Source organism: Dipteris shenzhenensis, chromosome 28 (genome assembly GCF_047967505.1).
Source record: "Dipteris shenzhenensis isolate YYH24624 ecotype China chromosome 28, Dip_SZ_1.0, whole genome shotgun sequence".
Classification (NCBI taxonomy): Eukaryota; Viridiplantae; Streptophyta; class Polypodiopsida; order Gleicheniales; family Dipteridaceae; genus Dipteris; species Dipteris shenzhenensis.
Genome location: NC_141623.1, coordinates 27,483,828 through 27,555,916, shown reverse-complemented (window position 1 = coordinate 27,555,916; position 72,089 = coordinate 27,483,828). Strand labels below are relative to the sequence as shown.

Here is a 72,089-nt window from a genome sequence, read left to right as displayed (position 1 = left end):
TGCAAAGGTGTCCAACTGCAGTAAGACTTGCTCCTTAAGGGTCGACCATGAAATTTACCATCGTTGCAATTCTCAATAGCACATATGTGGCATGAAGTGTGCACCACCCTCTTGCAAGAATGATTGTGTGTTTCCCTTGAAGGGGGGTGACCATGAAAGGCATGCTTGCCATGAAAAATTCTACCCTATGCAGTGTTGTATGTAGGGGTCAGGGGTGCTGTGCAAACAGACATGCAGCTTCCATGGCAAAAGGGGGAATTTCGACTATGAATATGTGTCAGCACAATCCGAACAACATAAAGCCTGCTACACAATGATCCCTCCATTGCTAAATTTTCCAACTCCCAAAACCAAAGATGGTCTGAAAACCAGCATCATCTAGCTGACCCATTGAAATGAGATTCTTGGTCAACTTAGCCACATGTCTCACATCTTTCAAAATAAATGCAGACCCATTTGCGAAAGAAAACTTTGTCACCTACTCCCACTATGTCACATGCGTAGTCATTTCCAAGATGCACACAACCTGTCTTTCCACTATCATAAGTGGAGAACGATTCCATATGGGGAGTAACATGGAATGAAGCACCAGAATCCAAAATCCAATCTTGGGAATATGCATCATCTGAAGTGGTAAGCAACTTTGCAGATAAACTAGACATGAAGAGAATGTCATTGTCACTATCATGTGTGACTGCATTGATCTCCTCGATCTTCACTTTTCCTTTATCCTCCCTTGGACTCTCTTCCTTCTGATTTGCACCCCAATTTGCATTCTTTTTCTTATCCTTTTGCTCTCTTTTAAGCTTGTAGCAATCCTTTTTCATGTGGCCCTTCTTGCCACAATAGTGACACTCGATGTTCCGTGCCCTGGACTTGCTACAGGACTTCCCTCTTTCTTGAAACTTCCCCCTGGACTATGATCTGCCATAACCAGGGTAAAGGCACAGTGACCTTTAACCCCCACATGCATCATACACTCCCATCTACCATACAACCTCCCATTACCAAGCACTCCATGACCTTTAGGTTCCCATCTCCAAGCGAGAAATGGGTCTCCATATTATGGCGGATTGGCTTCCATGCTACCTCCACATGAAGGTGATTGGGGAATGCCTCTCAAATTATAATGTCACCACCAACGTCACATGTCTGCATGATACTAGAAATCAGCCTCGGTATTACCACTCCAACATCAACACTATGTGGGAATCCTTTAAGCCCCTTATACTACGTGATGGTGGATACAAGCATCAATATGGCATGGAGTCCAAGCTAATGGAGTGTTGAATTATGATGAAGAAACAAGGGCAGAACTCCATTTGAAGAGATCCTAATCCCTGAGCTACAAAATCCAGCACACGTGGTGCATCTCCTTACAAAGGTTGATATCATGGAGCACCACAATGTGTCATTACATCAAACATGTTGGTGCAGATCCCCACCAACTCACAAACTAGGCTAACTACATTTATACTGAGCTAAAGGAAGTCTTCATGCACCATGGCAATCGACTCAACAACCCCATGCTCTTGATGCCAATCATCTACCATTTGGTAGGCTAGGAGATGCCTCACAGCTACAAATTGGCTGCCTATACTGCTAAATTTGTAATTTTAGACACACACTTATGGCATGAGAGGTTGGGGCACCTAAATTATAAAAATCCATGCCAATGGTCCTCGAGTGATTTTAGGGAGCGGCAAACAAAAAACCCAAACATCATTTATAATTTCTCTTGCTTAAACTCCCCTATTGTCCTCATGATGGCGGGCTTTTTTGTATCAACTCTACTAAAGAATTTTAATGAGACCTATGCCACAGTTCTTGATCCAATAGTGGTTGCCATGGTACATTTTATATGAATGATCCTCTAGTGAGCAACCTTGAGCTAGTTGATGACATTGAGGATTGTGGAGTCATTACAGGGGCATTGCACACCTACAAGGGGACAAAATCTCAATCCCCATTCAGTGCCAGATCAGTTTTATAGGGAATTCACCAAATTCATAAGCCTATGAACTTATTTCTTGTCAATAGCTCGTATCAAGACAAATATCAAAGGTCACTCCTCCCCTGTTACCCTATGAGGTGGATTACTTTGACATAGTCCCTACATTTCTTCTTCCTGTAACTCAAATATTTAACTCCTTGATATTGAATACTTTCCTTCCCTTTTATAGCTTCTCATGCCATAGCGTATCTTCTTGTATCCCCCCTATAAGATAATTTCCTTAGTATCCCATTTTTTAGGTGCTTCCACTTTAACTAGCCAAGCATCCTCAAGAATAACAAACAATCTCATACATTTGGATTGGTGGTAATACATTACAAAGTGATTGGGATAGTTTTCTCACAAACATCTACTTCAAGGTCCTTTACAACTCCCATAGTTTTTCACTCTAGTGCTATTAGCAAGTATTGTTAGCTGGAAAAGGAGGTGTAGTATTATACTATTTCAAACTACAATCTCTTACAGAATTATTTCTCATAATATTTGTCGATGCACCTTCAATGAATGTTAGCATTAAAGACTATTTATCCATCAATTCTTACATCAAACAATATGCATATCATCTCCTATATCTATATCTATATTTTTAGAAATTGACATGGTTTTTGTCTCCTTTTTCCTAGACCTTAACATCTTTGTGCTTGCTAACTTTTCCCATTCCTTGTATAATGTCAGAGAAAAATATGATAGATTCTCTAACAATAAATTATAGCTTGTTGCACTTTTTCCTAAAGGAAAATTTGATTGGTTCACTTTTTTGCCTTATTACTCTTACTAGGGTATCCCTCCTCATGTTGTCCCTTATCTACTACTTTCTCTTCCTTCTCTTCTTCCATTTCACCCCCTATCCTTATCTCCTTCTATTACCCAATTGAGGAGATTTGTTGTACTGTTGATTCTTTTTCTTCTTTCTTCTCTATCCTAGGGCATTCATTCCCACAGTGACTATATGATAGAGCCCTACTCTTGTCTTGAGTCCTCTCTTCACTTCAAGATGCTCTATGCAATTGTGCATTCACTAATTTAAATTGAATATCCACAAACTCAGCCATTAATTCAATAATATTACAATCTAATCCAAAAGAAGTTGATGCTTTAGAGGTTGCCATTACTTTTTCTTAAGGTGCTAAAGGATTAGAGCAAACCAATCTCCAATCTCCACGTAACACATAGGCCAAAAAGGAATATGCATCTCTCACCTGCTTCACAAGTCCATGCACCCACATTCTTCCTGTCATGATGAAAAACTTTTAAGAATAAGAAGGCACAACCACCACATTTATACAACAAGGACATCAACACATTGTAAAGTCTCTTTTGTCACATGAAAATGCATATGCTCACATCCCAAGCTACATTGTAATCCAAACTAGGCAAATTAAGGGATTGGGAAATGCTAGGATTTCACCCAAACTTCGAGGGGTGCACTAATAAGAATCCCTCTCTATCAGATGTGATTTATCTTTAGCTTATGCACCACATCTTCAATTAGTTCATTTCTAAAAGAGGTTCCTCCATCAATGACAATTTCCAAAGGACAACCAAAGTGTGAACAAATTTGATCAAAGAGAAATTTTGCAACTATGCTTGCCTTGCTATTGACTGTGACCTTGGCCTCTACCCATCGAGTCACATAATCTGTGGTGACCAATAAAGAATGCTTGCCCTGAGATGAGCAAGAGAGTGGTCCGACAAAGTCCAACGCCCACCTCTCAAAAGGTCCATATATTGAAATCGGCTTCAAGGGCCGAGGAATCAACTGTCTCCTTCCAAACATTTGGCATACTGTATAATGTCGACACCATTCATATAATCCTTATGGAGGCGTGGCCAAAAGTAACCTACATTAAGAATTCTCCTAGCTGTGCTTGCTGAAGCAAAATGACCGGAGAATTCATGACACATTTCTAGGATTCTCCTAGTTTCTATGGGATGGACCACCCGATGGAGCACCTTATCTTTTCCCAATTTATAAAGAATGCCATCAACAATAGTATAGGGACATGCCTTCCTTACCAATCTCTACTTTTGTTATGGAGTTAACCTTGAGGAAACATGCCTTCTTCCACATATTGCTGAACATCTTGCAGTTCTGGCCATCCAGTGTCTACTAGAGAAACACCCCCCCATGTTGTACTACAATGGCTTGAGTAGCTAACTCATCTGCCCTTTGATTTTCTTTTCTGTTTATATGAACAAACTTGCAAAAATCAAACTGACTACATAGTGTCATAGCCTTCTGATTAAGTTCCTTCAAATGAGGACTTCTTGTCTTGTAATGCCCCTACATTTGCTTTATAATAAGTTGAGAATCTCCTCTTACATCTAATTCTTTAACTTGACTTTGAAGACAACCCTGCAAACCAATGATCATAGCATTATACTCAGCTGCATTACTAGTTATGATACCTGGAAGCTCTTATCCTCTTGCCCATACTCTTGACCTTCAGAATTCATCAACACCATCCCCCTGGCTCCTTGTTGGTGTGAAGGACTAAAAGCCCCATCAAAATACAAAATAAAAGCTATTGGTGGTGTCTCCCTTTCATCTTTAATGTTCTCCTTACATTTCTTTTCTTCTTCTAGATCCTCCCATCCTATGAGCAAATCTGCCATAGTGGACCTAGTGGTATTTTCAGTGACAAAAGAGAAAGAGAACTCTTGACGCTCTAACAACCATTTTGCAAATCTCCCCCCAGGATTAGGCTTGCAAACTAGATATGCTAATACAGGCTGAGAGGTAAGGAAGAAAAATGGTTGAGGTAATAACTAGGAGCAAAACTTTCTGACTGAAAACACCAAAGAGAGAGCTTGCTGCTCCATTTCTTCATACCTTGTTTCCACCTCTGTAAGCTATCGGCTGGCATAATAGATGGATTGCATTCTACCTGCCTATTCTTTTTGTAGCAATACAGCACCAACTGAATGCAAAGATACACTTGGATTTACATAAAAGTATTGAGACCACTTAGGGGGCTTTAATATTGGGCCCTTACTCATGGCCTCCTTATGTTGCTAAAAAGACTCTTGTTGCTCCACACCCCATTGGAAAGAAACTCCTTTTCTTGTCAACAAGTTCATGGGATGCACTATCTCTGTGAAATTATCACAAAAGCGTTGATAATACTTGCTCTTTCCTAGAATTCTATGAACAGTCACACTGCTAGGATTTGGCAATGCCATGATTGCTTGAATCCATTTGCAAGCCTTCTTCAAACACAATATGCCTCAACAAGACTACTTTTGTTTGAGCCAAATGACACTTGCTAGGATTTAGACACCCTTTTGCTTCATCAATCCTAGCTAAAGGCATCTTTAACTTCTCCATGTGATCTATGCACCGAGAAAAAATGCAAAAATCATCGAAAAACACCCTTATGAACTTTCCTAAGTAAGGCTCAAGCACATGACTAATGAATCTGGTTGTGCATTGGTCAACACAAAAGGCATCCCTCTATAAGCAAAAACTCCCCAAGGTATGACAAATGATGTCTTCTTTTGATCTTCCTCTCGAATGCAAATTTGAAAGTACCCAGAATACCCATCACATACAGAATACATCTCATGCCCTACTACTTGGTCTAGTATTTCTAGCTACTTAGTCTAGTATTTCATCTTGGAATGGCAAAGGAAAATTATCCCTCTTAGTGCATGCATTTAAAAGACGAAAGTCCACACAAACCTGCGACTTATTTCCTTTCTTTAGTGTGACAACTACAGGAGATATCCATTCTGAATCATCAATAGGAAAGATGAATCTAGCCTCAAGTAGTTGTGTTACCTCTTTCTTTAGTGCCTTAGCTTGGATCACCCCCAATCGCCTTAAGCATTGCACAAATAGCTTGCTTTCTGGCATTCTGGCTTCAACTCAATCTTGTGCTCCATAAGAGAGACTGGTCGAACATGTGAATAGCTTGTTGTTGCAAAGAGATATGGGAAATCATCTAACATATCCAAGTACTGGAGCTTCTCACTACCTAATAGAGAATCACCAAGAAGCTCTTCATTGCATTGGCGTCATTTAGTGTGCTCCACATCCTCCACATGAAGTGTCTCTACAAGATCTTCTTGTACCACCACCTCGTTCCTTCTTGACTCATCTCGAGCACCAAGACAAAGACCAAAGGCCACTCCTTCCACCTCACCCTCTGAGTTGGTCACCTCGGAGCTACACCCTGTCTCTTCTTCTTCATCGATAAAGTTAGAGCTCGAACTCTCTGATGTTGAAGACTTCTTCTTGACAACTTCTTGTTTGCAGCTTTTAATGTTGTAGCGCACCTTCTGTCCTATGTGCAACTGTTCAAAGTTGTAGGGGAAAGCGTGTGTGTGTATAGAAGACATTACAACACCCCTTTCCATAGTGAAGAGACGACAATTTAGAGTAGGAATGAGAAATGTTTTATTGATAAACTTTAAAATAAATAGAAATTCCACTTTGAATGAAGTAGCATCACTAGAGGGTGAACATTTGTTAATGAAAAAAGGAAATGTGAGAAGTTGAGCTTTGATAAGTCATTGGCATCATCATTTTTATTGAAGAGGGGAATCTGCCTACCTACCACCATGCAACAAGAAAAATGGTAAGGACCAGCTTTAGCTTTAGTTGGGAAGACAGGTGTCATGAATACTCCTCCCTTGTTATTGGGGTCACAATAAAAATTAATGCTTACAAACTAATCAGGCTAGTGAGAACATGTGAATGTAAAAAAATTAAACATTAGGAAAATACTGGTAGAAATTCTAAGAAGGATGAGCATTTAATTACTCTAAGATTAATAGAAGAGCACATAAATAAAAAGGGTTATGAATGGAACTACATTGGACATGGGAGAATTCAAAGGAAGGAGAGTGTTATCAAAACAAATGGGAATTAGTTTTTTAAAAAAAGGGGGGAAAGGGGGGGGGTTGAAGAAGAGGCCTTTTTTTAATATATAAAGGAAGAAAATTTTAAAAAGGAACAAATTGGATTTAAGGGATAAGGTTGGCAGGAAGAGGGTTTAGAAGCAGTGAAGTTTTGAGAACTTGAACATAAGTTATTGAAAAGTGGTCTGAATGAGTGAGAGCATTTAGTGAGGAATGGGAGGGGAGAAAAGGTAAGGTGAGTGGAATTGAAAAACAGGGGGAAAGGGATTAAAAAATGAATGAAGAAGGGGTTAGAAGTGTAAAGACAGGCCGTAACACCATGGAAATGAACATTATAATTAAAACAAAACTTTAAACTATGGGCGGTGGGGTGATTAGAGCCTTACATAGGTATTTGAAAATTTTTTATTTTTTAAAGGCTTTGGCTTAATTAGAGTCACAGGTAATAAGGAAGAGTTTTGGAAAAGATATATAGAATCCTTGATAGTCAGATAAAGTAATAGGTGGGAGAGAACAAGTAAAGGACGTGTAGATAATTTAAAGAACTAAAGAAAGGGCAAAGGAGAATTTAGAGGGTAGAAAGATAAGAAGGGGTTATAAATTAGAGAACGGAGTGTTTGATTAAAGAGGTTAATAGAAGAATTAGGTAGGGGAAGGAGAGAGAGAGGGGGGAGGGGGGTGTTGTAAATTGAAACATATATGCAATAAAAAGGAAGAAGGGAAGGCCGTGGATTGAACCTGTGAGTCCATGGTGGGCCGTGTGTCAAAACTCGCGATCGAAGAAGATGGGTGCAATACTATCGCACAGACAATGGCAACCCACGATTGGATCAAAGAACACGAAGCATGATGAAGAGTCCAGACTGTAGACTCGGAGTACGAAGCTTGGGGCAGTGTAAAGGGTGAGACTCGGAGCACAGAGTCTCACCCTTTACAAAGATTGTAGAGGGCAAAATCATAGAGGCAAAGGGCAATGGGCAGTGGAGAGTTTGGAGACTGCGGGTAGGAGGGATGTGAAACCAAAAGGGGAGAGGAAAATCCATCCATGGAGTTTGAGGTGGGGAAGGTTAGTTTGAGGTAGGCTTATATGTAGGAAAAGGGAGGGGTAGTCAGGGAAGGGAGAGTCGGGAAACTGGGGGGTTTTTATTTTTGGGAAGGTGGGAAGTCAAAGGAAGTCAAAAAGGTACTCCGTAGGGGATATTACAAAGCCAAAAGTAGCCATAGTCTTTTGAAAGATTTTTTTTTTACAATACTAGCTTCCGATAGAAACAACTAGGAAGGCAAGCATTTTTTGTCCTTGGAAGTAGCACCACCTTCCCTTGCATCTTGACCAGTGTCATTCTTTGTGGTAGGTTAAATTGTCATGGTCGTTTCTTTTGCAAGAATAATCAATTAGTAAATGGACACAAGACGCATCCATCATTACCAAAGAAAGGAAATGGCCAACTGAATTTACCTCTTCCAAACTTCTGTCTCATTTTTTTCGCAAGAGCATCAAGGCCTCTGCAAGCGTAGGGCTCCCCTCACTTCCATTTCTTAATTTTGAACCAGCAGGTGTCTTCAAAATCGCTGGGAGAGGAAGGGAAAAGCTACCATGGGGCTTAGTAAATCAAATTTGAGACCACATTCATGGCCACCGAGCTTCTCAATGACTGACAAAATGCACCAAAATGGGAGCACAACAATACACCATGCCTTCCGAGACTTGATGATTTGGCCACTAGGGGTGTGTGTGTGTGTGTGTGTGTGTGTGTGTGTGTGTGTGTGTGTGTGTGTGTGTGTGTGTGTGTGTGTGTGTGAGAGAGTAAGATGGGAGAATCCATAGACAAGAGGCAGAGAAGAAGAAGAAGAAGCTCTTTTTGTAGTTCTCAAACCTAGCAATTGTATTTCTCAAACCTAGCAAATGGTGAAAGCCCAAACAAGTGAACAAAATAGCCTTTTATACCTGACTATAAAATCCTATTCCTAACATGAGTGGTGTTCACATACAAGTGAGCCTATTTACAAGATGGCATTCTTTATGGCTAACCTCAAGTGGGATAAAGAGCCTGAAGAAGGTACCCATACCAATGATGACTCATATTTTCCTTGGGACCTTGAAACAGAGGCTGAGAATGCTAAAATTGAAGATCAAATCTTTGATAATGACAGCCATTCTGCATGCCCTAATGGCAGTCGAGCTCCCAAAAGTTGAATCTCCAAAGTTGAATAATAGTAAAAGATCCCGCAAGAAAGCTGAAGGAGGAAATCGTAGAAAAGCCAAGCCCAAGCACTTCAATGAATTCGAACAAGTCCTCGTCGAATTGTACCTTGCAAAGTCAGCTCCCTCAAAATCAGAACCACCGCCTCTTGAATGGTCCCCTGAGGGACTCGAAGGAGTATGCGCAGCAAATGAACCCTTACTTGGAAACACCTTACCAGTGGAAAAGTTACCCCATAGTTCCCAACATAAGAAGTTTCAGAAATATAAGACACATGTGCGGATGAAGCTCGATCAAGAGAATTCAGAAAAAGAAAGTCTAAAAGAGCCTAACAAATTGGTAAATGAAACTACACCACCCAGTACACATGGCACATGTCAGGCTAGTTCAACACCGTCAGAGTCCGATCTTTGAGAAGTGTCGGAATACTTCAATAATTACACAAGTGGCAGTGCGCCAATAGCAATTCTAAGACCACTAAGAGAATCTAAAGTTCAAGAAACTGATAGCATTGGAGAAACTCCAATCTATGAGGGACCAGCAAAACATGCACAATAAACCTCGCCCCTGAAGGGGTGGAAGAAAAATTGGTTTTCATCGGGAAATAGCTTCAACATGAAGATGAAATCAAACTCAAAGAACTCCTAATGGAATACCGTGACTACCTAGCATGGTCATACAAAGAGATGAAAGGAATTTCACCAGACGTGGCAGTACACACGATACCTATAAGGGAAGGTGCTCACCCTAAGGTATGTGGACCTTATCGCAAAAATCCTAAGTATGGCACCATGGTTTATGACGAGCTGGAAAAACTCCTAGATGCCGGATTCATCTACGAGATAGAGCACACTGATTGGGTTTCACCCATTGTCATTGTGCCTAAACGCAACAAGAAGCTCAGAATATGCGTAAACTTAAAAAATGTGAATGCCGCCACAATTAGGGATCACTATCCCCTACCCTTAATAGAACAATGTTGGAAAAGGTGGCAAGTTTAGAAATATATAGCTTCTTGGATGGCTTCAGTCGCTATGACCAAGTGCAAATTGCTTCTAAAGACCAATCAAAAATAGCATTTGCTACAGAATGGGGTATTTTTGCATATAGAGTCATGCCATTCGGCCTTTGTAATGCCTCGGCCGCATTCATGGGACGAGGTAGGGCATGGTTTGGAGCTACATCACTATAGCCATTGATTTAGAGAAGTAAGGAGTGGGGGGGTTTAAAGGCTGCATAAGCAGGGGGGTTCTTTGGTAGTGCTATAGGTGAAGGTCTTAGGTAGGCACATTGTTTGAAAGTAGGAGATTAGGGGCTTTTGAGAGTTTTGTGAGGGAGGAATGTAAGATGATGGGAAAAAGGGAAAATTAAGGGAAGGAGAAAAAATAGGAAAATAGGGGAGAAATAGGAAAATAGGGGGGGTTAGAGAAAAATAGGGAGAAATAGGGACACGAGAAAAATAAGAATTAGGAAAATTAGGGAACAATTGTAATACAAAGTTTTTGAAAAAAAGAGGGAAATTTTAAATTGGAGAACTTAGGAATAATTGTAATAGGGAGAGAAAAAATTAATGACAAAATAGGGAAAGAATGGAAAAAAATAGGGAAAAGTTAGGAAAAAAGGGAAATATTAGAAAATTTTGGAAAAAAGGAGGAAAATATTGGGAGAAAATAATAGAAAAGATAGGAAGAGGGGGTTGGGGGGGAGGGAGATAATTAGGGAAAATATTAGGAAATTTTTAAGAAAAATAAGAAATAAATTGGAAAACTTAGGAAGAAAGGGAATTGGGGAGGGGGTTAGGAAAAAGTAGGAAAGCAAGGGTTAGAAAAAAGCAAGGAAAGCAGGGGGGGGGAATAGGGTAAAGTGGAAGTAAAGGGAGAAAGGAATAGGATGTGTGTGTGTGTGTGTGTGTGTGTGTGTTACCTACTATTTCAATGACTCTAAATCTCCACTAATCCACATTCTTAGTCAGAGCTTCAAAAGGCCCTTGGCAACCATTGTTTCATCATGACTATATTTACATTTATGTTAATGCTTAAGGGTGTAGCAAATAGAATCATCGAGCAAAAAGAAATCCATCTGATTACTCTAGCTACATTTCTAATTGAGAATCCAAGAGAATAAATTCTAGCTGCATTTCTAATCGAGAATCCAAGAGAATAACTCCTTATCGATTTCCCCCATGGTGAAAACCATAACATAGTTTCTAAATTCAACAAGTGACAAGGTATTTCAATTTCCAATTCTCATTGTCGACAAATATACTTATGTAAGTGTGCACGATAGGGTCAAGAGTACTATGTCTCAGTCTCCCAAGTGTATCCTTCAAGGTTGCCAACATCCTTTTTCGCAAATAGCATGCCCAAGACTCTACTTGCAAATCCAATGGAGAGGTGTGCCAACTCACCTAGCACTATCACAACCAAAAGAAAGCTAGAACATTCCATTTTAGTTGTGGAAGCCAGGCTTCAATGTCGGCACACATTTGTTATCCATGTCACCATATCTAGATCACCATAAAATCTTGGCATTCTTGTAACACAAAGTTTGGCATTTGTCAACAAGTTCAATGAACTACATGAAATAAAAGCAGATTCCCATAAGCATGAAATAAATGGACATGTTATAAAATTGGTGAAAGCTTATTCCACTGGTAGAGTGTCCCCTTAGGCCCTTAGGGAAAAGGGCTACCATCCTGACATTTCATGATAAACATCCAAAGGGGTCCCTTAAAGTTCAATGTGTACCTTTATATCATATCCAAGTGCATCCTAAACATGAGCTCATCAACATACTAAATCATCAAGGGTACAAACCTTTTCCTAGTGATCCCCTCCAACATGGGGTACCTGAGATCATACCAACTTCCATCATACCAATCAAAGGTTATTAAATGGCTAAGTCCATGAATATCTTGAAGAAAGGAATGCACCCAATAAGAAAAAGGAAAAGAACAGGATAAGAAAAGGATCACCCCACAGGACAAGAAAAGATATAAATTATGCATGGAAAAGGCAATCCCCTATTTATCCATTTAAGCAAAGGGCAAGAGGGTCCAAGATATATCCATCTTTCCTACTCCATGCACATTATGTGGGCAATCCCAATCATATGATCTTCATAAAAAATCAAACCTCAGAAATCCATCTCTTGGCCCTCTTTTTACCCTTAAGGCCTTTGCACAAACATTGTAAAACTATTATAGATTATCCATTCCACTATCAGTAATCAAAATTATTCATAATGAAAGAATTTCTTCAAGGGAGATAGCCTCATGGGCCTCAAAACTTCTTGTAATAAATAGGGGCTCGATTGTCCCAAACACCTTGCAATTAGGTGGACCTAAGACAAAGATTGCACACCATCTTTTCCAAAAATCTAAGCACGCTTGTACTTCTAAGAGGATTGCTACCCTCGCTATATATGACTCATGATAGTGATGACTTGTAAGGAAAGCGGGAGTAGCCATAAGGAGGACTCCAATGCAAGTATCTCGATTGAGACTGCCCATTGCATCCCATACCTCTAATGTGAACCTCTACACACTAGTATTGTTGTCGCATTCAAGTTCTCTATGCATGGAGTAGAGAATTGAGGATGAGTGCGTGTCTTCCATTGGATCGTCCCTCAATTTTTTGATCCAAGGGTGTCTTCTCCTTATATCTCAGTATGACCGGAGGCTCATAGCCAACATTGCATGATTCATAAGCAGTCTTCCTTGGTTGTAAGGTGCACCTCAGTTATAAGCGTGTATTAAAGGATTGCAATTATTCATCTATAGTGATGAAATGCTCTTCAAGTCTTACAAACATTGTAAAGGATCCCAGTCTACATTCAGGTTGCAAAGAGAGTGCCTTAGTCGAACTTGAATGACATTCCATCTCAAATGACTGGGTACGTGTTCCCAGCAAGAAGCTAATTACGTTGTGTATTTTGCAAATAGACAACAACTTCTACTCCCAGTAGTAGTCGGGCAGACCCATCGCTATGATATATCTATAGCCTCTCACCACAATTAGCAAGCCTCCCTCAAATATGAGTGCTCTACTATGTCCCAAGTGGCTGTCATCTCCAAGGCCTCACTCCCAGCATCTTCTTGTTCAACAGACTTTAGCTTGCTATGCGACTATAACATACATGAGTGTCCATTCAGGGTGCAATTGTGCAACGCACGTGCTTGTGTGTGAAAGAGAGCAACCACCCGAACACCATTCCCAACTAATTGAAATTTGAATTTTTGCTAGCATTGCCTCCTTAGAGGGTATCGCTATAGTGGAGGATCCAAACTCTTTTGTGAATTTCCACTTGTAATTTTTAACAAAATTAATTAAGATGTGTTTCAAATTGAAATCATCCTTAAAAAATTACCTTTTAATACCATTAGAATATAGTTTGTTTGTTTTTTAGTGAAAACAAAAAAATTATTTACCATATGGAAAAAAAGGGGGGGTGGAAAAGCACAAAAAAAGAATTCTCAGCCTCCTATCGCAAGCCTCATCTCCACAAGCATTTTTCACAAACTGTGTAAACACTATATTTTTCCCTACAGCATACCTAATTGCTTGATTTCGGCTACTATCACCTCGTAATCAAGAACCTTTCTACCTGGCTTATCCTCTATTCCTAAGCTTCCACATGTTAGAAATAATAACAAGTCTCTCCCAATTCATTCTGTTTACACCTATCCCCCAAAAGTGCAACTTTCCATGAAAGTTGAACATCAATTGAGTGTTTTTGAAGCCATCTCATCAATTGCCTTTTAATACCTTTAGAATATACTTTTTTGGCCTACCCTCTCAGTGTAGGCTATAGTAAAGGTTCTCACTCTGAATACTAAAAAAATTTTGCCCACCATTTTCTCCCTCTTTTCCTCGATTTCTATTTTGTGGCGCTCTCGTTATGCAATCAACCTCCAACTCCTTTTGAGCAAGCCTTAAGAATGACAAAAGTTGTTCACCTTGTCGGCTTTTGCCTTGATGTTGTTGGGTATGTCTTGGTAATGATTCAACTTCTTCACAAAGGGAAAAACAATCTTATCTTGTTTTTGGTGGTTCGATATGATGTAAATAAACTATTGGGCCAAGTGTTATTACTCTGCAATTGTTGTACCTGGAGGATCACCGCCAAAACCAACTTTGGTGTGATAATGCCAGATTTCCAGGCAAACCATAAGGGTCACCTCCAGAACCAATCTTGGCACGTTGCATTCACTATCCAACATAGTGGATCCTTCTCACTTGGCATTCGTTCATGAAGACCTTCTCTGCTCAACTCAAATGTAACAACATAGAAATGTGGAAGTGTGGGTCAAGTAGTCTGTTTATTTGCAGTCCCAGCTTAAACCCCCTCTAGCTATGGCTTTTGCCTCTCTCTTCCCCCATCACTCAAGGAGAGCTCAAGGACTTTCTCAGTGCTTTGAACTTGACAGAAGTTGATCAATCCCAGAACTTGATCACTTTTTTGTTTGGCTTGCTTGCTAGTTGGAAGATATCAATAGCTTGGAAGGGGTTTTCGGAACAAGTTTTCTCTTCGAGAACTATGAGAGAGTATACTTGCATTGGAGCTTTGTTTTTTGCAGGCTTATGTATGACAGTGAGTGCCCCGAGGTTTCCATGATAATGCCCCATCTTCCCCAACACCACCTCAATCTCTTCTCCCGATGTAGTGCCCCTTTCTAGCTCCTTTCCCACCTCTTGATCTCGCTCGTGATGCCTAGAATTTGGATGTAGAAGCGAGGCTTGAAGAGAAAGCAAGGAGAGAGAGAGAGAGAGAGGCCATTCCTGCAAAGCATTGTCTCCACTTGGCTACACTTTCTCGTGGGAGAAAAAAATTAATGTCAATAGCAGCTACGGGTTGATGGATCTTTCTATATTCTTGCACTAAGGCACATGGTCTATGTAGAATGTGTTGGGGGTGCTAGCACACATCTATTCTAGCTCACAGCATTTCGATTGGCGATGGTCCCCCATCCACGTGATCGAATTTGGGAGACAGAGACTTTCTAGAGAGAAGCCGATGGCAAGGGACAAGGCATTTGGAGGGGATAGACTTCGCATGGTAGGTAGAGATGGAAGCAAACCTTCTATTTGTTTGTACGAGTAGCATGACTCATCTACGATGGGTTACAGACCTGCTCTGCTGCATCTCAAGGTGGAAATCTCTTGGAATGTCTTTAATTTCAAGAAATAAAATCTTAAATTACAACACCCCTTCCACTATAGGCATGACTTGTCCTACCTCTATGCTCAGTTTACTCAACCATTCAGCTAAATGAGAGGCCATATGATGTTGATCGAGAGGCCAAGCATTCGCATAAAGCCCCCCTCACACACAGAGGCACTCTCTCTCCATCTCTTCCTTTCACTATCTCCTTCATGCACGCACATGTGCACACACATGACTGTTGGTAAACTGAAAGGAAAGCATGGAGTGAACACAAACTCAAAATTCTTGCTTATGGAATGAAGAAAGGTGAGGTCCTTAAGTAGGCACATCTTACATGATCACTGACATCACTGATGACCTCTGAGCTCCACAATCATCTCCTCAATCTGCTCCTAGACTCTCTCAATCATCCTATGTGGCTTCTACCACCACCTAACTGTGCCTCTAGCACACACACATAGAAACCAAGGTGTGCTTGGGGCATACACCTTGAGATATCCCAACAAACCCCCCCTCAAGGGAATGCCTCAAGCTATGTCAAGGATACATCTAGCACAAGGTGTCACATGCCATCTCATGGTGGTCATGGATCTATCAATGGCTAGGGTCTCAAGCTAGCAAGGGTTCCCATGGGTGTAAGGTAAACAAAAAGGGATACAAAAGACCTTCCAATGGTTATCTCCCCTGCATGTACATGCACACAATGTCTGCAGGAGGTACCATGGAGCAAAACACATACACATGGCCTACATCATATGGTAACCAGAGTTGTTTACAAAACACACAAAAGTTTATTTCATTCATTTTGGAGGACTATCCAAGCTGAGTACCTTGACTCAACATAAAAAGAGAGATCTGGAGCATACATAGAGATGATTCAAAAAGCATAATCTTCAAAGGATGCCTCATCTTGTGGAGGCACATCAACTGAAAGTAGATTGGCATTTTCTGTCTTTGAAGTTGCTTCCTTTTTGGGTCTACAAAACTTTTCATGATGATTGTTTTTGCCACAGTGTTTGCATGGATTGATCTTGAAGCAGTCTTTTGAGAGGTGATTAGTCTTCCCACAATGATTGCAAGGTGAAAACTTGCCCTTCTAGATTTTTATGGCATAGGCTATGTCATTGCCTTTCTGGAGTTCCATGTGCCTTTCTTCTTCTTAGAGTGCAGAGATAAGACCTTCAAGATTAGGATTGGGAAGATTTTTCAAAGTGGTAACAACATGATCATAATCTTCAGGCATACTCTTGAGCAACACTACCATAGCATCATCTGTAGTGATGGGAGAGTTGATAGAAGCAAGTTGAGTCATGAGACTCCGCATGTAATTGACATGGGCAGCCAAAGGAGTGCCACTAACCATCTTCAATTCAAAGAAAGCAAACTTAAGTGATAATTTTGAGATGTGAGAGCTAGCACCAAAAATAATGTCAAGCTTCTGCCAAGCTTCTGAAGGAGACTCTAAGTCAGAGATGTGATGAATATAGTCATCTCCTAAAGCAAGAGCAATGATGCCATATGCTTTCTCCTCTCTAGCAGGATCTCTTGCCGGGTATGTCAGAGCTGAGGATTCTCCAGCATTGGATGCTGTTGAAGAAGAAGTTGAAGCTGGTTTGACAAGCCCCCAGAGGTTTTCCCTCATCAATGAAAACTTGACCTTCATCTACCATGTGTGGAAGCCCTTACCATTGAACTTGTCCATATTCAATATGTTAGCCATGAGGGGGTCTAACCCAAGAATTGGCAGTTTCTTCTCTCTTACAAGGCCAACTGAATAGCTTCAAAATATAAGCATTTAAAGACTTGTGACGAAATTTCAATCAATGATGCTTTCACTTACATGTTTCACAGAGGTGGCTAAATGAAAGCTTTCTAATCAAATGCAGGTATAGCAACTTAAAAGAAAGTTGTGGCCACAGTTGTACTAATGCTTTTCAAAACTTCAAAACCTTAGAAATGAAAAAGTAGCATCTAATGTAGCATCACATTCACAACCTTGTCAAAACTATCAAAAAACAGAGGCCTAAACTTGGAGGGCTTGTATCTCACTCTCCAAAGCAAAGAAAAAGGGGCTTTTTAAAGCAAAAGAAAGCTCATATACCAAAGAGGATCCAGCACAGAGGTTGGACAAAATGGCGTGCGCTATTGCCTGGGGGAGTTGCTGTAGCCTGAACCTGAGTTTTGATGATTTCTCCTTCGTTATTGAACCAAATGAGCTGAAAAATGACTCAAAATCTTTGTCTTGAGGTCGCCCATCTACTCTTAAGAGGGCTCGAGCAATGGCACAGCAGGCAGGGAGTATTTTGCAATAGAAGAATGGCAAAAAAATGCACTGTTTGGAGAATGGCAGCCAGTAGAGACGTTTTTTTTTCAATTGCTTGCAGGTGGAAGTTTGCCCAAACAAGGGGTATCTCCAGCAAGAAGGGCTTGGAGAATGGTGGAGAATTGAGGGAGAACAGGCTTTAGCAAGATTTGGGAAGAAAGAGGAGAAATGGTGAAGATGAAGAAGAAGAAGAAAATGATGCTGTGGCACAAATGGCCTCAAGGAGGATCAAAGGGCTCTGATACCATGTTGGTAAACTGAAAGGAAAGCATGGAGTGAACACAAACTCAAAATTCTTGCTTATGGAATGAAGAAAGGTGAGGTCCTTAAGTAGGCACCTCTTACATGATCACTGACATCACTGATGACCTCTGAGCTCCACAATCATCTCCTCAATCTACTCTTAGATTCTCTCAATCATCCTATGTGGCTTCTACCACCACCTAACTGTGCTTATGGGCACCTAACTGTGCCTCTAGCACACACACATAGAAACCAAGGTGTGCCTAGGGCATACACCTTGAGATATCCCAACATGCACTACCCCCCCCCCTCTCTCTCTCGCTCTCTCTCTCTCTCTCTCTCTCTCTCTCTCTCTCTCTCTCTCTCTCTCTCTCTCTCTCTCTCGGTAGGCCACATGAATAAAATTCATCTTGTTTCATTATGATTGAGATCCTCCCTACGTTTTGTTTGTCTCCCTTACATGATCAAGATATTCCCTTGCGCTGAATTGAGATTGAAGACCTTTCCTTATGATTGAGATCTTCTCATGATCTTCCCTTATGTTCTAAATATGTTCTGGGTTTTCCTCACCCTAGGATGAGTGCTATGATGGCCTTACTCTCAATTTTCTTGTATTTAGTTTAATTCACACTTTTGATTGCATCTTACTCTTCCCTTATGATGGTTCCTTCACCAACGGTGAGTTCCTCCTTCTCTACATTGAGATCCTTGTTTCGATTGATTGCCCTTGAGCCTTCATATGTTGCTCTATTGTCTACGGCTTGTTTGTCTAATATGTGAAGTACATCTCTATTGCAATCCCTTCTGATCTCTAAAGCTTCATTGTGTTCGCTCTTCAGTATAAATACAATGCATCTTTGCATTCATGCTTATATTATATCTGATCATGTACCAAAGACTGTCATCAAGAGCGTGTGCCTTATTCTCTGTCATTCTAAGGCTCGGGCCAAAATAGAAGATGCGGGGAAGAAGAGTCCACTCCTAGAGAGCTAGTTAGCCGAGAAATAGTTGTTTGTCTTCCTTGAACATAACTTATTTCCAAACACTCCATCTCATCAATCCTCCTCTTGTTTCGACCCAAGTAGAGAGACTTTTGCAACAAAGACAACTGAATAGGTCACGTAGTTTTTTGAGCAAGACAAAGAGCCAGATTTGTATTTAGGAAAGGTAATGTGAATGCAATCGCAACCTTGTGCTATTTCTATTGGATTGAGCTTTTCCCAGTGCTACGGGTTTCTTCGCTATTGACAACATGGGAAGAGAATCGAATGTACATTTAGTAAACAATGAAGCTCCGAGTCCCTTCTTTGATGGAGAGTGATAGAGGCTAGAGACTTGCAGTAATGGAGATCAAACTGATATTCTAGGAGATTTAAATTATATGCTTGAATCACATATCACTAATACATATAGATATTCTTGAATCACAGCATCACTAACATATGTTACAGCACACCACAAATGCAGCAGCTATGGAGAGCTAAAGATTGATGGAGACCATGAAGCCTATCATGAAGGGAAGTGAGCTCCTCAGCTCGAGCATAAAGTCTTGACTTTGTATGGGTCATTCACCTCCTCACCCTAACTACATAATGAAAACGTCCAAGATCCACCCCAAAAGTCCGTGCTCTCGTAGAATTCCAAGAAAACATCCAAGATCCAAGTGCGAAACAATGCTTCTCTAGCTCTCAACTTCTCCATGCTCCTCCAAACCTCCTCTTGCTCAAGTCGAACCTCCAAGTCTCCTCCAAGCCTTTGAACCTCCCACGAACCTAGCTTCTCCTCTTTCTAAACCTCCATAAACCTCCACATCAAAACCTCTCCTTAAAGAATAGTATAGAGGTAGGTACAGAAGAAGACCTTGCAATCAGCTCCTCCCTAGCAAAAGGCCTTGCCTTGAGACTCTAAGGAGCCCCAGAATCAAACTCCCTATCAAGATCCACTGCATTAGTGAGTTAGTAACTATCTTTTCAATTGCTATTGATCACTATAGGTGTGACAAATTCGGCCTCCCCTAGTGAGAGCAATTGAAAATGAGGTAAATGAAAGGACCCTATGGTCTCTCGCATATTGCTAACATGAAGAAGGATTGAGAAAAACTTTTGCTTGGCAATGGGGCTATGGTCCTCTTTGCATAAGCCATCAAAATCTTGCTTATTGGATGCACTGAATTGCGGATTGTTTGTCATTATCGCTTACAAATGAGGCTTTTCTTTACCCAAAACCTTCATTAATTTTTTTAACACCATACAAGGACTTAGGTATTGGAAAGGCGAGTTGGTAGTGACAAGCCTTCCAGTAATTGAATTCTTCAAATTAGACGATAAGGAGCTACTTGAAGGATTAGACACGTCAAAAGCCAAGGAGCTACTAGACTATTTGAAGAGCTCTCTATGGCTTTCGAAAAGAGTAAGGGGATTTTCTATAAGACGTTTCAAAGGGGAACATGAAAGATCCAAACTCGCTTGTAGGCCCGTGGTGTAGGTGGTGTTAATGGCAAGAATTTTCTACTATGGACCTCTCATGCTTGTAAGGGATCTAGATGTAATAGTTCGAGAAGACAACCATTCTTCTTGCACAGAAGCTTGAGTTTCATAAAGAATGTGATTGTAGCTATGTTGAAGGAGAGATTTAAGTGGAAGCTCGGAGCTAAAAAGCTACGCTTTCCATTGATATGGCTAGAAAGACAGCTAATCCTAATTCTAATTAGTCCACAAGCCAATGTTCCAAGCCCAACCAAGGTGAGCTCCTCCTTGTAGGCAGCTTTAGCCCCTTTGAAATAGGGCAATTTATCCCTCTTTTGTACCTACAACAATTAGATGTAGACATAACCATGGCACCCATTAATTGTTAGGTCTTGCATGCAATATAAAATCTTAAACTAGTCCTAGTCTTTGTGGGCATCCCCACTATGTAGAACCAAATCAATCAATAAATACTCTGGTTGATTAGGGTCAACTCTCCTTGACTTTGGGCAAAGAACTTTGGTCGCAACCAAGGTTCCTTGACCATAGTGAAGTATCTTTGACCAAGTTGTGTTTGGATACTTTAGTTGACCATAGTCAACTCTTCTTGGCCAAAACCCAAGACTCCTTGACTAAAGTCAAGCCTCTTTGACCAAAGTCAATATTTTGACCAAAGTCAAGAGAATTCATTGGCTAATAAAAACTCTTGGACCAAAGTCAAATAAAGAGTATACTTTATGAATTGCTTGGGATATTACAAATTGATGACACAATGGGTATTATTCGTGTAATAAGAATTCTTTAAACCTTTATGTGAGATTCTTCAATCACACCAAGGCAAGGGAGAGAGAAAGAAAATGAGTTTCAACAGAGCTGATTGGTCCCTGTACCAACTAAGGGCCCATCCCGACAATGTATAGGGGGATTTACTTTACTTTGGAGAACTGGAACACAACTAAAAAACTACTCTTCACAAGAGCACAAGGCATGCAATCATGGAGAGCAACTTCTAGCATGAAACAAGACCCAAAAATCTAGAAATAGCTCCACCATAGACCGAGGCCTCAATGTTATCCACAACCTATGATGAGGACCACTTCTGCAAGGCTCAGGTTGAGGATAGTGTTGTCCATGGAATTGCAAGATGCTTGCGTGAGTAAGAGAATGGAATGAAGTAGAAACTGAACTAAGAGATAGAAATGTGACTGAGAGACAATGGAGACAAACAAGGGCTCTTGCAAGAAAGCTGAGGACCGAACTATTGATACATCATGATCTACACCTCAAACTTAAGCTGGAGTATAAACACCTGATGCTACTAAACTGAGTTGACCTTCCAAGAGAAGGAGGCTTGGACTGTTTTGCTTGAGGCAAGGGCTGGATATGTTGAGACATGGAGCTATCTTTGCTATGAGGTGAAAGCAGTACTCCTTTGCCCCACCATGACAGTCAGTAAGAAATTATAGCACAAAAACAGCCAAAAAAAGAAAGAGAGCGAGGACGGGGTAGCTTGGCCAAAGGAGAGAGCGAAAGAAAGAAAGTCTATTAAAAGTCTTTGAAAGACCGAAGAGTCAAGAGATTGAAAAAACCCTGATACAATAAGTTGAAAGGGTGGAGCCTCTAAGCGGGCGTCATCACCAATGACAAATACAACGTAATCATATCATATCTAATACATGAGGAATATGTGATCCCATGGCCAGGGTGAGAGCTATGATGTGACATCACTACAATGATCCTCTGGAGATTGGCAGAGAGGAAAATCTCAAGAGGAACCTGACAATGAATGAGGTTGTGACAGCATGAAACTTGTGATAGGGCATTGACAGCGGTTTGTGTGTATTGTTCATTGTCGTCTCCTAGTGGTGGCCTTGCATTGGAAAAGTATCCCCTTAGTTGTGCCTCTAGCCTAGTAAACATGGAAGGGATATCCCTAAGAACAATTTGTGCCCCTAGTCTAGTAAACATGGAAGGGGTATCCCTAAGAATGATTTGTGCATCAACTTGTTGTCGAGCCTATCGTGTTGCTAGCTCTGGATCTTAACCCCATCAACCACCCAGGATCAACTAGCCCATATGATCTAGCTTGAAAACATATGTGATCATGCTCTGACTAGAGTCTGGCTATGTATCATGATCTTGCCAATATATGAGAATGATAACAACCTCGGATCTCATAGTATGCAGGGCACTTGAAATTGATTTTCTCCTTCGACTCGATCTCTCATCAATCACATGAAGTATAGATGTGGCTCTCTAAGCTCCCCTTAGCCCATACACTCTCAATACAAGATTGGTGTGATGAGACACCTGTGCCAGATCGATATCCTCGATGAATGAAGGAGCAGGATCCGGATATACCCTGGTGGATCAATGAAGCCCTCCTATGAAATTAGCAAGTAGGGGTCATTGGGTGCAACTAGGTTCTAAATGTATGTAGTTGCTATAAAAGGTCCTCTTGGATAACCTGGTTGACCTCGTGATACATGAGTGGAATGGAGAGAGCCTTAATGCTCTAATAGATTGGAGGCACTCTATCCATGTGGGGCCCCAAACTTCCAAACCACCTCCTGTGAAAGTGCAGATCGTGCTCTCTTAGTGCAACGTGGAATTAGGAAAAGATCAAGGGGGATCAAACCATAGAAGAAACTCCATGAAAGAGATGATGAGCAACTTTGAATCAATCTATTGCAAATCTATATTCAACAATACATGATAGGCTTCTTATATAGAGAGAGCCCTTAGAATAGTCAACACTTGTGGGATCCTCTGATCCACATCTCTCCTTGTGGATGTCCTCGATCCACATCCTCACATCGTGTAGTCCACATCCTAGGGTGGCTACTTTAATACATTCCTATACCATACCTTAGCCTGTAATTATGTGCTGATGGCACCATATTCCTCAACACCTCCCCTTGGTGCCATGATCCATTGGCTACTATAAGGTGGTCAGATGTACCTTGCTATTTAAGGTGGTCAAGTGTGGTTTTTACATGTCAATACCTCCCCTGAGTGCTTGCATGGCTACTTGTAGGTGGTCAAGTTTGATTACAAGAACATAGGCTAAAGGTGGAAAGGCTTTTGCTTCTCAATACATGTTGTCGATGGTGTTCTCTTCTTTGCTTGATGTAGCTTGTTGCATGATGCTTTGTTCTTCCATGTGCCTTAATGCTTTATGTGTGGATGCCATGTTCTATGATATGGTCATCTCACACATTTGTGCTTTCGGCATGCTTTTTGCATTCATGTGTTGCTTTACCATTTGTTGCAAAGGTCTTACCATGAGCTTTGTTTTGCTTCAATGGTAGTGTCTAATTTCTAACAATGGTTTTGACTTGACAGGTGCGTAGAGCTTGAAAAGATTATCACTTTTCCTTTTTGGAGTGTGTGCAAATTCTTCTTGGATTGCAAGTTATGGCTTGTCGAAGTTTTATGAAGAAGAGGTGGCCTTTGATGATGTGGCATAGGAATTCATATGCAGCATTCCAAATTGTGCTTATTAGTAGGACCTCTATGCTTATATGGTACTATGCATTTAGCTAACCCCATAACCTAACCATGGTTAATGTGGTTGACTTCACCAAACCTGGGTCCTATCTGCCACATGGAAAACTCTGATCACTCACAAAATATTAACCTAACCACACTTACCTTTACCACACCCAGCCTTATTTGCCATGTGTCAGTCAACCTTGAACAAAAAAACCCTTTGAAAGAAATCTATATGCAGCAGGGAGCTCAGGGCGATGCACATTATCTGAGTAATAGCATTTGTAAACGAGAAGCAATTCGTCCAGAAGGTTTATGCCAAGTCTGAACTTGAAGGCATTGAGGGACTTTGGAAGAGCCGCTTTGTGCACTGAGGTTCCGTTGATGTAGGAGAGCAGGTGCTATTGCTCGAACTGGGCTTGTGGTCAACCATATAGTCTTTATGTGTCGTCTGGGGTAGCCGCAGTTTGATGGAGTTGTAGTTCGGGGAGCCTTGTAGTAGAGACCATTGGGAGCTTTCAGAGCAGCCGGTGCCTTGGCCGGTTTTGGCTTGGGAGACTTCGGGGCCTTGATCGCCTTTGGGGCTTTGGGGCACTCTTCTTCAATTCCTTAGACAACTTGTACGAGGCCTTCACCTTCACCAACTTGGCCTGCTTCACGAGATTCTTGAGTTGCATAGAGGAGGCTCCTGCTGAGAGCGTGGTAGCCCATAGAAGCTTTGGAGTGGGCTACTCATTGTGGTGGCGGCTGCGGAGAGCTTGCTGAATTACTTAGGAGCCGCAACCACTGCCCGTGAGCATGAGTGGCGTTGGTTGTGTGTTAAGGGAGTCCATGAGCTCCATGTATTTTGGAGGGACTCTGTTGAGGCCGAGTCTCTAGTCTGTTGAGGAAGGAGCTCGCTAGGTTGACATTGAGAGGGTCCTTGACGGCGGCTGATGGTGGGAGGCAGCTATTGTCATGGCTGAAACCTTTAGCTTCATCTTTTCTTACTCCTCATCTATAAACAAATCTTCTCTCTCTTGAAGAAGTCACTCAAATCTCCCTCTTTCCCTCATGAGAAGAACTCTCATACACAAGTATATAACAACAAAAATCTCTGTACTCTCTTAAGAGAAAGTGAATGGCAAATAGTGGATGAAAATTTCAAGAATATCACTCAAGAGAAAGCATGACAAAACATGCCTATAACTAATCAAGGAGAGCTAGACCTAAGCTCTGAAACCATGTGAAAGTGCGAATCGTGCTCTCCTAGTGCAACGTGGAATTAGGAAAAGATCAAGGGAGATCAAACCATAGAAGAAACTCCATGAAAGAGATGATGAGCAACTATGAATCAATCTATTGCAAATCTATATTCAACAATACATGATAGGCTTCTTATAAAGAGAGAGCCCTTAGAATAGTGAACACTTGTGGGATCCTCTGATCCACATCTCTCCTTGTGGATGTCCTTGATCCACATCCTCACATCATGTAGTCCACATCCTAGAGTGGCTACTTGAATACATTCCTATACCATACCTTAGCCTCTAATTATGTGCTCATGGCACCATATTCCTCAACACCTGCATGTGTGCGCATACCAACACCTCTGATTGCCCTCAGTTGGCAAGGTCATGGATGAAGATAGGACCATCCATAGTGATCTACATTGCCTTAAAGTGCAAGAGCCATATTCCATGACTTGGTAAAGGTATGTGATGACCTCGAATGATGCATCAATATGTAGTGGAGATGCACCGGAGTCACCCAAAACTATTTGATGTGGGTTTGATGGCTTGCTTTGGATCATCCAAAATAGCAAGAGAACATGGAGTTGCTATACTTGAGCCCCAATCTACCTTTGATAGATTAGCCCCCCAACAAGGGCTACCATACATGCCTGCTTGGCGGACAAAGGAATCACATGGAAGAGACTTGATTCGGGGATCCTGGAAATGAGAATGGAAGCATTGCAGCTCTAGTCAAGCGAGCACAGCATACCCCCTTGTTGAGTCGGTCCTACATCATCGGTCACCTTTTGAAAATCAGGTCAGACAAAAGAACCCCCAAGTATGTGTATGATGCAACAACCAGTGGCAACCCATCCAACATGAACTACTCTTTGTGCATGGATATCGGGATGTGTTGAAGATTATGTCCTTGGTTTTACCAAGGTTGGCCTTCAAGTCTGTGACTTATAGAAGGTGTGCAATGCATCAAGTGTTGTTGGAGATGCTTTGTTGAGGATGAGAGCAAGAAAATGTCATCTATGTATAAGAGGATCTGAATCATAGGGTCAATGTGAGAGCAACTGGCCCCTCCTAGTTTTCCCATGAAAGTCTTGAGCTCATCTATGTGGAGGCTAAACATGGTAGGTGCTTTGGAAAACCTTGTTTGACCCCAATAGTGCTCATGATCTCCTCTATCCTCCTGCACCCATCCAAACCCTAGTTGAAACCCTCTCTAGAGTACCATAATAGCCTAGATGATCTCTTGATCACCCAAATCTTGCAAGTGTCTCATAAGGTGAGCCCTCGGCACTATATCAAAGGCTTTGCAAAATCCACATAGCAATGATAAACACTTTGTCTTGGTTGTCCTCCTCAACAACACTTTTGAGAGTGAGTATATGATCTAGAGTCGCATGATTAAGTGAAATGTTGCATGTCTCTCAGCCCTGAGCACTTGGACCTATGCAATGCTAACCTCTGTGTTGAGTACTGATGTAGAAAGGTTGGGTGTGGCGTGCCCAATCATAGTTGTTCTGTAATTTTCAGGGCTCATGGGATCTCCTGGCCTATGAATGGAAGTGATGGTGTTAAATGTCTATTTGTGAGTGAAGCCTGTGCAAACCATTTCGTTAAAAGCTTTGCTAAGATCACAACCATAGTCTCTATCCCATATGCAATAAATTCAGTATGTAGGCCCTTCTGCTTTTTCACTCAATCATTATGAAGCTTCAAGGAGCATGTTTGACACCGCTAGTGGTGAAAAGAATGAATGCCATATTGTGGTGTCCATGAGAGAGATGGGGCTCGTCCCTTGAGGAACTTCCACCAAAGTAATTAGATTTACTAAATAAAATATTGAATAAATCCTCATTTTGGCAAACGAAAGCCTGCAAGCATGAGAAATATAAACTCTTGCTAGTCAACCAAAGTCAACTTTCTTTGACCGAAGTCAATCTATTAAATATTTCTCTTTATTTCTTGGGATAAATATGATTTTGTGATAGCCTTCATTATCATCATCATTATCAACATCATTTGTATCAGCATTGGCATGCCTTTGCTACCACCATTGGGTTTCCATCCCACATGCAACCATTACCTTCCCTACTGAATCTATAAATGTTGTATAGATTTGACACTCCACAGGGGACTGTGATTAGATTTTCATGGAGGTTCACCATCTTCTTGCATGAGTGGCTCTACAGGATAAACACATCTATAGCCTCAAATAGGAGGTTTCATAGCTATATAAGAAGCTTGTTGGCATATGCAATCAAGTGGCAATAGCCCCAAGTAGCACGCCAACAATGGAGATACAAGTGGCCACCATGCAATTGGCCATCGAGGAGACATCCATATGGTTAGTCATTGCAAACAGAAGCCTATGAAGGCCACCGTTTTGGCCACCATCCTTAAGCAACAATAGCAAAGAGTCAGTAAGGCTCTCAACATTAGAGCTAGGGGGACTCTTTGTACCTCCACCAACGCCATTGATGATGCGACCAACTTTGTGGCTGCTGGGAGTTCAAGAGCATGGGATTGAGGATGCATGGTTCATAGAACATGTCGTGACTTGGGAGTAGCCTCTCGTCACACTCAAGCCTGTTTTATAGCATTACATAAGCCAACGTGCTATGGGACCACCCCCAAATCCATATGGATGAATACCTCACATCCTTTGTAGGGAAAGGAGAGGCATATGCTTCTACAACAGTGAGACATCGCTTGCAAGGAGGAGAAGTGAACAATGGTTCGAGATGGGCAGGTCTTGATAGGGCCCCCATGGACATTTGGGGGTCTGCATGCATAGGGGGATGTGAACTATGAGATTCAGAGCACCAATACCTTGACCCGCACTATTAGGAACTATAATGGCACCTTATGGTTAGATCTAGGGAATTTCTCAGAGTCATACACAGGATGAGAGAGAGTTTTCTTCATAGAGACTCATTAGAGGCTAGAATGCCCTTTGCTTGTAGTTTGTGGGTACACATGAGAGACATCATATTGAAATGAGACTTGGGGGACAGGTGGAATTCGTGGATCAAGAGGAATGGTAGTGATATAGGTCATCTTTCATTGGGATGATCTCTATTGAGAGACGTGACACACATTCGAGATTTCTTTGGATTGGGATTAGATGCACCTCCTGATAGGGCCTCTTCATCACCATTTGCTATTTCCCTGATATGTGGTGTGTGTGGATGGTGTCATGGTATGTGTGGTGTGATAGGGGATGGAAATACCAAAGAAGAAAAGTGTGGTTACCTCCGAGTGGTGGTGCGGAGACGAACGTGTGTGGTGCGGAGACGAACGTGTGTGGTGCAGGCAAGGGATCCCATGAGGTAATCAACTGAATCCATTTGTGGAGAGCCAAAATGAAAGGTCGGGTGGTGGTGTGGAGACGAACATGTGTGGTGTAGGCAGGTGATCGCATGAGGTAATCAAGTGAATCCACTTGAGGAGAGCCAAAATGAAAGGTCATATACCTTACCCATCTTCAAGAGGAATTCACCATAAGAGGTGACCATGGCTCAATTGTCTGCAGTTACTTATGAAATCCCTACCTCATCTAGATTGATCAAGAGAAGAAGTCTATGAAAGCAATTCCAAACCAGCAAATCCTGGCAAAGATGGAGAGAGTTCTCAATGTGAAATTGAGGGGCAAGTTGAAGTGCACGGGTTGCAATTACCTTTGATTTTGGTTCTCATGTTCAAGAAGAAAGCATGACACAGTTGCTTTGCCTAGAAAAGAAGCTTAATATATTGCTATATAAAACATTGTAGTCAGGTAAACATCAAATTCTTTGAAAACTGGAGTCATTGCATGTTGTAGATGAAGATGTGCAGCGAAAAGCCTGGAAGAAAGGGATGTTTGGCAGTAGCTAGCGAGGGTCTTTGAATGCAACAATTATTAGACTTCTTTTAGAGATTGTCGTGCGTAGAATTGGTGGGACAATTCCATCGAGTTTGGTGATGCACGTTTTCAAAGTAGGGCCTTCCTTGTTCGTGGTGGATTTAAAGAAGACGATTGGTGACATGTAGAATACAAGGATGTTAGTATTCTGACCTTCCTCTATAGTCTAGATTAGTTGGATTGAGCCCACCAATGCCAAGTGCAAAACTTGAAGGATAGCTCCTTGAAGATCGACACCTCCATCTTTACCTTGCTGCTCTTCACACCTGCAAAGTTGCATAAGCACCATCCCTACTGCTTTCAATCATGCTACTTTCTAGCATTCTCAGCTTTCTCACCCTTACTTGCTCATGCATATAAGCTTTGTTGCATCAAAATCGTCTCCAGATTAGAGATTAGACATGGACCTCAAGGGAGGAAACCACCTCCGTATTGCACTTGCAGTAGCTGGCAACATGGCTCAAGGTACCCGTAGAGTCAATAACTTGCCAGAGAGAGCGCAGTGCTTTTCTATTTATCGACACATGGCTCACAAAATTTATCATATGCATGTATAAAAAGACGGATTGAGCCTTAAGTGATGGGATTGTCAACGATGGAAAATTTGAGGAGGGTAAAGAAATTGACCTTGAAACTTAGCCCTCCAAATGGGTTTGTACATGGTTCACAAAAAAGGGAATGTGCAGTTTGTGTACAGTGTAATGCTGCTTGATATTCGTTTTTAATATTTTATAGCTTCTTTTTGTCATGGAACACCTAACCACTTAATCTTAACTCAACTTTTTTTGGGTTTAAAAAAAAAACAAGAATGATAAAATCATGGACATCCTTACAAATATGAAGGATAGTGCTTTTTAATTAAATAGCAATAGTGACTTTCACAATTTTAAGTCTCGGCGTCTAGGGAAGGGTCCATTCCCTTGAATTATAACTTTTTGGGGAAGGAAGTGCGCCGCCTCCTCGCCCACACTTTGTGTGGTTATAATAATTATATATTATATATTATCATACAAATAATTTCAATTGCTCGTCCATTCAAAATTGCTTATTTTCAATCTGAATTCCTACAACATTCGTCTCTTTTGATGCATGTTCTTGATGCGAGGGAGCAAGGAAAGCCAAGCTGGATGCAAGATCGAAAGATATCAACACCTTTATTCATATGATTCTAGTCCATGTGACAATATTGTAAAGACTCCAATGAGGATAATGTTGGAAAGCTGAAAGGAAAGCAAAGAGTGGACACAAACTCAAAATACTTGCATTACTTGCTTTATGGAATGAAGAAGAGTGAGGTCCTTAAGTAGGCACCTCATACATGCTTACTGACATCACTGATGACTTTAGAGCTCCACAATCATCTCCTCAATCTGATCCTAGATTCTCTCAATCATCCTATGTGGCTTTCCACCACCTAACTGTGCTTGTGGGCACCTAATTGTGCCTCTAGCACTCACACATAGAAACCAAGGTGTGCCTGAGGCATACACCTTGAGATAACCCAACAAACCCCCCCTCAAGGGAATGCCTCAGGCTATGTCAAGGATACATCTAGTCTCATAGTTTCTCATGCCATCTCATGGTGGTCAAGGATTAATCTATGGCTAGGTTCTCATGCTAGCAAGGGTTCCCTTGGGTGTAAGGTAAACAAAAAGGGATACAAAAAGACCTTCCAATGGTTATCTCTCCTGCATGTACATGCACACAATGTCTGCAGGAGGTACCATGGAGCAAAACATACACATGGCCTACATCATAAGGTGACCAGAGGTGTTTACAAAACACAATAGTTTATTTTCATTCATTTTGGAGGACTATCCAGGCTGAGTACCTTGACATAAAAAGAGAGATCTGGAGCATACATAGAGATGATTTAAAATGCATAATCTTCAAAGGATGCCTCATCTTGTGGAGGCAAAATATCCAAGTCAAGGCAAGGTCTTACCACATGGGCAGTGTCTAGTGCCTTATAAGATGGTACTATGATAGAACAAGTGGATCTGAAAATCATATCTTTCAAGAGAACAATTATCTTGTCATCTCCATAGTTGTTTAGAGAAGCATATCTCAGGTATCTGACCTTCATCTTTTTCTTGTACTTGGAGTCAAATAAAAGTGCCATGAGAGGGTAGATCTCTAGCTTTGTAGTTGCTTCCTTTTTGGCAACCATTGTTTTGGCAATCTTCAACAAGGAAGTCAGGTTGACATTTTCATCCTTTGTAGCATAACAAGACATTGCTTTATGTTTTGGCTTTTCACATATTTTGCATAAGCAAGCCATGAGAGGGTCTAACCCAGGTATTGGGCAGTGTCTTCTCTCTTATAGGGCTTAGAATAACAATTGAAATGCTTCAAAGTATAAGCATTTAATGTAGCAAAGTCTTGTGACCAAATTTCAAACAATGATGCTTCTTCTTACATGCTTCATAGGGGTGGCTAAAATGAATACTTTCCAATCAAAACTAGGTCTAGCAATTCAAAACAAAACTGAAGCCACACTTGTATTGAAGTTATTGAAAGTTTCAAAAAAACCAGAAATGCTAGAGTAGCATTTTATGTAGCATCATCTTCAAAAACTTGTCCAAAACTGTCAAAACCAAAAGGCTGAACTTGGAGGGCTTGTAGCTCACTCTTCAAAGCAAGGAAAAGAGGGCTTTTTGAAGCAAAAGAAAGCTCATATACCAGAGAGGGTCCAGCACAGAGGTTGGACGAAATGGTGTGCACTTTTGCCCAGGGGAGTTACTATAGGCTGAACCTGAGTTTTGACGATTTCTCCCTCGTTACTGAACCAAATGACCTGAAAAATGGCTCAAAATCTTCGGCTTGAGGTCGCCCATCTACTCCTAAGAGGGCTCAGGCAATGGCGGAGCAGGCAGGGAGTATTGAGCAATAGAAGAAATGGCAAAAAATGCGCTGTTTGGGGAATGGCAGCCAACACAGATGTTTTTTCTTCAATTGCTTGCAGGTGGAAGTTCGCCCATACTAGAGGAGTTTCCAGCTCAGAGGGTTTGGGCAATGGTCGTTTGTAGGTGGAGAACCAAGCTCTCAAAGATTTTGGGAAGAAAGAGGAAGATGGAGAAGAAGAAGATGATGATGTGGCAGAAATGGGCTCAAGGGGGATTAAAGGGCTCTGATACCATGTTGGAAAGCTGAAAGGAAAGCAAAGAGTGGACACAAACTCAAAATACTTGCATTACTTGCTTTATGGAATGAAGAAGAGTGAGGTCCTTAAGTAGGCACCTCATACATGCTCACTGACATCACTGATGACTTCAGAGCTCCACAACTAGAGTGCTTGGCCAGCTGGGCTCTTGATGAATACTTCTCTCTTTTGCTATCTTGTTGAGGTTCACATGAGTCACGTTGTCAGAAATGATGCAGAAGATTGATGTTCAATTGCATGCAACCTTTTTTAGAGATGATGTTCATGTCGACAGTAAAACGTAGTTTTTCTTTTTTTCGGAGGAAGACAAATTCCTATTCTTTGCACTGTAAGCAAATCTATTGTCATTCCACTTCGAGTGAACGACGAGGAGATGTATTTCAGAAATGTATAAATAATAAATCAAAACGAAATTGAGCCAGAAGCATGCAACTGTGACAGGAAAAATCCAAACCCAAAGCTGCATTGCATGTACGACAAAAGTTCCAGCACCATTTGCAACTTCATTGGATCCCTTTTTTCGAAGGCACAAATGTTTATTTTTTGGGTCAAATTATGTTCCTACGCTTTAGGAAATAGTACTTCCGCGCTCTCGCCGGATGGCCCTCGAGCGTGTTGTAACCTAATGGACCTACTGTGTTGTGGCTCCTTATGTAGTACTGCTCTAAAGTTCGTGCTTTGTCTACGGTGTCTGTTGTTTCCAAAACTTTGATTTCGAAATTTTCTTCGAAGGGCTTGTAACGTTGCAAGTCCTCTTTCATTTTCGCCGGTGGTTTTTTATTGTGCTGTTTGATCCTCCGCGGCAGGTCTGTCGTGCTCCCTATGTACTTTCTGTTGTTGCACGTGATGCAGTAGACGACGAGGCTCGCGCGATTCCCTTGCGCGGGTGCTTCAGTGGAGGCTCCTCCTTCATCTCGAGGCTCACGTCTTTCAATGTCGTACCTGCGTAAACATTGACAGTTACGTTAGTCATCGAGGTTTTCGGTCTTTTTTTTTCCGTTTGACGTCCATAATAGAATGCATTTATTTACTTGCCCTGGTTTTTCTCTGTTGCCGTGAAAGGATCGTTTTCAATACCGAAGCGCTCCTCGTATAAGTCCCTGTCGAAAATATACGTAAGCTTCTCCATTGTCGTCACCGGGTGCGTCGCGTCGTGCATCCCTCCAAATTGTTCCATGAATTGTTCGAGTATAGCCGTTGCTTGATCGCGCGTCGTGTCTCTCAGCAACTCCAAGGATACGTTATACCCGTAATGCAGCAGCTCGCACGCATACGCTGTGATCCCTTTCGTCTTCGTGTCTAGTAGCTTCTGCCCCTCCAAACTTTCCATCATCCTATCGGTCTCATCGAACTCAATGTCAAGCTCGACAAGGATCTCTTTGAGGAGTCCTGCAGGAGAAGTGCAATCCAGGATGAGTTTGTTGTTCTTGCAACTCGTTAATTCTTTTTCTCAACTGTTGCGGTTTTTTTTAATTTTCGGAAGCATTACGCACCATTTGCGAATCTCAAGCCTCCCGGCTCTCTTTTAGCTGGCAAACGCCTATTGCAGTTGTCAATGAAGTCGCGTAGTTCCGCATACGTGTTGAAGCCGTTGATGTAAGCTCCCGGACGTTCTCCTGCATTGTTTGCTAGCCGGAATTGCTTTGTGGTTAGGAAGAACCTCCTCTTTGCTGGTGGAGGTTTTGTTGCCTTCGCGTTGCTTTTGTATAGCGCAAATAGCTGCTTGCAGGCACGACTTATTACACCGTCTTTTCAAATGAGCCGTCTTTTTAAATCTTCAAGAAAAAAAGATTCTTTCATGCTGGTGGAATTTACCTTGTCTGCGTCCATGTCTTATGCTGCAATGTCCCGAGCTTTATGATTCTCTGCACCTGTTCTCGACAACAGACAAGATATTAAAACCATTTTCCTTGCACGCATGTTTGACGCAACATATTCATGACTTGCCTCTGCCTTTTTCAATCTCTGGTAGTGAATACCTTTATGCGCGTGGTTGTGTTGTCGGCTGTGAGAACTGTCGTGGAATTGGTCTGAATATGTCTGGATGTGGGCAATGTAGTATGCGCAGCCTCGTTCTCTTAGTCACTCTGGACAACATCACGTATGCCAGGCCAGGGGCAAACACTCCTCGGAATATGAGCAGCGCTTTGTTGGATATGGTTGCGCCTTGGGATTTGTGTCCCGTGATAGCGTATGCTAGAGTCGGTGGAAATGTGGACTTGTGGAACCATTTTCCATTTATTGCCTTTCGCTCATGCTTCGAGCGTCGTAATGTGAGCACGGCCGCCGTTGTGTCCACGACGACAGTGATACCGTTGATTTCCCCCCTGCTAGTTGCATTGATGCTCTTGATTTTGCACATTGCTCCATTTGCGGCACCTATTGCGAGGTCGATGTTTTCCGTTATCATTGCCTTCGCCCCCACGCAAATTTTTCCTATCTCGTTGAAGCTTTTGTCCTCCAACCATTCTTTGAGAGCTGGTTCGCTCGCGGCGTTACTATGTATTTGAACATGCACAATCATCTCGGGAGTGTTGAATTTCTCCACAAGCTCATCGTTGAAGGTAGCGACATCGACTCTGTGTGTGCAAATGATGGTTGTTTCGGCATCGATGAAGTGGCATGCACCTTCCTTGTCGACAATGCACTGCCCCAAACAGTCGGAAATCTCGTCAGTTGTGGGCGTCCTGAGTCTTATGGTATGCAAGAATGCCAGGAACGGCATGTCTCGTGCATGTCGCACCGAGAATTGCATGTGGTACATTTTCGCTGCAGGCCAGTGCGCGGAGGACGTGATGTGGCACGGCTCGCAGAGATCCTCGCGGTGTTTGCAGACTGGCGGTAATTGCGCCAGGTCACCAAAAATTATGAGCATTTTGTGTTTGAATGGCTCATGCAATGTGCCATTAGTGACATTGACGATTTGTCTTACCACGAGATCGAAAGTCATCCTTGTTAGCATGGACATCTCGTCAATGATGATCGCATTGGCTTCCTTGATTGCGAGGTGTCGCTCATCCGTCTCATGGATGTTCAGTGGGTACTGACTGCTGCGCACCGGGATCTTGAATTGGTAGTGTACAGTGGTTGCAATCCCGCTCAGCCGCGTCGCAGCCGCCCCTGTTGATGCACAGAGTATTGCCGTTTTGTTTTGCGCTACCAGATGCGAAACATAGTACCGTATCAAGAAGCTTTTGCCGCTACCTGGTGTTCCACAGACAACGTGCAGCCCCGAGCTTGTTGAAGCCAGGCTTTCGAAGACTCTTTGTTGTTCTACTGTCAATGCGGCATTGGCGACGGTGCGAAACTCGGCCATTTTTTGCAACATCCTCGTGCGTGTTGGCCCTTCAACGGTTTGCTGGTCGATGTTAGGCGCTTCCATCGGGCAGTCTCGGATGATCGCAACCTTTTGCAATATCATATTGATCAACTGGTCCGTGTGGTCAGTCGCTAGCAAGTTCCTTTGCGTGTATTCGATCACATACATCTCGAGGTCCTCGTTGCTCAATATGAGGCCGCGCATTTGGCATTCGACAAAGTAGGATCCAGCTGTGTTGGCAGGTGATATGAGCTCCGTTTCATTCCTGAAGCTGAGTTTTCGCAAGAGCACGTTGTAGAAGTACCCCTCTGGTTGATGTCCAGGGTGGTAGTCAGTGAATCTGACTACTCGCTCACATTTTGCGATCCTGTTGCCGAAGAGGTCAAGACCGACCGTTCCACGTTGCGTTTCCTTGGGCTTTCGTATCACATACTACCTATGGTAATCGTAGAACGTGCTCTCCTCGATGACGCTCGGTCTCCCGCAGTATATGTCGACCGGGTGCAGGGTGACGTTGTTTCGCGAGACGATGCATTGTCTTAGAGATGGTGGCGAGGAGTCGACATAGTGAACGGCCTCGCTCCTTGTGATTGTTGGTATCTGCATGCAGTTTAGCGCGGCCTCTGTTGGAGAGGTTGGTTTTGATAGGAGGCTCGCGGCGATGATTCAGCTTTACTTCGTCGAGATGTTGCAACCCCAAACGTGAGGCGTCTTCTGAACGGATGTTCAGTTTGCCCATTGGTTCAGATTTCATCGCGTACTTGAGGAGGTAGTGAGAGATTGAAGAGTTTGTCACCCGCTGTATGTTCATGTGCGCACCCCACAACAATAACACGGAAGGGTGGTAAGGGACGACGTTTCGGTGCTCATGTCCCGGCCGGTAATACAACCAACGTTGCGTCAGAGGGTCGAGGATGGGTTCATATTCTGGCTGTGTTGCGAAAGGGAAGCCGTGCTTGCAACTATGGTGTGACGGTCCGACGTAGCACGCTTTCCTGCATACGTGCAATTGCTTCCTGAGAACTAGTTCTCGCAGCCTTGTGTTTCGAGGATCCAGGGCCTCGTCCCTGGGGACGTAAGCCGCAATCTCATTTGCGATTCGCTGACGGTCATCATGGTGGACCCACAATATGACATGGGCGTGTAGGGAGCCCCTGTTTTGTATCTCATAACGAACGACATGGTGTTGTATTCGGCCAAGCAGACCGTCGGATGAAAGCAAATGCTTGCGCATGAACATGTGGAAGCGTGCGTGGAAAAGTGCCACGCATTCAACAGGACAGTCCTTCCAAGTGAATTGCGCATTACAATGTGTTGCGATGCTCTCGATCACATTAATTTCTTGCCACCGTGTATCAGTGACCTCGTCTGCGGTGAATGTCAGAAAGAAATCTGGGAGGCCCCAAGCATCGACCATCGTTATGAGGTCCTTCAGTTGCCGTCGATGCCACGATGGGGACCCCGGCATTGTTGTTGGCATGCTGTAGCGAAGCACGTGTCTCATTGCGTCTTCATCGGTCGTGGCAGGGTTGGCTTTCCTATATTGGTCGATGTCTCGTTGCAAGCATGTAGAGTTGCTTGAATTGGCAATCATCACTGCCTGTTTTAACTGGAACATGATCAACAGGTACGGCTTGTAGAGCGTGTAGATAGAGAATAAGGTGCATATTCTCATTTTCACATAGTTGCTGAACTGTATGCAGCCATCATAGTAGCCCCGTCCGAAAGGGAACAGGAACGGGAACACTGCTGACTCCATGGTTATGTCAACGCACGCACTGCCAGCTGCTGCTACTCCATCGACGTGGAATGAAGCGACCCTCTCTGAAAGCATTTCTGTACCCCGTAGCTGTATGGAGGCAAACTCATGCTTGTCCCTTGCATCAAAGGCGCGACGGTTCGCGGGGTCCACCATGTTTTGCAAAAGCAGGAGCTCAGGCTGAGATTCCGCTATTGACATTAACTCGAAGGGAGCTGTCTCATCGTGTAGTTCCAAGATACCTGCAATGGTTTGAGGACTCAAGATGCACATACCCATCTTGATGTCCGCACGCTCTAGTAAAGAATTGTACTTACGCAATATTGGATTGTTCTCGATGTTGTATGCGAGCACACCTGACAGCTCGTTCGTCACGATTTCTTGAGCCGAGCTTAGTGGGACGTTTCGCCAAGATATCAGAGGATTGTCTAGAGGTGACCTTCTATCGAGTGTGCCACGAGCAATCGCATTTGCAGTCGTGGTAACTGAAATGGATACATCTATGATGCTTAGCAGTTGCGTGTGGAGGTGGTTTGTTTTAAGCAACTGTCGAGAGTACTGTGGCATCAACCGCACACAATGTATCTGCTCTGCTGGGCATCTCGTGTGCAGCTTTGGCATTTCCAGTAAGTCACTTGCATGCCCATATTCTCGCAGGCATCCAAAAGTATCATGTTTCCGAGTGCGGCGCTGTGGCTTGAGATGCCTATGCCTTGCGAAGAAACGATCCTTTGGTTTGCAGACAGTAGCGTGGTTATGCCACAGACACCGCAGATTTGAAGGCTAGAGAAAATAGCCGTGCAATTACTAACCCATTGCTTGTATCTATCTGCGATGGTCAACCACGATGACGTAGCTGGCCTCAAGGACATCTTTCTTGATGTTATATCAAGTTGAATAGCTCGACCTCTGGCTGCTCTGAGCGTTGACGAATGGTCATGTTCGAAGGAGTTTCCGGTGGTCATTTCTACATCGTGACATGAATCGATGTCTTATGTTCGGGTTTAAACACCTACAGGGATTAATAATAAAAAGCATCCGAAACTTTGCTACAATTTCACTCACGTGGTTTTGTCTAAATGCAACAGGAAAAACAAAATGGACTGAACCTCTATCTTTAGAAGGTGAAAGAATTGATAAAATAACTTGAATCAAGCAAATACATTTTGTTGTGCGTACCTTTAGGAGAAGATACTCGTTTGGAGGCTGCAAACATCTCCAAAACAAAAGTGTTGCAAACATGATTAGTATGTTGGTCGAACCAAGCAAATGTAATGTTCCCTTGCGAAAACAGAATGTGCGAAGAAGTGTGCGTGCTCAAGATGAGGTGTTAAAAAAAAAAAACCATACGTAATGTATGGTGGAGAGCCGGCATGTGTCTCTCCAAAAATTATATATCATAGGGGAACGTGCCATCCCCCCGTTTCGAATAGTCACCTCCAGTGTTGGAGGTGTAGCGCATTAATGCGGACCAGAGCAACAGACGGTGCAGAAACATTTCAGAATTGAAATGACCGTACATTCTACTTACGTGGAGTGTCCTTTGTGACGTCCACAGCTCGACGAGAAGTCGCCTATTTCTTTGCTGGAATGTTGGAATCTGAAAAACAAATATGATTAGTCAATATGCATTCCTCGTGTTTTGCATGTTTGGATATGTTGGTTAGCATATGTGCAATTTCCTAAAGATGATAAATTCTAGCACAAAAGCTATACACAATCCAACGTCAGACATCGTCCGTGTGCTGATATCTATCTCTCGGAGGCTCAGTTCCACTACCGGCAACATTCTCTGTTTTGCTAATAAATAATGGAATAGGCTGAAGAACATCATCCGCTGAAGTTGATTATGTAGCTGATAAAGATCATTAGCTGTAATTGATGAGACAACGTTGGACTGTTGGACATTATCTGCTACAATTGATCACACAGTAAAAGCCCTGCACAATTAAGCATATAGCCGTGGATCATGAGCTATAGTTGATCACATAGCCCAAGATGCTTGGAATTGATCGCGTCCTTGAGTTGCGGGACTACAGAAAGACGACAAGGAATTCGTTTGAAGAAACATCAGGAAAATGAATTAAATAGGCAACTCTCCCTAGAAGGTTGCCGCCATACCTCCTCCATTGCATCAAGTTCCATCAAGAGATAAGGTAGAACTGCCAACGAAGCTTCATTAGGAGGATGTAGAAGGAAAATGAAGTGAACTGTGCCAACTTTGAGAGATGGAGGAGAACAGATTGAACTTTAAGCGTCACGCATAACATAAGTGCGTTATTCTGAACTCCCAAGCTAAATGACCATTTGGATTGATCATGCTTGACAACAGATTCACTTTAGAGATTAGGATGTCAACTACGTTTTCAGACGGCAGTAATTGCTTTCTCAGGAGCTGTGGAAGTGTTGATGGTTGATACGTCAGGCACAATCGTAGCGTTAGAAAGAGCTCGTAAACATTGATAATATTAGGACTTGCAAATTTTCTCTCAAGAAACGATTCAATACAACACAAGGCTGCTCTGCTTAACTCCCGTTCCCCTTCTATAATCTAATGAAAATGGCTGAATAAGTTTCCAGATCGGAAGCAGCTCTAGTTCTAGATTGTCTATGGGAAGGCTTAAAATCTTGGAACAGGTAGAGGCATAGCCACACTTCCGGGCATCCTAGTAAGACGTGGAACATTCTTCTTGGACTTGGTTAATCCAGTCTGCTGGGATGTAGGAACTCGCAGATATATATGTTCATGTTGTTGGTTTCGCATCATTATGTTGGGACTGAGCTCGAGCTCTTCTATCGTATCTTTATGTGAGCTACTTAAAGTCTCTTCTATCACTCACAGTGAGGAAAGCTCGAAGAGGAAACTCTTTGCAGAATTGGTTGATTGAAACATAAGGAAGTTCTTGTGTTCGGAGTCAAAACTACAGGAATGAAGAAGACTGTCGCGAAGAAAGCCAAAACGCTCATCGCCAAAATCAGTAGTATGCCTTAGTCGAAAAGAGGAGGTAGAGGTAGGGAAAAGGGCACTAGAGTCTACCGGGCAATCTCACTCCAGCTCTCCGTGCATGAAACCCGCGATGCTATCATGCCCTCGGAGCGTATATCAAAGTTTTGGCTTGGCTATACGAAGCCCAGCTCGGCTTGGCATCATAAATCAAACCAGCCGCAGAAGAAGGTCGAGAGAGTAGCAGGGAGAAAGAAGGATTGATAGCATGAAAACTAAAGAAAAACTAATAACTAAAGGGAGAGGATGATGATCGAACCGCGCAGCCAAGAGAACCTTGCTCAATAGCCAGCCGTTGACCAAGCCGAGGGTACGCACTGCTACAACACACAAATACGCGTAGAACTCCAGAGTGCCACCGAACGACTCCATCGAACTATGCACGTCCAAAGAGACCGCCCGAAGCATAAACCACTGAGGCAGGCACCTACAAAGGAGATACCATAGGGCTGAGATCCACTACCTCGCCTCCAGAACCACGCAGCCAGGAGAACCTTGCCCAATAGCCAGCCGCTGACCAAGCCGAGGGTACGCACTGCTACAACACACAAATACGCGTAGAACTACAGAGTGCCTCCGAACGACTCCATCTCACGAGCTCACCCGAGCAACACGAAGCCAACACAGGCTATGAAGCTGAGAAACGAAGGAAGACCATAACCGGGATTTAATAGACAAGCGGTATGTTTCGCCTATATTTAAACGTGCAGTTGGCTTTTTACCGATGGCTTTTCAAAAGCTTTCAAAGCTTGGCTTTTTACGCAGATGGCTTTTCAAAAGCTTTCAAAGCTTTTGGGCTTTCAGAATTTAAATCTAAGGGTGTATATTGTGCCATGTGGAAGCACAGGATTTTAGAATTTGAAAAAACGTCCTAGTGCTGGCCAAGTAATCAACTCCTCAATCTGCTCCTAGATTCTCTCAATCATCCTATGTGGCTTTCCACCACCTAACTGTGCTTGTGGGCACCTAACTGTGCCTCTAGCACTCACACATAGAAACCAAGGTGTGCCTGAGGCATACACCTTGAGATATCCCAACAGATAAGTTATGAGCTTTGTGAGTGTCGCCTTATTCATGTATTTGTTGTACCTCAACTCCTAAAATGCACAGGCAATTTGGGCATCGTTAAGTCAATAAAAAACTACCACCCCTGACATTTGCAGGGAGGATAGGGTCCTAGAGACTCTCTGTCGTGCCTCATGTTGATATGTATACTCATTCTCTGCTTTCTTTGAAATTTTGATAAAATGTGTGGAGTGAGGTTCAATTTCAAGTTTCTATTTACATGCTCCATGTAGGAAAGGGTGCGTGCCACAAATCTTTTCATTTCATAAATTGAATATTGCGAATCCCCAAAAATGCGAGGAGGGGTGTGAAAAAAATGATGAAAAGAAAATGGATACGTCCGATGGAAGATCGGACGGCTAGGAGGGCGTGTGAAAGCAAAGAGAAGGGGGGGGCGGGGGCATAACGACTTTGGTCTTTCTCTGTTTTGCTGTGTGTGGCTCTCAACAGCAGAGAACTTCGCCATCGCCACAGCCAAAACCCTAGTTTTTTTCATCGCCATAGCCTGTAGCTTCGCTCTTCACTTCCCTTCTCCCTCTTCGCTCCTCCCTTCTCTTCCATCATGTTCGGTCGTGCCCCCAAAAAGAGCGACAACACCCGTTATTATGACATCCTTGGCGTCTCCAAAACCGCCTCCCCTGATGAGCTCAAGAAGGCCTACCGCAAGGCCGCCATCAAGAACCACCCCGACAAAGGCGGTGATCCCGAGAAGGTTCGTTCGCCTCTCTCTCTCTCTGATTTCTAGGGTTTCCTAGGGCGTGCTTGGTCTTGAATTTCTCCCTCGGTAATCCTTCAGTTCAAAGAACTGGCTCAAGCTTACGAGGTCCTGAGCGATCCTGAGAAAAGGGAGATTTATGACCAATACGGAGAAGATGCCATCAAAGAAGGGATGGGCGGCGGGGGCGGCGGTCACAATCCTTTCGACATATTTGAGTCCTTCTTCGGGGGTGCTAGTCCGTTTGGCGGAGGTACTCTCGATCCGTTGCCCCTTTTTCATATGCATCGCCGTAGCCGCGACTCCATCGTTCAACCCTCTCTTTGCAGGCGGCAGCAGTCGTGGTGGCCGCAGACAGAGGCGTGGGGAGGACGTCGTTCATCCTCTCAAAGTTTCGCTTGAAGATTTGTATAATGGCACCACTAAGAAGCTCTCCCTGTCTAGAAATGTTCTCTGCCCCAAGTGTAAAGGGTTCGTCTCTCGCAAATCCTTCGATCTCCAGTTCCAGGGTTTAGTGCTTTGTTCGGATAGAGTCGTCTTCGTGGGGTGCTGAAGGGCTTTATGTTTGCAGCAAGGGCTCGAAAACCGGATCCTCCATGAAATGTGCTGGTTGTCAAGGATCGGGCATGAAGGTCTCAATCAGACAGCTTGGGCCCAGCATGATACAACAAATGCAGCACGTTTGTCCTGACTGTAAAGGGTCTGGTATGTTCTGAAAGATTTGCGAGTAGTCCTGGAGCTTTAATTACAGTCACTAAGGAGATTTAACCTTTCTATACAGGGGAAACAATCAGCGAAAAAGACAAATGCCCTCAATGTAAAGGTGAGAAGGTTGTCCAAGATAAGAAGGTGCTCGAGGTACATGTTGAGAAGGGAATGCAACTTGGTCAAAAGATCACATTTCCTGGTGAAGCTGATGAGGCTGTAAGTTTGGATTTTGCAGATTATAGCAGTTTCGATGGGGCACTCTGACAAGTGCTTGATACTTCTGTGAATAACATTTGAAAAGAGATCTGGTTTTGCAGCCTGATACTGTCACTGGTGATATCGTGTTTGTCTTGCAACTGAAAGAGCATGCAAAATTTAAAAGAAAGGGTGATGACCTTTTTGTTGAGCATACATTAAACCTCACGGAGGCTTTATGTGGTTTCCAATTCATACTTACACATCTTGATGGCCGGCAACTACTGATTAAGTCAGCACCTGGGGAGATAGTGAAGCCAGGTCTGCAAGCCTTCATCATTTCAATGTTTTTTCTTTGCTCTCTATTGTGTGGAAAAAAGACTGCCTTTAATTGTTAAAATTGTCCACCTAGTGGAATGCTTGCTGATTGTACTTTTCAAGCAATTGACGTCACTCTCTTGATGTTATGTTTCCTAGTTGTACCTTTGGGCTGTCTTATGTGTAGTCGAACAATTTGATATGATTTGCATTGGTGTGCCATAGCTCACCTTTTCTTTTAAATTATGGACTCTCATAAGTTCTTATTGCTAGTGCTATCTCAAAACAACTCCATCATGTAAAAGAAGGCTTCCCTCATTTTATCAATTTTGAAATTTTCGCGGCGGGATTTTTAGGCATTTTGACTTATTGCTTAAGAGAGTTGGATCAGGTTGGGCTTAATATTCTTTCTGAACTTTGGTTTATCTTCTTCTGCACCAAAACATCTTCTATCCTTTTTCCACACTCTCAAGTTCTCCATGTTATTAATATTGAAACAATTAATTTCCTCACTTTGATATGAACCACCAAGATATTTCATGCTTGCTCTTCTATATCTTCAAGAGAGCTGGTCAAAATTTGTTTGTATATCTTTTGTACACCTATTGATCTTTGTCTGGAGAACCCACTCCATGAATGTGTCATGCTCTAAGTGTTCGGATTCTCATTAAACATTGAATCTGTTGCCTATGAGCTCCATTGTACCTTTCTAGCTGTTTTTAGCTTTACATGCGCTCTCCCAATTCTGTCCTCTGCGATAGCCCAAGTTGATAATGATAGTCATAAGCAACCAAGGATGATGTAGATAAACTATGATGGTGTTCAGGTGTTAATACCTTGTATTTCCTCTTCGTGTGTCATCTTCATTTTAGCATCCTCAAAAACCCTTAAAAGTTTACCAACTTTTACCAACTTATGTCTCGGCCTTGGATTTTCCCATTTGGATATCCTTGGGAGTCCATTGACCATCCTGTGCTTCAACATTTTTATGGCTCAGCAAGGTGACCAAACCTCTAGTGCTACAAATTTGAGTCTATATATGTCATGTCTTCCTCAGGACATATGATGAGCTAGCATTAGAATGAGGTTAGGTCCTAGCACATGACCCATTTAAAGAGGTCCCTTAGATTTAAATAACTCCAAGGTTAAGTTTACACTATATTCGGGTATAGTATAAATTTGTATGATTGGTCTTATACTAGTCTTACAAAGGTATATATTTGTGTATAGGCCTAGCTAACCTGTGCTTGAGTGCATGTTTCAGTTGGTATCAAAGTCACTCCAATTCTTTTCTTGGATGATGTCTTTTCTTGCGTTTCGTTTGTGCAAACTCATTGTGGATGTGATCATATATATGATTCATGGTTGCAAAGGTATTCTAGTCTTACAAAGCTATATATCTGGGTATAGGCCTAGCTAACCTGTGCTTGAGTGCATGTTTCAGTTTGTATCAAAGCCACTCCAATTCTCTTCTTGGATGATGTCTTTTCTTGCGTTTCGTTTGTGCAAACTCATTGTGGATGTGATCATATATATGATTCATGGTTGCTTGATTGCAGCAAACCTCTCATGGTTGATGCCGATTTATCCCGAGAGAGGGTGATTGGGCTCCAATCTTTGCTTCATCTTTTCATGAGGGTTGGAAACTCCAAGAGTTAGAATGGAGATTGTAGATGGATTGGATCCCTAGGAGTGTAAAAAGGAGCAGGATTCCATCTGAGGAGCTGATTCAGAGGAGCATTCTAGCTCGAATTTGAGCCAAACAGCTTGTGAAAAGGGTGTTTTGGGTACAAATTCGCGCTTTTGCTTTGAGGGGAAAGGCGATTTTGTTGCAATTTGAATGTAGAGCTTGTTCCCTGCTGTTTTGAGTTAGAAAACAGCTACGACAGATGATCATTAGCCTGTTTTGGGGATGGTGCGGGGCCGTTTTTGTGGTTCCTGTACACTATGGCAGCCTGTTTTGTGCAGCTGATGATTGCGCATAGGCTGGACCAATCATGCTCTAGATGGGGATCAGCGAGTCTTTGCTGGTCGCCTAATTGTCTCGTTATGTGTGTCCTAGATGGGGATCAGCTAGTTTTTGCTGGTCGCCTAATTAGCTCGGTATATCTAGATGGGGATCAGCTAGTCTTTGCTGGTCGCCTAATTGTTTTGGTATCTCTGTCAATAATGGCCATGCATGGGTCATGTTTGGAAGAAGAAGATGTCTAACTTGACATGCGCGTGTCTTGCCTTGCATGCATGCCATTTGCATGAGGCAACGAGGATTTAGATGCTCGTTGGGGAGAGACTAAAATGAAAATGTTTAGACTTCACAAGTAGTTGTAGCTTGAATGAAGAGATTTTGGACTACCTTTTGATTAGCCTTTTCCTTTAGTGCTAGCCTTCATCATGGCTGAGTCTGCCCTTCACCTCCGGAGTGCCGACAGAAACTCAATACAAAGACTTTGTATAAATGGATGCTCAAGTATGTGTGGGTGTGTGGATTTGTATGTGTGAGAGCATATTTTTATACTATGGTCTACACCCACTGTTGGGCGTTGATGACGTCAATGGGGATGTCATAGTAGCTAGTCCCTGCTATGCATGATGGAGTTAATGGTTTTCAACCTTGTGAGTGACTATCATGAGATTGAAACTGCACTATGTTGTGTTTTAGAGGATGAGTTTGGGAATGTTCCTGGATTCATCTAGGTATATGCTTCTGCCGTATTAGCGGACATGCAAATTTCACCTTGTGAAGTTTTCGTCCAAGTTGCGGCTTGCTGGTATTGTGATAATTCTTTCTATCTTAAGTGGTGCGTTGCCCTATCAGCTAGATCTAGATGCTCGTTGGGGAGAGACTAAAATGAAAATGTTTAGACTTCACAAGCAGTTGTAGCTTGAATGAAGAGATTTTGGACTACCTTTTGACTAGCCTTCTCCTTTAGTGCTAGCCTTCATCATGGCTGAGTCTGCCCTTCACCTCCGGAGTGCCGGCAGAAACTCAGTACAAAGACTTTGTATAAATGGATGCTCAAGTATGTGTGGGTGTGTGGATTTGTATGTGTGAGAGCATATTTTTATACTATGGTCTACACCCACTGTTGGGCGCTGATGATGTCAGTGGGGATGTCATAGTAGCTAGTCCTTGCTATGCATGATGGAGTTAATGGTTTTCAACCTTGTGAGTGACTATCATGAGATTGAAACTGCACTATGTTGTGTTTTTAGAGGATGAGGGAATGTTCCTGGATTCATCTAGGTATATGCGCTAAAGGTAGAAGTTTCGAAATCCTTGTGCATGGACATTTGAGGTTGCATGTCTAGAAGCCATGTGGGTGACATGTAAGCCACGGAGGGGTGATTTGTACTGCATGCATGCACGGGCATGGCTTCTACATGCCTCTTTTTGACAAGTGGCAGCTATGCATGCGGCATGCATAGCATTGACGTGCGGGGCTAGAACTGTCCATGCACAAAAGGAGTCGTCATGCATGCTCTTGAAAGTAATGGCATGCCTCGATTTGTGGGGCACGTGAATACGCACTGACATGCAAGGCCTAGTGATAGTTGCATGGCCACCTTTCACGTTGCTAAAGGGTGGACAATAGAGCTTAAGTAGGATGAGTTGTGGCTCATTCTTTTAAAAACTTTACTAAAAACGTGGGAGTTGGGCTAGTTGTGTCACGTGTGCCACCCCTTTCTAGAAATGGTGGAGAGTGTTGAGGAACTGCTAAGAGCCAACTTTTCCACACTCAAACTACTCACCCTTCAGCTTGCTACTCCATCCATGTAGCTCATCATTTGGCCTTGATTCTCTCGCCCATCTACCTTCCAATTGCTGGTCCCTCATACAAATTGTGCCTTATTTCTTAAATTGAGATGGTTTCATAACCCCACCTTTTCTAGATCTTGTCAAGCTTTGGTGGCAGCTTCTTTGACAATTTGAATAGCAAGTTTTAGGTCCAAAATACATAACTATAGCTCTCGATATTTCTCTGTGGCTTCTAGTGACTGAATTGTGTTAGCTTTACATTGCGGATAGATATGGGCCATATCTGTTGATAGAAACCTCATCTTGTTCTAAATAGTATTTGGAGGGCTTAAGTTTCTCTTATGATTGGACTTATTCTAGTCTTACAAAGGTATATTGAATAGTATCTCCAGAGCTCGAGTTTCATTTAGGATGTTCATGTATGTGCTGTGTCTATTATCCCAAAGCAAACAAGTCCAACAAATTGGGAGTAGCAAGAAAGATTGCCTTTTAGCTTGTTGGCAACCCAATATAGCTTCTCCCGATATCATCAATGGCTTCTGATGACTGCACTGTGTGAGCTTTACATTGCAGACAGATACGAGTCATACAATACGAGTCTTTTTAGCTCTTAGGTTGGTTTTTATTTTCTACCCTTACGTGTTTAGTTTATAATTTTGGACATTGGATCAAGTAAATCTGAATTTGTATGATTTGATATATTCTAGTCTTAGTCTTGTAGCTTGTTTTATAAAAATTTTAAGTACGTCTTCCTTCTAAAAGTTTTTGTTTACCTCTTTTTTCTTCTCTTTCGTTTTCTCTTTTTTTTTTTAAATGTGTAGATTTTTTGTCTTTGGAACAATAAAAAATCTAAATTTGTATGATTGGACATATTCTAGTTAGTCTTACAAAGGTATATGTAAGATTGGTAAGGTATGTATGTGTTTGTGTGTGTGTATGTGCGTGTGTCTGTCTCTCTCACACACACACACACACAAAGGTCTAGTTTTGTTGCTCGTTCTATATCTTGTGGTAAGCAATGTTTTTTCCATATGTTACCATACGCATACATCATATGAGTACAGAAGTATGATTGGAGTATGGTTCAGCCCTTGGGGCTGAAACATATGTGACCCTAATTTTACCCCAAAAAATTCAGAAAAATATAGATTGTACACATTAAATTGACATAGAGGTATTAAACTTTCAGCTTGAAACTTGAAACTTGTATTAATTTTAAAGTTATCACTCATGAGTCATGATTCATCATTCCATGAAAGACACCAGCCTCCAGAGAGTGGATGCGATAGTCATCTGCATTCTAGATTTTGATACATAGTGTCAAATGATAGAATCATATCAATCATATACTACACCAAAACATCATGATCAAAGTAAGTAGGTACACCGTACTAGTAACCACCAAAACATGAAAGGCAAAACATCATAAAGAAAAAGTTGCCACAGCCCAGAAATAAAGCTTGAAATGCATGACAATTCACGAATCATAACCGATGAGGCTCAAGCCTGAAGCTGCATCTTCATCTTCATCTTCATCTTCATCTTCATCTTCATCTTCATCTTCATCTTCATCTTCATCTTCATCTTCATTCTCATCCTCATCCCCATCCTCATCCTCATCCTCATCCTCTTGCTCATCCTCATCCTCATCATCATGTGCATCAATGCGTGCACTCTCCTCATCCTCGTCCTCATCACTATCATCCTCATCTGCCTCGCCATGGGACTCCAAAAGATTAGATCTGCTTGAAGCTGCAGCAACATCCATCCTTCTTGAGGCTGCAAGTGCAACAATAGGGGCTGCAATGTCTTCTCCCTCGGTATTTGCCTTCAAAGCGAGAAGCCTCTTATAATCCTTCTTCTTTGTTGATCATTTCTAGGGTCACTTCTATCTTCTCAAATCCCCTTTCCTTGATTTTAGAGATGAGACACAAATTAGTATGGATGTATGCTAATTTCTCGGCATTCTTTGGAAGCAATGTGCTCCAATTTCTCTCTCAAGGAGAAGCACATGTGCCTTGCGAGAGCACTCGAATAGCTAACTGCTGCAAATTTTGGTGCGTGAGTCCCAAATGTTTCCCTCCATTTCATCCCTAGGATGGAGGCTTGAAGGTAGGCCCAACTTGGTCAATGACCCGAACCATCTCTAAAAAATTAGGGCTCCTCGCCTTCCAATGAGGAATATCTTCAGCAAAGAAAGAATGACGGAGAGCAATGTATGCATCCTTCCGTGCCTGTGACTCCCATGCCTTGGCCAAGGCTCCCTTTGACATCTTTTATTTCTTTTGTTTTGGCTTATATGCACTGGCAGATGCATTTTCACTCACCGAGGCATCCCCCAAATCAGCCACATTTGCATCAAGCTGTTTTGCAGCTGTTTTTAGAGCTACCTTTGCGTGCAATCTTCTACAAGTATCTTTCACATTTTCGAGAGGAGTGGTACACTTCTCAACCCCCAATCCCCCAAGCCCAAGAAAATGTGCCCTTATGCGGATCGGTTCTCTATCCCATGTATGAGGGTAGTATTTACATTTACAAGTGTACTGGCCCTTTTCCAAAGGCTTTAACACCTCTACAAATTTCCATTCTGGTCCTTTTTGTCTTTCCATTTGCAGGGGCTACACACAGCACAAGGACTGAGGACGGAGGTGAAGGGTTGATCTTGAATCCTAAGCAGTGAGTGGTAGTTGGGAACTGTGTGTTGAAGAAGAGAGCAAAGGGCTGCTTATATAGGCCATATGGAGAGCAAGGTCGGCCGTACAATTGAAGGTAGGGGCGAGTCGGCTATACTAGCGAGGCAGGAAGTGTGACAGTATGGCGTGCGGAAATGAAAATGCATCAAAATCGTTTTTTTAAGGTTGGGATCTCGATTTTTTTGTCCCTCCAAAAAGACATGTACGGAATACCGTACGTACGGGCATATGGTACGTGTATGAAAAAACCATTTGTACGCGTACGGACCTATCTATGGTGGTAAGGTATGTATGTGTGTATGTGTGTGTCTCTCTCTCTCACACACATACACATACACACACATAAAGGTCTAGTTTTGTTGCTTGTTTTATAAAAAATTTAATTTGTAAGATTGGTAAGGTATGTGTGTGTGTGTCTCTCTCTCTCTCTCTTACACACACACACTCTCTCTCTCTCTCTCATCCTTGTTTCCTTGTGTTAGTATTAGTTGTTGCCCCATCCTCGCCCTTGCTTCCTTCCTTGTCTTGTTAGGGATGGTGGAAAATTGCACTAGAAATTTAACCTAGTTTATCCTCTCCCTCCCTCTCTCTCTCTCTCTATCTATCTATCTACTATATATATATATATATATATATATATATATATTCATGTTGTACTCGTGCTACTGGAGCACGATGCTGAAGCAGCTATCTTCGTCTGTCATACCTACGAGCCATCCATAGAATGATGGATATTTCGCATTGAGTCTTTGAGGGCGAATCCTCCCAAGCAGGTTGTCCCCTTATATATTATTTATATATATATATATATAGAGAGAGAGAGAGAGGGAGAGAGAGAGAGAGAGAGAGAGACACACACACACACACACACAGAGAAAGGGGGGAGGGAGGTTAAACTAGGTTAAATTTTTACACACACACACACACACACACAGAGAAAGGGGGGAAGGGAGGTTAAACTAGGTTAAATTTTTACACACACACACACACACACAGAGAAAGGGGGGAAGGGAGGTTAAACTATGTTAAATTTCTAGTGCAATTTTTTAATTTATGCTAGTATATATATAAAGGAGGAGGTTTTATAGGTGAGGGAGTCTAAGTCATGGAAAAGGGGGGGGGGGACGTGAGTTTGGGAAGGAAAGGATAGGACCAGTCGGGGGAGGGGGGTTTTTTGTTTAGGGAGAATAACTAGGGAACCAGGCAAAGTTAGAAAATTAGGAAGAGAAAATTAGCAAAATTTTAGAAAATTTAAATTTTAGAGAAAAAAAAGGAAAAAATTAGGAGAAATTTAGCAACAATTAAGAGAAATTAGAGAAACTGGTGGTAAGGAGATAAACATAAGAGTAGGAAGAATCAATGGAAACTTTCTTGAGCTCCTTATCATGAACCAGGCTCTGATACCATGTGAAGATAGTGGGAGAGAAGGAAGGAGCCTCACTTGCGGCTTTCTCACACACAATGGGGGAATACATACAAAGGTGGAGGCTGAAAACAGTTTTCCTCATCTTAGTTGTGAAAGCCAAAAGAACTCTAGTACAAAGAAATAGAAGAACCCTATATGTGGGTCTCAAACCAAACTCAGCTAATTAAGGTGGCATACTAACTGAGCCACAAACTAGAGTAGATAAGGATAGCTGTCATCCAGCTATTATTCATGGGCGGTGTACCAACCGCATCTGCAGCTAATAAGTCGGTGACATAAATGCACAACGGTCACCTTGGCATATCACGAGTGGAGCTCGATATCTCAACAGAGGATGCATAATTGCCTTGTTGCAATTTTCTAGTCATGATGTCATTCTGCTTTTTAAAGCAGCTCTTAACCATATGATCCATTTTACCACAGTAGTGGCATTCAACATTGCTGTTTGCATTTTAGCCTCTGCCATCCACCACAATCTCTTTGGCTCCCCCTGCCTCTAAAGTTACCACGTCCTCCTCCATAGGATTGGTTTTCTTGAATTTGCTGCATATTGTAATTTCTGCCACGGCCTCCAAATCGGCCTGCTCTACCTTTGTCTCTACCTCTTTCAGCATTTGAGTAGAAGACAGCTTCTTTTGAAGTTCCTCTTGAAGAAGATGCACCACCATTTCTCTACTCTTCAAAAATTAGAAGAGCAATCAACTCCTTAAAATCAGGAAAATTCTCACGGACGGCAATGGATGTCCGAAATTGTGCATAATTTTTTCCTAGACATTCAAGGGCACAGAAACTAAATCATCATCTTTCACTCGCGAACCAATAGAAGCAAGTGCATCTGCAATCTTCTTTACCTTCATATGGTAGTCATTGATGCTCATATTTTCTCTTTGCACATTATGCAACTCTTGCTTGAGCTGCATTTTCTTGGCTTGCGTCCACGGCGAGAAAATGTCTAGTGCCCACACTGCTTGGCAAGTCATACAGCAAATGAATGCCCAGTCCTAAGAGCAAGGATCACTGCACAAGCAAATCCACCGCCACGGTTGTGGTGCCATATCTGTGTCGTCGGTGGCCATATATATATATATATATATATATATATATATATACTAGCATGAATTAGAAAATTGCACTAGAAATTTAACCCAGTTTAACCTCCCTCCGTCCTATATATATATATATATATATATATATATATATATATATATATATATAGACTAGCATAAATTAGAAAATTGCACTAGAAATTTAACCTAGTTTAACCTCCCTCCCTCCTTTCTCTGTGTGTGTGTGTGTGTGTGTGCGCCTCTCTCTCTCTCTCTATATATATATATATATATATATATTCAGGTTGTACTCGTGCTTTTGGAGCACGATGCTGAAGCATCTATCTCCGTCTCTCATACCTATGAGCCATTCGCAGCATGATGGATATTCCGCATTGAGTCTCTGATGGGAGGACGACCCCTCCCCAGGCAGGGTGTCCCCTTATTTATTTATATATATACATATATACAAACATATACATATACATATACATATACACACACACACACATATATATGTACGTATGTATACATACACACACACACACGCACGCACGCACGCATGCACGCATGCATGCACGCGCGCGCATGAACGATTAGATTAGATTAGATTAGATTAGCATAGCACTCAACACACCCCTGGCGTGCCCTTTCCTTCATCCTTTGAGGCTTGTATTCCATATCTATTTGGGTACTTTGTCCCATAGGCTCGCGAGGTCTTCTCTCTCTCTCTCTCTCTCTCTCCCCCTGGTTAGCTTTTCTTATTCTTATTTTTGCTTTATTTATTTCTTTAGCTATTGAAGTTTTCGTTGTTTGTTTGGCTTTCGAAACTTAGATGGCAGCTTATGCTTAGGTATTGATGAGAACATAAGCTTAGCTTTGCTTACTAAAGTTTTTTTATTTCTTATTCTTCGTTTACTCATAATTTTGTCTAAAGTTGCTTACAGGCTCCTGCGCTTGCTGTTGCAACTGAATTTCGAATTGCTCAGTTAAAAAAATTCAGATCACTATCAAAACTTTATCAGCTACATCCATAGAGCTGGGTGACCATATGCACTAAAGCTGACCTGGAATGGAGTTGTAAATCTGAATTTTGCAGCAGTTCTTCTATTCCAGCCAGTTGAAATTGCCCATAGCTCCTCCATGTGAGCTTAGATCTCCACAAAAGTTTAGGAGCAGCACCTAGAGGCTATGGCGACCAGAACAAGCCAAATATGACGAGATTTGGCAAACCTTAATAATTTCATGATTCCAGCACATAGGGAAGATCAGGAGATTGAGAGCTTTCCATTGATGCAAAAAGCCCCAAAATCTGAGCACTTGGACAATTAGGGTTTCTCACAGGCTGACACGTGGCAGAGAATGGTTGGGACAACTTCTTGCGATGAAATTTTGCAGAGAGGTAGCTGCTGGCCTCAAGATTGTGTGCTCCAGTTTTCAGAATCAAATAACATACATTTTCCCACAAAATTCCCTCAAAAAGGGCTCTGATACCAATGTAGAGAAACTAGCCTGCTGCCTCCTAGTTTAACTCTACTTCCACAGCCTAAGCAAGCAGGAGTAACAGTAGATAGTAACAAAGGGAAAGAACAGCATGAAATTCATATGCAAATTCATATTGGTACCTGGAATTAAATGTAGAACCACAACTAGTGATGGGCTGCACTAGCAACAGGCTAGGAAGGGAATTTCTTAGGCTAGGATACAAGTCCTAGTTCAAGACAGCCAAGAGCAATGTAGGCTCAGCTGGAAAGGTGGACTAGATTGCAAATCATGAATGAATGTGTACAACAGTAAGGAAACCCCCCCCCATTTTTTAGTTTTGGGTCTAGCAACAATAGCAACATGACTTATGGGATAGCCTCCCTAGGATGCCACGTGGCAACATTTGGTTTCCCACTTAAATGCTACTCAATTACAAATCAATTTAAAAGAACCTACCAGGCTAAAATGACTGAGTAAGGATCACCTTTTGTTACAATATAAATGGATGCTTAAGTATGTGTGGGTGTGTGGATTTGTATGTGTGAGCATATTTTTATACTATTGTCTACCCCCGTTACGGGGCGCTGATGACGTCAGTGGGGATGTCATAGTAGCTATTCCTTGCTATGCGCGATGGAGTACATGGTTTTCAATCTTATGACTATTGTGAGATTGAAACTGCACTATGTTGTGTTTTTAGAGAATGAGTTTGGGAATGTTCCTGGATTCATCTAGGTATATTCCAAATGCGGATTGCGTCATAAAAGGAAAGTGCAGCAGTTGTACAAAGAAGATGCTAGATAGGAATCACAAATTCAGACAGGCTGTGGCGAATTCCCACAGGAGACTGAATCTCCTGTTCTTATCCTCCATATATCAAGACTTTTCACTTGCACAACACTCCTTATATTGCTCAGCTAAAAGTCGTTCTCTCATGATGTGAAAGATCAGTGAAAGCTTTGCATCGCTTGCCCTTCCTTCATCTCCCACTTGTCAATTTTCATGTGAACTTTCTGACTGGAGAATTTATTGAACTGCTGAGCTTCTCTTCCACATGAGGCATGTGAAATATAATACCTAAAAAAACTGCGTCAGCTCTTATATAAAGGTAAATTCCACCTCAAGTATCAATTTGCATGTCAAAGTGTGCTAGATGTGAAATGAGGTATGTTGTAGAAATAGGGTCAATGCCCCACCTGTGAGCCCCAAAATGAGCAGGGCTCAGGGGTTTGACACCTCATGAGATTTGTAGGGAGTGGGGGTGAGGCTTCCATGTGGGCAACAACATGGCTGCCATATGGGCAGCACCTAGATTTACTGTTAGGTCAAGGTACCTGGGCTGTTCAGAAGCAGGTACAGCAGGTACACATGAGCTGAAAGAGTGCGTAGCAGAGTAAGTAAGAGGGGTTGCGGCAGAAGGCCTTTTTATAGGCAAGGCTAGTTGGTTGCTTAGTGATGTTTTGTAGACAGGGTCGGGCTATGAGGAGCAGATCAGGTCGGGGCAGAGGTTTCCTCAGGTTGGTAGAATATACAGACTCACAAACTAGTCGGCAGTCTGTCAGATCGGCCAGATCATGGCCCTCCCCTGTAGTCTCTTGTAGCATTCACTGATGGTGGCATAACTGAGCATCCTTTGTACACTCCAGCCTGTAGAACAGCACCTGCTGGAGAGCATTGTGGAGGGCAGGACTGCAGCATTAAGCTCAGGATCTACATCATCAATATTACATACAGGAAGTGTTCTTGCAGGAGAACAAGTCCAGCACATCCAACTCCCAGTAGGAGAGCATAAGGGTGCAGCATAGAGAGCTTTGTCTGCGTTCATCTGCAGAGCAGAACTTTTGCAAGGTAGTGCTCAGCCTTGAGCAGCTACTGATAGCGATCACAGAGGTGTGTGGCAAAGAGGAAGAGTTTCCTACAGAGGGTGCAGCAAGACAGAGCATCGTTTTTATACCTTACCTCAGGGATTGTTTGCAGAACTTTTAGTACGTATCTTTATGTTTTGGATATACGTCTTTATCGCCCTCTCACATTTGTGTTGTGTTCTGCACTAGTATCTTGTGATTTCGGGGTGAATCTTCTGCTGTGGTATAGTGTTGGCCTAAGCAAGCAACCTACCACTAATTTCTAACAAGGCAAATGTCAGCCCATTATAGGGACAAAAATTCAAAATCCGACTTAATTTTTATTGCATTAGCTGGTTTTCTTGAAATTTCTTTTCATATGGAGCTTTACTGACATCTCAATGACATAACTGCTGGGACAGCCCAATGCATGCCAATGTTACTGTGATTGACAACTGAGTACTCGGCATGCGTTACTGGATGGAGTGTTGGACCCAGCGCTAAAGGACTTGGACATGTTTCTGACATGGCTTAATTTTTAGTAAAAGGGTGTGCATGTCGAAGGGTATGTCTCAAATTGGAAGGTTGGGGAGTCTAAAGAACTGGAACTCACAGTCAACAAAGAAATTGTGATGGATGCTCATAGAGTTCATGCAGCTGTCATTGCATGTCCCATGGGGTGGGACGGTCGGATGCTCTTTGAGCATGTTCTCTGTAACATCTTTATTATTTTATTGAGGGAAGCATGTGTATATGTTGATGTCTGACTCATGGATGTGGTTTGTTTATTATTGCTGTGTAGTGCAATTCTATGTCAATGTTTTTTTCAGCTCCCTGGATTTGAAGGTGCTTTAGTCTGAAGCTCTAATTGGTGGTTTGTATATGGCAGGTCAATTCAAGGCCATAAATGATGAAGGAATGCCTCTCTATCAGAGGCCGTTTATGAAAGGAAAACTGTACATTCATTTTTCAGTGGATTTCCCAGAATCTGGTAGTCTTTCTCAGGAACAGTGCCAAGCTTTGGAACAAAATTTGCCCCCAAGGCCCTCCAATGGAATGACTGACATGGAACTGGATGAATGTGAAGAAACGATTCTGCAAGACGTGAATATTGAGGATGAGATGAGGAGGAAACAGCAGCATGCTCATGAAGCATATGAAGAGGAAGAGGAAGCAGCAAGTGGACCAAGGGTGCAGTGTGCTCAACAGTAAAAAGACCAACCAGAGGGAAAAAACAACTTAGTGCTGTCACTGAATTGTAAAGCAGAAGCTTATTATTCGTGTAAGGACTGTGCATGTCTTTTGTGGCCTTCTGCAGAAATTGCAGTCCAAAGCCCCTTGGTCCAGTGAATATTGGTCCATAACATACACAAGACACGAAGCTTTGTTTATTTGGCCGTATCACTGAATCATATTATTTTGAGAGGTTGTATACGTATAGTTATTTTGAAAGCTGTTTCTGGGGTTTAAGTTTTATTAATATAAAGAGTAGATCTTGGGCTCAAACCTAAGTCTGGCAGATTGTTTCGATTGCACCTCTTGAAACTCACTTTGATAGGTGCTAGTGTGGATTTAACTCACATTATTGTGGACTTTTGTGCCCTGATTATCAAATTTCTTATGTTTGTATTGCATATAAATTTCCAATGCTGCGTGCCCATAGGACCTTGTATACTCAGGACTGCATGAGAGTTGTGATGCATGATAATGTTACATGGTTGTTGCAAGTTTTAGGGGAGTAGGCTAAATAGGCTTAAAATTGAGACTCAAAATGTGATTTTTGAACATCATCCTTCTATTACAATTGACTACTCCGCAAGCTATTAGAGCAAGGTTAATCAATTCAATGGGCCCCATCACAACCAAACATCGGAGTTTTTGCGAGTGTAAGCCTCTCCAAATGGTTGTCTACCAATATCTTATTAGGTGAAATTTTACTCAAAAGTGCATGGTGAATATAAATCGGCATCAAAGAAAAATTGCATGATTTTGGTAATAATCCAACCAAGGGCAGATAAAACGAATTGTGGACCGGAACTCCCAAAAACTTGTGACTCGTGCAACCCATTGTTTTCCAGCATGGTCTTGCTCGTGATGCAAAATTTGTTGTTGCTAGTCTTCTAAACTCTCGTCTTGTAGTTGCTTCATTTTTTTGAAAGCCATTTTGTGCTCCTCTGAAATGTCTTATGCCATTCTCCAATTAATGATCTTGACACAACATACACCATTTGGAGTAAACTTGAGCAAGATGTTGCCAGGGTGCAAGTCTGTGTGGAACCATTCTGCCTACCATTCCGCCTGAAGTAATCATCCTAGTCCATCTAGGAGAGTGGATGAGATGGTACACATTTGTACAAAAAAATTTGGCTACTGCACGTCCGTTTGATTGCATCCTTTACTTTTCCTTCTGCTTACACCTTGTCTTTGATACCATCTTATAGAAACCTCTACGCTTGAATCACATCACGGAAGCTTTGTCGAGGCCAGGAACTACAAACCTGTCTTTAGCTCTTTGCCAATTGATATCATGATCTGATAGAGAGAATTGGATTCAAAGCTAGGAGATCATACCAATCCATCCTTGATTGCACAAAATCTCATCAAGGAGCATAACTTTCAACCCAATGCTAAGATATATGGTGCTCATGCATGCCTCCAATGAGGACTTCAATGGGATCTGATTGATTAGTCAACTCTATGAGTGTGTCAAGGAGTAGTCATTGATCTTTGTGACTTGGGACCTTTGACTCTTTGCCTTGTAGCATTTTGTAGCTCTAAATCTCTTAGCCTTGTCGCTTTCATATGACTTGCCTTGTAACTATTTTTCATTGCTCTAATCTTTGGCGTGTTCACACTTGCCTTGCAACTATACAACATTGCTTTAGCTTCTTGGCATATCAGCTAGTCTCACGACTACCTCATGGGTGCTTTATCAGAGGGTGAGTGTTTAGGGGATTCGTTTTTGTGATTAGTAGTTAAATCAGTTTATGGAGGAACCATTGCTCCTCCTTGCATCGCGGCCAATAAAATCTGAAATGCTCACCACTACCCAAAGAGGAGATCAAAAGTAGTCTCATGCTTGCCCTCCTGGCCAATAAAATCTGGAATGCTCACAACCACCCAAAGAGGAGCATCAAAAGTAGTCCCATGCTTGCCCTCCTGTTGTGGTGAAACTTTCATGTCTTACCTAGGTGCAAGTTGATTGCTTGAAATTGAAGAATAGGATCGAGATTTACTTATCTCCTTCATCTAGTCAAAAGCATAAGAGAGAGGAGACCGTTTAACAACAGCCCGGCAAGTCTTCATTCTCGAGCATGGTCAACTTTAAGTATGATGAGAAGACAGATCCCGTAACCCTCGTTTCATCTTTTCTTCCTGCATTCTTGATTAATGCATTTGTTGCAATTGAATCAGTTTATTACAACCGGGAAATATGCACTTTATGAAGGTTCTTACGGTTGAGTACTGTCGAGCAAATCCATTACCAATAACATGACTACTATGCTCAACGCCACACATCAACCATGCTCTCTCCACCCACAACGAATTCACACACGAAAATGAAGACACCGCCGTTCTAGATGGATGGCCAATGCACATTAGGATCCATCTCGTATGTGTTGTGGGAAGTGAGGATCACAATCAACATGATTGTTGTCACTCATCGGCTTTAGCTTTATTGTGTGCCTCTCCTTCATATTTCCCGATCTCCCCTCTCCATTCCTTGCCGCTCCTCTCCCATCTCCTCAACCGCACTTGATGGGTCTGGTCTACAATGCTCCCGTCCCCTCATCCTGGCACTCAATGCATCAAGCAATTCTATGACTTGTTGCGTTACAGAGCTACCAAACTTCAATTGGGGGGGTAACCGTAGGAATTCTAGGCACGATGATGCTTCCTAGCACCCATGCAGGACGATCAAGAGGACTTCATGAGTCTAGTCGACAACGCTGCCGTCCCCTCATCCTAGCCACTCATCTCATCGACCTAATCCGTTACGGAGATACAAAGCCTCAATTGGGGGGTTAATCGTAGGAATGCTGGCACCCGATCAAGAGGAGATTCTGCTACAAAAGTGAGGAGTTCAATTTTGTTACTGATTCAAGGGAAGTGTACACGGATCGCCATATTGGGCAAGGTACAGGATCTCTACATTTCATGGATCATCCATGTCCAAATATGTGGCAACTCTTCTCCTCCAAGCTACCATGTGTCCCTGCCTTTTCCCACCCTATCCATGAGTAACGGATAATTGATTTTTCATTGTCTACTCACAAGATTTGTTGGACAATTATTTTTGCTTTATTTTCAAAATTGAAGGAAAAAGCAAATTGTAGTTTATAAAACATTACATTATGCCTTCAATACCTAAGATATTATACACTATTGTAAATTAAAAGATGGTCTAAAGCCTAATTGAAGTCACAAAGGAGAAACAAGAAGGAAGGGAACTTTGGGAAGCAATGTAACTCCAAGAAAGAATGGAACTTTGGGGTTGCTTCAAATGGAAGAGGAGCTTCCTCAAATTTCCAAGACTCTTTTGAGCTTCCTCAAATTTCCAAGACTCTTTTGGACATTACGAGAATTTTTTAATTAATATATTCTCCTTAACTTTAGGTACGTACAAAACATGGAATTAGTCCCACTTCCTTCCTTCCACGCTTTTCCTTCCAACCCTTGCCTTTCACTCCATTCGCCAAGAATTCAGTCATTTTAATCATGAAAGATTCATACCTACATACTAAGCTTGAGAAGAGTATTTCATTTTAATGGAGTTGCTTTTGTTCTCAAGGGATAAACTTCAAAATTCCAAGTGGCTTAAACTTAGACCTAAGAAGAATAACCTTTTGCATGTGCATGGCTTGATGATATTACAACACCAAGAGGTTAATAGGGGTCGTCACTCTTCATAAACCCCATACAGCACGTGCGAGAAAGCAAATAGTAAAAAAACCCCTATACTTGCATTTTTACATTTTCTATTGTAATTGATTAACCCCCTCTTACATGTGTACACTTTTCAATCTTAAAATTTAGACACCCCCATCCATAAATCTACACATATAAATTACACTAAAGTGCTATTTTATAAATCCCCTCATGTATGCAAAGGGCATGTAAGTCCCCCTAATAATAAAAATCCCCTTTATGCACTAATATGCTATATTACATGCTCATGAGTGACACCCCCAAGGTGGTCCAGGGACTTAGAAAAGGGTCGTCAAACTTAAAAGGAGGATAGATTGAGAAATTCAACTACGGGAAGTGGAGAGAGGGTTGTAGGGTTTAGGATGAGGTCAATCTTGGGAGTGGAGAGCTAGTCTCATTCATGGATTCATGGGGGTAAGGGTTTAGGGGGAGTGAAAAAGAGTGCGGAGGAGGGAGGAACAGGGAGAGGAGGGGCAAAAAGAGGAGAAGGGGAAGGGAAGAGGAGAAGGGGGAGGAGGATGGGGGTTTGCAAGGTTAGAGCATGCTATCACACATCAACATTGTTGAAAGAGCATAGACACAAGGAGATCAGGCACATCAACACAATAGTGGACTAAACATTGAACTCAAAAGAGAGGGAGCTTCTTACCATTGAGAGATATTAGAAACTACATGTGTAGTTTGGTGGTGACTCACATGTCATGGGGATCTTGCAGGAACATTGATGGAGTACTCCTCGAAGCTACTTTGGGTTGAGAGCAATGCATGTAAATTCCATCCACTAGTGTCACTCTAGTGACTCCTAGCTTATTTTGCGATAGTGAATCCATAAACATAAGAAGAGGGAGGGGAAAGGGCCATTTGGCTCCAAGGCACAATCCTCTCTATACGGACTTGCCACTATCCAATCAAATGACATTGCCAACTAATGTAGTTAACATTCCCACCTCCTTATTCTCAATCCAGTCCCTTGGATCATGTAATGGTCGCGGGGTTGGAGGGTTGTAGCTGAAGATCATCCCTTTTGCTTCATAGGGCTTCAATGGATAGTGTATTGTGGAATTGTGCCTGGTAGGATGGAGAGTCCATCTGGTGAGGTGTTGGTTCTAGCACTAGATTCTGTCTTTATTGGTATGCCATAGCTTGAGTGATTGCACTGCCAAAATTTGGGTGGATGGATTGGAGTGGTAAAAAATAAAAATATAAGGTGTAAGTAGGAAGAAAGTGTCAGTAGGGGTTGATATAAGATCCTAGTGGTGTTAGTGTTAGCACAGTAAGTATAGTGTATTAAAAGATCCTAGCGTTAGTGTTAGCAGAGTAAGTACAACGTATTATGCTGCTCCTTCTTAAGTCCCATATTTGCTTTGAGTGGGACTGTTATTGGATTCTCTTCCGATTATGTCTTTAACATGCCATGTTTAAACATCTGGAGTTGTGCATGACATTTTGTCTTGCATCTCTACATAGGAGTTCTTTTGAAATAATTTTATGGATTACATTACATTGAGGGCTTTGATTGGTAATTTTTTTGGAGCCAAATGAGGTTGCGGTTGCGGTGATCTAGAGTCTTATTTGTTCGAGTCATCAAATCTAGAGGAGTTTAATAATACCTTTGCATCCAATTTTCTGCGATGATCGTCATGTATGTGGGCATATGCTATGCAACCAAATATGTGAAGATGCCCAACGCGTGGCTTGTGTCTAGTGAATGCTTCATAAGGTGTCATACCTTGAATCGATTCGGTCGAAAGCCAATTAAGCAAGTAGTTTGCGGTGGCAATTGCTTCTGCCCAATACTGATTCGAAAGATGCTTCTCACTGAGCATTGCTCTAGTACTATCTACTACTAAAGTACCGTTCTTCCTTTTAGCTCTTGCATTCTGCCGAGGAGTGTCTACACAAGTGAATTGTCTGAGAATGCCATTGCTTCTACAGACGTTCATGAATGTTGAAGACATGTATTTACCTACTCTGTCTGATCTCATGACTTTGATCTTTCTGCTGTTTGGTTCTTGACCATGGCTTTGAATTCCTGAAATCTGGAAAAGACTTTAGATTTCTCTTTCAGAAAGTAGACCCAACAATATTTGCAGTAGTCGTCGATAGAAGTCAAGTAGTAAAGTAGGAGTAAAGTGAACCATTAATGGTGTGGGTTTGGGCTTATCACATACATTTGTGTGTATCAAATCAAGAATACCTTTAGCTCAAGAGGTGCTTTTGCCAAAATCGGTATGCTTTTGTTTATCAAAGCAACGTGCTTCGCAAATTTCTCCAAGAAACTGAAGCTTACGAATTCCAATTGCCATATTCTGATTTTTGAGCTCTATCAAGCTTTTGAAATTGACATGTCCATATCTCTTGTGCCACACTACAGAAAGTGGCATCTTTTGCGGTTGAGCTGACATGGCATGCAAATCTGGTAGTGAAACTAGCATTTTGAGCAAGCATCGTTTCTTGACTGCTTTTTCTACTAAGCTGATATCCTTTGGATTTGTCTCTAATAGTGCATTCATCTACATCAATGATGACTCGATAGTTGTGTTCCATCATTTGCCCAACTAACAAGAGGTTCTTACTGAGCTTTGGAACATAGAGTACATCTTTCACCAATCCTTTTGTACCAGTGAAATTGTTCATAGGGGCAATGCCTTTCCCTTGAACTGGATATCTACAATGTAGATAATGCTCTTCTGTCCTTCTAATGGTTTCATCTCTATGAACCATTCCTGATGCTTTGTCATATGAGATGCACCGCTGTCGATGTACCAAGGATCTTGATCTGCTTGATTGACTTAATAACCGAATTCCCCTTTTGAATTGCAATCTATGTCAAGATTACACTATTTTAGTCTTCTGCATACCCTCCCTTGCAAGAAAATATTCTCAGGTTCATTGGCATAATGATTGTGACTTGAATGTCCACCGTGATGATTACCTCTTCCTTGGAAATTCCCTCGATTGCTATTGGATTGACTGCCTTGGTCATACTATTTCTTGTGGCAATCTCTTTCATAGTGTTCAAACTTATGATAATAGTTGCACTGAATGTTTGACACGTTGGTGGATGCATTCCCTCATCCTTGGAATCTTCCTTAATTGGAATGATTTCGTCTTGGTTGCTAACGCTGATGCTGTTGAGGATGATGTTGATGCTGACTTTGCTGATGACTTTATTGTTGCTAATGATGACCGCTTCACTGAAATGATCTACCTCTACCTCTACCTCTGCCTCTGCCTCTGCCTCTGCCTCTGCTTCTATCTGAAGCTGTAAATGCTTCATCATTGGAATGACCTTTGCATGTGTGAATGGCTTGCACTGACTGTAGCTCTTCAAAAGTGTTGGAATTTGTCGTTGAATGGCAATACGCTAGACTAGATTCTCGTATCCCTCTCTTAGTCCATTCACGATGACTTGAACCATTTCTGTGGGATTCATAGTCTCTTGCTGATGCGAGTTGATTGTTGTAATCCTTGATTTTGAGTACGTAAGCATGACCAATTTCACTGTTGTTGAGGAAAATCTGGTTTATCTGGTTTCTCAATGTGAGAATCTTGGAAATGTTCTTGGACTCATAAAGAGATGCATGTGAAGATAGTGGGAGAGAGGGAAGGAGTCTCACTTGAGGCTTTCTCACAAGCACAATGGGGGAATACACACAAAGGTGGAGGCTGAAAACAGTTTTCCTCTTCTTAGTTGTGAAAGCCAAAAGAACTCTAGTACAAAGAACTAGAAGAACCCTATATGTGGGTCTCAAACCAAATGCAGCTAACTAAGGTGGCATACTAACTGAGCCACGAACTAGAGTACATAAGGATAGTTGTCATCCAGCTATTATTCATGGGCGGTGTACCAACCGCATCTGCAGCTAACAAGTCGGTGACATAAATGCACAACGGTCACCCTGGCATATCACGAGTGGAGCTCGATATCTCAACACTCCCCCTTAAGCTCAACCCCAATTCCTGCACACCAACCAGGTCTCTGAACTTGCACAGCTTCACTGCGCCCAATGCCTTCGTGAATATGTCAGCTACCTGATCCTCTGTGCTGACATAAACTAGATCAATGAGACCTAGTAAAACCTTCTCCCGCACATAGTGATAATGCATCTCAATGTGCTTTGTTCTAGCATGATAGACTGGGTTCTTTGCCAAGTGTATACTGCTCATGTTGTCACAATAAATGACAACTGGCCCATCTGTAGACTGATGCATATCATAAAGTAGCTTATGCAACCAAGCTACCTCACATGCAGCCATTGCTGCACCCCTGTACTCAGCCTCTGTGCTCGACAAGGCAAGTGTAGGCTGTTTCTTGCTGCTCCAAGTGACTGCAGCACTCCCAAAAGAGAACACATATCCACTGGTAGATCGTCTATCAGAAATACTACAAGCCCAATCAGCATCGGTGTATCCATGCAACTGTATCTGAACCCCAGCCTCATAAAATAGTCCATACTGCAATGTGGACTTCACATACCTGAGTATGCGTCTAGCAACATCCAAATGCGGTTTCCTTGGAGCCTGCATAAACTGACTTACCAACCCAACAGCATAGTTCAAATCTGGCCTGGTAATAGTCATATAAATCAAACTTCCTACTATGCGTCTGTACATAGTAGGGTCTTCCAGAAGCTCACCTGCATCTGCACTCAGCTTCACATTCTGCTCCAAAGGAACTAAAATAGGCTTACAGCCTGTCATCCCATATTTGGACAACATGTCCAATCCATACTGCCTCTGCAAGAGCCGTATCCCACTTGGTGATCTAATCACCTCAATGCCCAAGAAATGATGTAGCTCTCCCAAATCCTTCATCTCAAACTTCTGCTTCAATAGCATTTTCACATGAAGGATATCTTCATCACTATCACCTGTGATGATCAAATCATCAACATAAATGACAAGCAGCATAATACCTTTCTCTGTTTTTCTCACATAAAGTGAGAAATCTGCTTTGGAAATCTGAAAGCCAATAGTGACAAGATACTGTCCTATCTTGTTAGACCATGCTCTAGGTGCTTGCTTCAAACCATACAAGGCTTTCTTCAACCCCTGCAAACAAACTCAGGATGAACAACATGCACATAACCTGGTGGCTGCTCCATATAGACCTCTTCTTACAAATCACCATGCAAGAAGGCATTCTTTACATCCATCTGATGTAAAGACCATCGTTTCGATGCAGCCATAGCAATGATTGCTCTTACGGTTGCCATCCTTGCAACCGGACTGAATGTTTCTTCATAATCAATGCCATATGTCTGTGCATACCCTTTGACAACTAATCTTGCCTTGTATCTGTTCACAGAACCATTTGCATTGTGCTTCACCTTATAAACCCACTTACAGCCAATTGCATTCTTGTCTTTAGGCAAAGGCACCAATTCCCATGTTGCATTTGCATCCAAGGCATCCATTTCTTCATCCATGGCTTTCTTCCATTTTTCCTTTCCCATGGCTTGCTGAAAAGAAGTGGGTCAGGTTCCTGTATCACTTTGACCATATAGGCATAGTGAAGGGCTGTAAATCCATCATATTTCAGCCTATCCACAGGATACCTAGCTTTGGTAGACCTGCGCAAAATAGGCTCACTTAGAACTAGGTGCTCTCAAAACATCCATGGTCTTCCTTACTCCAGGTGTAACAATAGAAGGAATACCCAACTCATCATCAATGCTCTGTTCTGAGCCACTGGATTCACCATCCACATAAGAGTGACCTGCATTCACATCAAACATGGTCTGATCTACCTTCTCTTTTCCTTTTCATGATACCTGCATACCACTCTCTGCATTTCTTTGAGGAGATTCTCTTGATCTCAATCTGCTTTTCCATGGGGAAGTATGTGAACCGCTGCTAGAGGACACTCCAGGTCCACTAATATTTTGTGATTGCTGCTGTGAATTCTGTGCATCATTACCATTTTGTGCATCTACATCATCAATCACATTTACTGGTTTATACCAGCTGCTCATCTCATAAAAAACAACATCTCTGCTCACTGTAAACTTACGAGTAGAAGGGTTATAGCATCTATACCCTTTCTGCTGCAGAGAATAACCAATAAAGATGCACTTCTAAGCTTTTGGATCCAACTTGGACCTCAACTCATCTGGCACATGAACATAGAAAATGCAACCAAAAATTTTCAAATGAGAAATATCTGGTTTCCTACCAGTATACATCTCCTCTGGCGTCATGCCATGTATTGCTGCAGTGGGAGTCCTGTTCATTATGTAAACTGCTGTAGCAACTGCTTCAGCCCAATAAAAATCTGGCAGGTCTTTTTCATTGAGCATGGCATGAGATACCTCTCCAATATGCCTATTTTTCCTTTCTGCAAGTCCATTTTGCTGTGGGGTATGACTGCATGAATATTGCTGCTTTATACCATGCTCCTGCAGGAACCTTGCAAACTCATTTGAGAGGTACTCTCCCCCTCCATCTGACCTTAGGCATTTCATTTGTAGGCCTATTTCTTTTTCAACCATAGCTTTAAAAGCTTTGAAGTGCCCAAACACTTCACTTTTATTTTTCATAAAATGCACCCAAACTTTTCTGTTGTAGTCATCAATAAAGGTGACAAAATAATGACAGCCTCCAATAGATGCAGCTTTAGTAGTCCACACATCAGAGTGGATTAATTCCAATGGCTTCTTACTCTCTTGAACATGCCTAGGAAATGGTTTCCTTGCCTGTTTTCCAAATTGACAGGCTTCACATACCTTATGCATTTTTGCAACCTTGAATTTTGGCAATCCTGCAACAATATTTTGGGCCTGCATTGATTTAAGTCGCTGTACATTAACATGACCAATGCGTTTATGCCAGATATCAATATTTGCAACTACACTGGTCCCATGTGCAAACATTGCTGCACTCAATTCAGGCATGTCCGCATCCAACGTAAACATCCTGCCCTGCTTCTTTCCTTTTGCTATCAAGTGACCGTTATTTTTCATATCCTCAACAAAGCATCCATGAGGATTGAATCTGACCTGCAAGCCCTGCTCAACCATTTGACCAATAGAAACTGGGTTCTTGGTGATATTCGGGACATAAAATACATCAGACATGTATTTCTTTTTCCCATCCTGCATAGACAAAGGATTTTTTCCAATCTGCACAATAGGATGTGCAGTATCATTGCCAGTCTCCACAAATCCTGGTCTTTCCATTTCCCTTGCATCCTGCATCCATTTCTGCATGACCTGTCATGTGGTTTGACGCACCTAAGTCAACATACCACACATCATTGCTTTCTTCTGCACTTGTCACAGAATTGGTCATGTGCTGCACCATAAATAGATGCTCATTTCTGTCATCACCCTGTCTACTAGAAGATGCATAATTCCCTTGCTGCAATTTTCCATTCATGATGTCATTCTGCTTTTTGTAGCAGTCTTTAGCCATATGACCCATTTTACCACAATAGTAGCATTCAACATTGCTGTTTGCATTTTGGCCTCTCTGCCATCCACAACGACCTCTTTGGCTCCCCTGCCTCTAGAGTTACCACGTCCTCCTGCATAGGACTGGTTTTCTTGAGTTTGCTATATATTTTGATTTCTACCACGGCCTCCAGATCGGCCTGCTCTACCTCTACCTCTACCTCTTCCAGCATTTGAGTAGAAGACAGATTCTTTTGAAGCTCCTCCTGAAGCAGATGCACCACCATTTCTCTGCTCCTCAGAAATTAGAAGAGCAATCAACTCCTCAAAATCAGGAAATTTTTCACGGACGGCAATGGATGTCCGGAACTGTGCATAATCCTTTCCTAGACCATTCAAGGTCACAGAAACTAAATCATCATCATCCACTGGCGACCCAATGGAAGCAAGTGCATCTGCAATTTTCTTCACCTTCATGTGGTAGTCGTTGATGCTCATATTTTCTCTCTGCACATTGTGCAACTCCTGCTTGAGCTGCATTTTCCTGGCTTGCGTATTTGTGCTGTACATCTTTGCTAAAGTATCCCATGCCACCTTTGGCATACTTGCATCCTGAATATGCACAATCATAGAATCTGAAATACTGATAGACAGCCAGTACATAACTTTTCTGGCTCTCTCATGCCATCCTTTAAATGCCTGCATTTCCTGTTGATTGGGAACATTAGGAAGAACTGGTTCTTCTTCATTCCCTGTAATGAACTCCCAATAGCCTTTTCCCATAAGGAAATTCGTCATTCTAAACTTCCATGCTTGGAAGTTGTTCTTGTCAAGCTTTTCAGTGACAATCTGTGAAAGAGAATCAGACGCCATTACAGAACATTGCAAAATATTCTGTCACTGCAAAAAACAGAGCTTCTGCCTCACAAGGGTAAATCTGCAAAACGTACGAAAGTGGTATTTGACCACACAGTCACTTCCTAGTGACGATTTTGCATCAACAGGAAACAAGGATGATTCTGTAACTCCCAATATCTCTACGCACAGGCATACGATGCGATTTCTGCGGTAACTTTTCACCGACCTGCAGAATAGTGGTCGGACACAAAAAACAGGGCCTTTTTCTGAGTGCGTGTGGAGAACTTTCGCCTCCAAAACGGGCCCCGAAATGGCCTCGAATCAAGCACCAATCCCCAATCATATACTGCCCTCTCGCCAGGGCCGCGAAGGGCATCTCAATCTGAGACAGTGCACTCTTGCACTTCCGGCTGTGCTACCTGCATAGATTTGCTCCCAAACTTCGAAAAAGGAAAGCAACACTGGTCCTCTTACCAGGACACCGCGAACTTGGTTTGCTTTCTTGAGCTCCTTACCACGAACCAGGCTCTGATACCATGTGAAGGTAGTGGGAGAGAGGGAAGGAATCTCACTTGAGGCTTTCTCACAAGCACAATGGGGGAATACACACAAAGGTGGAGGCTAAAAACAGTTTTCCTCTTCTTAGTTGTGAAAGCCAAAAGAACTCTAGTACAAAGAACTAGAAGAACCCTATATGTGGGTCTCAAACCAAGCGCAGCTAACTAAGGTGGCATACTAACTGAGCCACGAACTAGAGTACATAAGGATAGGCTTCATCTAGTTATTATTCATGGGCGGTGTACCAACCGCATCTGCAGCTAACAAGTCGGTGACATAAATGCACAACGGTCACCCTGGCATATCACGAGTGGAGCTCGATATCTCAACAATGCAAACATATCCCATGCTTTTTTTGATGTCTTCAGGGTGTTGAGCTATTCTACCATGACATCTTGCACATTCTGTTTGATCAAATGATATGCATATTTGTCTTTCTTGTCCCATTCTTCTTGTGCTCGGGCAATTGCAGGATCTACTACAGATGCTGACACTGGTGATGTAGGTGTAGATCTCGCTGCTGGTGCTGTGGCACTAGTTGGAGTAGAGTTACTGCTGGCTAGATTGTCCAATGGTCTAGGTGTAGAGACATCGACATACTCCCATTTGTCTTGAAGTACAAGAATGGTCTCCATTTGGTATTTTCATGTGTTGTAATTGGAGTTGTCTAGCTTACTAGATGCCTCCGAATTGAGGTTGCTAGTCGTAGACATGGTGCAAGAAATGTACTCAAAGTGTTTGTGCAATCACTGTTTGAATCAATTGCAAAAACACTGTCTGTATCAAGTGAAAGCTGAACTATTAGTGAAGATAGAATTGTAATATATAATCCAATCTATTACAAGGCTTGTGGCAAATGATGCGGGGAATAGCCAAGAGGCTTTACAAGGCTTGAACAAAGTGCACAATGCCAGAAATAACCAAATAGGCTTTGCAATGGTGGCATGTGTGTGAAAACAAATCATGTGCAATTTGGCCTTTGATCAATCAATCAATGCCTCTGAACACTCTAAAGTCTACTCATTGAACTGTGGAACATACCGCATGTGAGCGAAGGGACTGACTCTAAGTAGGAACTATTATGAATTTTTGGGCATGGCTTCGATTGGCTTTTGTGGATTATCTCTTGTAAGGATGATCTAATCTACTCTGATCTAGATCTAGACCAACTGTTGAGCGAGGAAAATGCAGCAAATAATTCCTTTTCTTTTTAGTTGCTGGGTTAGATGCGTCAATGTAGAGGCTGATGTATGTGTAAGAAGTGAATTTGTCGCCGAGGCTCAAAAGTGTGTGATACTTGCACCAAAATGTGCGCATGATGTGATGAGCATGTAGAGCACAAAAAATTGAGCATTTTTTCTTTTTGGAGAGGCCTCAAATTCTTCTTGGATAAAGAGATACGGCTTGATCTACTTGGAGGGGCAAAAAGGATGAAAAATGATGATGTGGCACTCAAGGTCACATGCAGGGGTGTGCCTGCCAAGGGATGTGCCAGTGAAGCTCTGTGATGATGTGCCACTTGTGTGCACATGCACTGCCTGTGGAGAGGTAAGTGTGCTTAACAGAGGACTACCATGTGGCAGTGCTGAGGTGGATAATCCACGTGGCACTTTAACTTTGACTGGATGTTGAGGGCAACACAGTTCTCCATGGCGGGCAACGAAATCCTACAGATTCCATCGTCATAGAATCTTTAAAGATTTCGACAACACCTCCCATATTCCATCGTATCTCAAAAGATTCCGTTGAAGATTTCTCTATCCTCTCCTCTAACACATGTGGCAGCCAATCCATTGTGACACGTGACGCGCCCACAAGTCAACATGTGGTCCCTTTTGCCTCATCTTATCTAGACACATGGCACCCTTATCTACAAGGCCACGTCATCTCTTATTTGGCATGTCAACATACTCGGGCCATGTGCCATGTCACCATTGACTTGGCACATCATTATTGACACATCATTGCCATGTCACACTACCACATCATCAGAGTACAAAAAAGGGTGTTCTATCATTTTTGCCTCTTTCTCTGCTTTATTGGAGCATAGAGAATCAACTTAAGAAGAAAGAACACATAGTTTCAAGCTAATGAAGTGATTTCGCTTTGAAAATTGTCTCTTTATTACATTTTTGTCTCACAATTCGTTTGAGTACTCCGGATTCCCTCAAAGCTCCATGCCTATATGTAGGCGTCGATTGCCCGTGAAGTTACGCTGTTGCAGAGTCGTTGGCTCATGAGTCACTTGAAAATGTGAGCCGATTGTTGTGGACTCCTGTCTGCATGCAAGCTCGTAGGACATGGCACTGAAGGCAATATGGTGGGAGGTAGCTAGAGCATCATGAGTAGGGTAGCCGGGACCTGTAGCCTTGAAGTGGGTCGTGGGAATTCCTGTGGAGCAGTGGCGCTATTATGTCGAGTGGAGGCACTGTTAGTCCTGTGAGCCTTGGAGTCGTCTGGTCGTGGTAGAAGCTCCAACAAAATATGAAGGACGCGGCTCGTTGAAGGAGATTGGAGTTGGCTGTCGGAATGTTGCCGTGGGAGTAGTAGGGGTAGACTGTCTCTATGGAGAAGCTGTCTCAGTGGGCTAGTTGGTGGAGCGGTCGATGTGGTGCTGTCGGCGGGAGGCAGTTATTGGAGGTGCTACTGCACAGATGATTTGCCGGGTTGAGAGGTCGTTGTAGGTCGAGCTTGGTGAAGCTTTGTAGCTCAACTCTGATGTAGAAGCCTTAGCTGCCTCTATTGTTTGGAGTGACTACTGTAGATAGGCTTAGTTGTTCTAGGTCTTTGTTGTTGTTGCAGAAGGCCGTGGCGTCGGTTGGAGCTTTACGAGACAAAATCTTCCTGTCTTGCTTCTATGGAAGCTATGGGTTCGCTGCAGACCTTCATTGTTTGGTTGAGTCCTTGCTTTGAGTCTCTTCCTTATGAGCTATCTCTCTCTCAAGAATAGAAGAAGA

At 42.3% G+C, this 72,089-nt stretch overlaps 1 protein-coding gene across 1 annotated transcript; it reads left to right on the top strand.

The window, feature by feature from the left end:
- The first annotated feature begins 41,609 nt into the window (after positions 1 to 41,609).
- Positions 41,610 to 56,861, top strand: LOC147883397 (dnaJ protein homolog). Its single transcript, XM_087399217.1, has 7 exons — positions 41,610 to 41,918; positions 42,003 to 42,174; positions 42,251 to 42,392; positions 42,493 to 42,626; positions 42,703 to 42,845; positions 42,947 to 43,145; positions 56,283 to 56,861. The coding sequence occupies exons 1-7, from the start codon at positions 41,769 to 41,771 to the stop codon at positions 56,603 to 56,605; spliced, it is 1,263 nt and encodes a 420-aa protein (XP_087255343.1). The 5' UTR covers positions 41,610 to 41,768; the 3' UTR covers positions 56,606 to 56,861.
- Positions 56,862 to 72,089: the final 15,228 nt, after the last annotated feature.

What these genes read in the sequence shown, in the direction of transcription:
- LOC147883397 (XM_087399217.1), top strand. Translation starts at nt 41,769, where the DNA reads ATGTTCGGTCGTGCCCCCAAAAAGAGCGACAACACCCGTTATTATGAC. An exon ending in CTGGTGAAGCTGATGAGGCT is followed by an intron (nt 42,846 to 42,946) that starts GTAAGTTTGGAT and finishes CTGGTTTTGCAG; the next exon opens with CCTGATACTGTCACTGGTGA. An exon ending in TGGGGAGATAGTGAAGCCAG is followed by an intron (nt 43,146 to 56,282) that starts GTCTGCAAGCCT and finishes TGTATATGGCAG; the next exon opens with GTCAATTCAAGGCCATAAAT.